Consider the following 72089-nt stretch of genomic DNA (forward strand, 5'->3'; position numbering starts at 1 on the left):
GTGGGGAAAAGCCAGCTCAGTTCAGCTGGGATTTATTAGAAGGATGAAGTCGGAAGGGAATTTAGAGACAAACTAGTCCCCTCTATTCCTTTTGCAAGTCAGGAAATGAATGGGCTGAGGTGAAAGTGGAGGAAACTGATGAACACCCAGATGAGCCGATTCACAGGGCAGGGGTCTTTGAAGCCCCACTGGCATTGAGCCAGATGGTAGGCAATGGGGGGGGGTGCATGAAACGAAGGCCCCTGACTTTGTGGAGCCTCAGGAACTTATAAAGAGACTGCACTGGCATGTAAGTGTTAAAACAAGAAATGAGCAATGTGGGTGATGCATGCAGCATTCCGAGAAAAGGGCATGAGGAGAGGGCAGGAATGGTCGGGAAGGAGCTCTTGGAGGAGGTGATGTGTGCCCTGGCCTTTGACAAAAAGGGAGGAGTTGAGAGGAAGGAATGAAGTGGAACAGCAGAGAGAGCAAGGGTGAAAGTGGGGAGTCTGAAACAGGCAGGGTGAAAGCAAACAGTGGGGCTAGAGCACACCCCACCTGCAGAACAGCACCAAAAGTCCCGCCTTTGAGCAGTCCTGGGCCTCTTGGTGTGCTGGTAACTGCATAGCAGCCGGCTCTTGGAGGCAGAGAGAGCCCTGGTTTGTAGCCTCCGCCCATTTTCATGGTGTAAATACCCTCCACAGTTGATTTCAAGAATGGCTGAGTTTAACAACAGCCTCACAGATTTCCTGAAAATTTAACTGTCATCTCTTAGAAGTGGCTCCAAACACCACTGCCTGGGATCCTCTTTGTTTAAGAGAATTCTCTCCTGGTATTTTTATAATAGCTGCCTCTTATTGAGCATGTATGGGTCAGGATCTGTACTAATGCTTGACATGCATCATCATTAACGCCTTATGCGAACCCTATGGGAAAGTTATTCTTACAAGTTAATGTTGCCATTTTGCAGATGAGAAAACATATGTAGAGAGGCATTCAAAAGTCAAATCCTTTTTTCTCTAAAATTCATACCCCTAACTTTTACACTCTTCCTCCTCCTCTGATAGCTGCTAATGTTATTCTCATTATTATTCTTGTGCTGTTCCTTTTAATCCTCAAGACCTTTCTGGCCCTATGCTGGAAAAACCAGAGAGATGACTTGTCAGGGGATCCCTTGTCCACCATGAAATACAGTAAAGGTGGTTCCTTCACTTTATAAGGACACTTGTTGCTTAGATTTTCAATTTCTTATATTTTAACAAAAGGTTAAGAAAGTAAATGTGTGTATATAGGTATATTTCTTATAGAGAAAACTCCAATGTGTGACTAGACAAAAAGGAAATTTTTACTTCTGACCTTTCTTTTTTTATATTCTATATTTTTTATTTATTCATTCATCCATTCATTTAGAGACTAGGTCTAGCTGTGTTGCCCGGGCAAGAGTGCAGTGGCCTGATCATAGCCCACTGCAGCCTTGAACTCCTGGGCTCAAGTGATCCTCCTTCAGCCTCCTGAGCAGCTAGGACTACAGGCATGTGCCACCATGCCCAGCTAATTTTGTATTTTGCAAAGGTTAGGGGGAAGATCTCACCATGTTGCCCAGGCTGGTCTCAAACTCCTGGCCCCAAGTGATCCTCCTGCCTCAGCCTCCCAAAATGCTGAGATTACAGGCGTGAACCACCGTACCTGGCTCCTTTTTTAAATTTTATATCTCAAGCTTTCTGGGAGAAGTCAGTAGAAATACCTGACTGCTGAATTCTTTCCTCTCAACTCTCCAGGTTATTCTAAGATCACGTCTTTGGTCAGGTTCCCTGGAAGCAGACCCCAAAATGAGGATTCTTATGCGAGTGATTTTTCCAGGGAGTTGTATGAGTCAGCTTGGGCTGCCATAACAAAACACGGTAGATGGGCTGGTTTAAACCACAGAAATTTATTTTCTCACAGTTCTGAAGGCTGAAAGTCCAAGATAAGGTGTGAACGATTTGGTTTCTTCCGAAGCCTCTCTCCTTGGCTTGCAGACAGCCGCCTGCACGCGCTGTCCTCACATGGCCTTTCTCTGTGTGTGTGCACCCCTGGTGGCTCCTTGTGTGCCAAATTTCCTCTTTTTATAAGGACACCAGTCGGCTTGGATTAGGGCCCACCCTAATGGCCTCATTTTCACTTAGTCTCTTCTTTGAAGGTCCTATCTCTAAACACAGTCACAATCTGAGGAGTGCCTCCTCGGAATCAGGCATTCAGCCTATGAATGTGGGGAGGGGACACACGTCAGCTCACAACAGGAGAGCTCTCAAAAGACGCCTGTAGGAAAGGGAGGGAAACAGGAGAAGGCAGGATAAGAGGCAGAGCAAAGATGAGGTCTCTGCTGCAATCTGTCCTCAGCTTGATCCCACAGGAAGCTCTGCATTATGACAGCATCACAGAGTGGCCCACCTGAGCCCAAGAGAACCTGGCTGCTCCTCATCTTTTATCTTTAGCTGTGGGGCCATAATGTCCCAGGCATCTCCTGTTGGGGTCACTCCTGTGGCCCAAGGGCTATGCTTTAGAGAAGGATCCAGCAAGCTGTGAACAGCCAACACTCCCACCGGTGCACCAGCTGGGTAACTGTGATCCAGGCATGGCTCCAACAGCTATTCCAGACAGGTAACCAAACCAAATTCCTCATCAAAAGAACTTCACTTTTGCCTAATCATCCAATCACAGCGATTTGTCAGCACGTGTGGGGAACCCTACAACCCAAATTCCTGGGTTAAGATTTCACATCAGCCACAAACTCAAATGTTTTGAGTAAAGCTCTTGTGAACACACAGAGCCACAGAATTTCTCATGCGAGATTGAAATCCACATTTCACTTTGTGACTCTAAAGATCTTCTATGGCAAGGACTGTGTCTTACTCATTTGTGGGTCCCTAGAGACCAGACAATGCTTGGCACGTGGCAGGTGCTTGGTAAATGTACTGATTAGTCAGATGCTTAAGAAATCCCAAACAAGGTGACAAACTCATCCCATTTTGCCTAGGACTTTCTGGTGTTAAAACTAAGAGTCCCACATCCCGGTCATCCCTTCAGCCCCAGGAAAACCAGGACAATGGGTCACTGGACACTTGAGTCTTTCTGCTCCTGTGTCATGGCTGGATTCAAGTCAATCCAATAAAGGATCCCTTCATCTTTCCTAAAAGTCTCCCAAGAGTTACACTCCCAGGAACTTCTTCAAAACGAAGCATGTAAATGTCCCTTCTACAATCTGGATCATTTTTAACTTCTCTTTTTTTTTTTTTTTTTTTTTTAAGACAGAGTCTCACTCTGTTGCCCGGGCTAGAGTGAGTGCAGTGGCGTCAGCCTAGCTCACAGCAACCTCAAATTCCTGGGCTTGAGCAATCCTCCTGCCTCAGCCTCCCGAGTAGCTGGGACTACAGGCATGCGCCACCATGCCCGGCTAATTTTTTCCATATATATAATATACATATATATGTTTTTAGCTGTCCGTATAATTTCTTTTCTATTTTTAGTAGAGACAGGGTCTCGCTCTTGCTCAGGCTGGTCTCGAACTCCTGAGCTCAAACAATCCTCCCGCCTCGGCCTCCCAGAGTGCTAGGATTACAGGCGTGAGCCACCACACCTGGCCATTTTTAACTTCTCTTGTCTCCAACTGAAACACCACCCTGCAACCCCCAGAACTTTGAAATAAGAAATACTCGCCTGTAATTCTTCCATTCCCTCTTTCTTCTCACGCCCTAGAGTAGTCAGTGCTCGTGGGTGGGTCTCTGGGTGCCCCCTAGAACCTTGCTTCAGGCTCGGAAAAAAGGGCTGACCATACATGTCTCCAGAAATTCTTCTTCTTTATCCTCTATATCAAAATTTCTCTGTCCTGTGTCATGCTCCCCAGCTAGACAGTAATGCCTCGGTTCTCAAAATAACAGTATTTCACCTCATTGGAACAATAAAAACTTAAGCACTGAGACATATTTTTGTCCCCTCTTAGACCCTCAAAATGCTCTATTAGCCGAAGCATGAAGCGGCCAAGCTTAGGGAACACAAAATGAAATGAACGGTGAGGTAGGATTATTGGTTCACATAACCAAAAAGTCAGCTCGAGGCGTCCACACAACACCGCCAACTCTGCCTTTCTCTCCCTCCCAACTCTGCTCTCCTCGTTATTACCATCTTTCCATTTCAAACAAACTCGCTTCATGCAATGGGAAGCCTGTCATCAGCAAGGTCAGAATGGCATTGCCCTTTTCTCACACGCTGCCACAGAACTAGACTCATCCCTTCCAGAATCCATTCCCAACTCTCCTCACAGGGACTCAGGTTGTGCCCAGCAGGGCATGGGGTATGTGTCTGCCCTGAACCAGTCGTTCTGGTTGAAGAGAGTGGGACCCTCTGATTAGTCAGGCAAGGTCACTTTCCACTTGCTGATGAAGGGAAGGAGAAAAGAGGGGAAGGATTAGCTATGGGGCTGACAAAAATGGAAGCTGTGAAAACCCACCCATCTGGCCCCATCCTTCACCTACCCATAGGGCTTTGCTTCATAGCTATCCTTAACCCATCCCAAAATGGCTTCTCTGGCAAAAGCCCTGTAGCCTTATTTAGAATCTGCTTGGGGAAAGGGATAAAAGCATGCTATGAAAGAATAATAGTAATAATAACTTCCTGTGAAGAATAAAAAAGTCCAATAAGTACACTAGTTTTAGTTTCATGCCATAAAGCATGAGGGATGCTCCCCTGAAAGGGGGAGGCTTTTGCTGCAGCCACCTAGGGAAGTTGACAGGTGTTTTGGCAAAGCTTCCCCTGAGTGGTGCCAGAAAGACCTGCCTCCACCCAGCTGCATTCTCCATTTATTCAGAGTGCTCGTAGCAACTTCACTCTCTAATTGCCTGTAGTTAGTCATTAGGTCTCAGCTGCAAGACTTGGGAATGCCAAGAAGCCAGCACACCCAGGGGTCTTTTGTGTTTTAAATACTTGGACCAAAAAAAGAAATTTCCTGAGGAAAAGTTACCATTTAGACATATATAAGCCAAAGGGCTCTGATTTGGAGACATTTCAGGCAATCCAACTCTGAAATCCCTGAGGTTCACAGAAGAAAATCAGAGTAGCAGCATACACAGAAATGAGATTTTACGATGCTTTGTGCTTATTCTTGTGCATGGCACAGACTACAAAGTGAGTTAGCCAAATCAGTTAGGGGAATTCAATTCAATGCTATGAACATTAATTGAGCTCTGTTTCAGTGAGAATGCTTTCAGCTGCAAATAACAGCTGAAAGAGCCAATTAAAATTGGCTTTAAATAATAGGAATTAATTACCTCACATAACAAGAAGTTGGAGAGAGGCAGGTCCAGAAATTGGTTAATCTAGCAGTTAGACAGTGCCAAGAATATTGGTTGGCTTTTTTGAGATTCCCATGGAGATACCGTCATGATTTCAAGATGGCTGCCACAGCTTCAAACATAACATCTTCACACAACAACATCCAAAGGTAGGAGAGACGGTAGGATTTCTCCATGCACATCTCTTTCTCTTTTTCTGGAATGGGAAGTCTTTTTTACAATCCCTCTCAATATACTTTCTCTTAGCATCTCTTTGGGGGAAATTAGACCATATAGCCATTCCTAAATTAATAAGCCAGATAAGAGGAATATGAAAATAACAAATGCTTTAGACCAATTATGATTTATTGCCAAAGTCTGGGCCTACCTTTCTTTAGTACCTTGCCTCCTAAACAAATTTAGCGATCTGTTGGTAAGGAAGAAAAGATGAAGCAGTGGCTATTAGGTAGGCAACAGTGTCTTCCCCCAGGAAGCCACCTCTGTGTTCTGCATTGGACATACAAAGATAGATAAATCACAGACCATGTTCTGTATTATCTGTTGCCCTGATTAATTCCAAAATGGATTGGAAGTGGTAAAGCGCTTTGCCAGATTTTATGTTCTAAAAATGACTACAACAGAACCTTCCAACCCCCATGCTCTTCTTACAGTGTGACTTTAACATTCTGTCCAATGAGAGATGGGGTCTGTATTCCCTCCTTTTGAATCAGGAAGGACTTGTGCTTATGGCTGATGTGACACCATGTTGACTTCTAAGGCTAGATCTTAAAAATCATTACAACTGCCACCTAGTTCTCTTTGGACACTCTTTGGAACCCAGTCACCATGCTGTCAGGAAGCCCAAACTTCCCTGTGGAGGGCCCAGCACTTCCCAAAAGGCCCCACCCCTTAATGCCACCACAATGGGGATCAAGTTTCCACACATGGATTTGGGGGACATTCAGACCACAGCATGGCCTCCTTGCTTTTATACAAATATGCCAGGCCTGCTCCTGTCTCAGGGCTTTGCACTCACCATCCCTCTACCTGCAGCATTCTGCCCCCATACCAGACCTTATCTGGACACAGGAGGGCTGGAAAATATAGCCCCTGATTGAATAACTGAATAACTTTCTCTAATATGACTTCATCTGGACACAGGAGGGCTGGAAAATATAGCCCCTGATTGAATAACTGAATAACTTTCTCTAATATGTGGCTCACGTCTTCCTCTCCTTCCGATTTTTGTTCAAATGTCACCTTCTTGGTGAAGCCTTCTGTGTAACACCCAACTGAAAATTCCAATCTGCAACTCCCAGAATTCCTGCCATCCTTCTTCCTCACTTTATTGTTAACCATGGCGCCCTCTGAAATGCCATATGTTTTATTTATCTGGCTTCACCAGAATCAAAATTCCATGAGAGCAGAGATTTTTACCTGTTGCATTTACTACTGTATTCCCAGGGTTGAGACTAGTGTTCGGCACCAATTAGCTGTCATAAATATATGTGGAATGAATGAATGAATTCCATCTCCTTCTTATAGTTATTAATTATAACTTTTAATTATAACTAATACTACTATAGTTATTAATTTAACAATAAGCATATGACCCACACCAGACCAAGACTTAATTGTAGAGACTTTGGTTGGAATTCCTGGAAATCTGTGACAGAGACAGCCTGTTAGTGATCAGAAATTCATGCACTCCTACTCGTGATGTGCAGTTGTTGCTAGGAAGCATTTATTCAGTCGGGCACTATATTTTCCTGCCCTCCTTGGATCCAGACTTGGTTATGTGGCCAATTGTCACTGATGGGAGGTGAGAGAGGGTGCAGAATAAACATTCTTTAAGAAATGGGTGAGTTTTCTCCATGTTTCTTTCCTGCATTTGCTGGCTAAACAAAGAGTACTCTGCGCCCCTAGGGTTGGTGGGGCCCTGTATCACTCCACACAGAAAAACCACTGGCTGACAAGGAACACCGGCATCAGGCTGTCATGTGAGAGAAAAATAAGGTCTTATTAGTGTGCTAAAACAATTAATATAAAAGGGTTGCAGATGTCTTTTTTATAGAATGTCTTTTTTTCCTTTGGGTAGATGCCCAGTAGTGGGATTGCTGGATCAAATGGTAGTTCTATTTGTAGCTCTTTGAGGTATCTCCATATTACTTTCCACACAGGTTGTAGACATCTGCACTAGAGTGTTTATAGCAGCACAATTCACAGTTTCAAAGATGTGGAAACAACGCAAGTGCCCATCAATACATGAGTTGATTAATAAAATGTGGTATATATACACCATGGAGTTCTACTCAGCCACAAAAAACAATAGTGATCTAGCACCTCTTGTATTATGCTGGATGGAGCTGGAGCCCATTCTACTAAGGGAAGTATCCCAAGAATGAAAAAACAAGCACGACATGTACTCACCATTAAATTGGTATTAACTGTTCAACACTTATGTGCACATATAGTAAGTAATAACATTCATCAGGTGTTGGGCAGGTGGGAGGAGGCAGGAGGGGATGGGTATATTCACACCTAACAGGTGCAGTGCCCACCATTTGGAGGATGGACATGCTTGAAGCTCTGACTTGGGTGGGGCAAAGGCAATATATGTAACCCAAACATTTGTACCCCCATAATATGCAGAAATAAAAATTAATTAATTTAAGAAAAAAAGAGAAAAAAAGAGGGTTGCTTGTTACAGCAGCTAGCATTAGGCTGACTAATCCACGCTGGCTGCTCACCTGGAGGTATCAAGGGCTACTACACAGGAAGAACCTGGCTGAACTCACTGATCACAGAGGAAAGCAGATCTCGGGAAACCCCAGAGTCACAAGGACACAATTTGAGCCCTTGGATGAAGTTAGTTCTACCAATAAACTCTTTCTGCTATTTGAGCCAATAAGTAATTCTCTTCTTCTCCCAAGCAATTTGTGATGAGTTTTCTGTTACTCATAGTAACCGACTGATGGCAGGCAGGTGGAGAAAGGTGGGGAAAAGAGGGTCCCCAAGGAGTTTAAGACCACTGGTGGACCCCAACCACCGAAAGGCTTTGGAACTTGTACACCATCGGCTCTAATGAAATGGGCACCAGGTCAGGGAGGATCTGAGACTCTGAAACATCTGAAATTAGAACGAGCCACAGCCAATGCCCTTTTCCAAAGGGATAATCCACGTCACAATTCAAATTTCTTTCTCACCTACTGGAAGCAATCTGTTCTTTCTCCCTGTGCCTTTCTGGATCTATGCTGTAATTCTACGACTTTCCTCTATGACTGGGACTTTTTTAAACTTTGAAGGATAGAAAGAAAATTGAGGTCCAATTTTCTTCAAGCGGTGGAGAGCTTGAGTATTTCTGACAGTGTCACTGAAGAGCAAGCACTCTTTCATCAGTCACCGATGCGTCAGGCCAATTACCTTCCTGACGGCTGCTACGGAACAGAGCGTTCCAACCAGGTAGAGAACATTGTAAAGCTATTTAAATTCCTAGAATGTTAGAACTGAAGGAAGGATACCTCCTGTGTGATGTTGTTTACATTTCTTAACCTCTCTGTGCTTCACTGTCCTCACCAATAAAATGAATACATTAAAAGGGTTGTTGTAAAGAGTATGTGATAAGTTATATGTAAAGCACTTAGAAATGGTGTGCTTCTTACATAATAATCAATATGATTTTTCATCATTAATTTTCATTATTATTTATCTTTTCTTTATTATTATTGATTGACTGAGTGAATACTATATACCAGGCTCTGGTTCTGTGCTAGATACCAGGGATGTAGCAGTGAACAGATAGATGTGTTTCTTGCCTTCATGGAAGTTACAGTCTAATGAAAGAAAGGGGAAAGAAAATAATTACACAGATAACTACTAAATTACAGCAGGAATAAATGCTAATTTGAGCATACAGCAGAGTGTAGCAGATGCTGTCAGTGGACTGTTTGTGTTCCCTTAGTCAACAAAGACTCGGATTTATTGAACTTTTCATTTTTAAAATGTAATGTTGGCCAGGTGTGATAGCTCATACCTGTAATCCCAGAATTTTGGGAGGTCAAGGCAGGAGGATCATTTGAGGGCAGGAGTTCAAGAAGCCTGGACAACATAGTGAGACCCTGTCTCTATGAAAAATTAAAAAATAAGCCAGGCACGGTGGTGTGCACCTGTAGTCCCAGCTACTCAAGAGGCTGAGGCAGGAGGATCCCTTGAGCCTAGAAACTCAAGGTTGCAGTGAGCTATGATGATGCCACTGCACTCCAGCCTAAGTAATAGAGTAAGACCATGTCTCTAAAAATGAATGAATTAATGAATAAATAAAATGGTAAAATGTATTGTTTTTACTTGAATCACACAGAGTAAAGTAGAGATTGACAAAATCTTTTTCAGAGTTTAAGACCTCCTAAGGCTCCTAACAAAGCAGAGAGAAGGAGAGGGAGAGAGTCCTCCTTTTTAAATAGCTAGTCCAAATTATTTTACTGTAATAAAAATTGCTTAAAATAACTAGTTTTTAAATGGACATTCAGAAATCTTAATAAATGCACAGTCCTATTCTAGCAGCACATTAAAGTGGACGCTTGCTACACTTGTCATCAGCCAGGAGCCACAAGGAAAAATGCAAGATGACAGTAGGGGTCTCTGCAGAGGGCCTGCTCGTGTGAGCACTTATTCCTGGGAAGTCAAGGTGCCCAGCAGTGAATGGGAAAGATTACAAAAACAGGATAGGTGGGGGAACTGGGTAAAGGCAAAAACTTTTCCCCAAAAGTTGCTTTAAATTTTATAACCTTAAATTCAAGGAGAGCAACACTCATTCTATCTTCATTTCCTATGGAGCAATCCAGTTCAGCTAATTACTATTAAGGATTAACTGGAAATTCAATACATTATGCAAAGGTCCCATTTATATACTGTCATGTCGGGCCGGCACTGCAATGTAGCTGTAGTTTAAAAGGAGGAGATGATACCCTGGTTCTCTTCCAGAGACATTTCCAAAGGAATGACTGACACTCCCTAGCCCAACCACAATAGAATAAATCTCACGGATAGCTATGGCTTTGTTACCAGGATGGCAAGACAGGGATTCTCAGGCCCCCCTTTTTTAAAGAAATTCAGATGTAATTACTGGTTAATTCCAAAGAGCAGCATAACTTTTTGTGTCACTTACCAGGAACAAATATGTAAGGCCGACTATCTGGTCTCAATGCAAGAGAGAGAACTAGGGGCCCGGGCCAGGGTGCAGGTGGGGATTCTAGGAAAGGAGCCATATTTGAGAAACAGAAAGAATGAGAGATGATGTAGACATTCCTCATGGCCCTGGTGCAACCCCACATACCCTAGTCTGCAGTGACCACTGTGGATCAGGTAGGTTATTCCCACTGGCTAGAACACATTTCTGTTGTCTCTCCTTGCAAACACCAAACCGCTGGCTGTGGGAACCTGGACAAGTCACTTAACTTCTATTGCAAGTGACTATAGTAACTACTCTACTGGCTTAATGTGAGAATTAAATACAATATTGTATTTAAATATCTATCATATTCCCTAGAGCACTATAAAATTCTCAATAAATGTATATATTTATAATAATAAAAATAATAAAAATATATCAAGAGCTTACCATGTACCAGGCACTGTTCAAAAGGTTTTACATTATTACTTTATTGAATCTTTACAACACTTCTATAAGGTGGGCACTGTTATGCAAATGAGGAAACTAAGGTACAGAGAGGTGAATTAACCTGCCCAAGGTCACACAGCTAGTAAGTGATGGAACTGGGATCTCTGACCTAAAGAATCAGGAGCTATGTAAGAATGGTGATCAACAGCAAATTGGCAGATGGCACATTGATGAGAGTGGCTTATGACTGAAAGAAGAGAAAGAGATTTGGAAAAACATAGCACCCAATAGCATAGAGTCCTACAACAATAAGATGACATCGAAGTGGGGTTTAGATAGAGACCTGCACTTACACTCAGAAAATCTACTGTGAAAATGTAATGTTCCTACTCTCCCTTGGATCTTTATTTTAACTGTGTAGCTGTATACTTCAGTTCTGTTTCCAGGCTGACAGTCATTTTTAGAAATAGACAAGCTATAAATTAAAAATAAATGCCTACATACATATTGGATGAGAACCACCTGGTTTAATAGCAGCTTACAAGAAATGGATTTAAAGGTTTTCATCGACTGCAGGCTTATTTGGAATCAGCAATGTGAGGAGGCATTCACAAGAAGACTTTGATCTTGAAGATGCATCAGTGGAAGCTAAGCATTCCAAACGGGGACGGTGAAAGTCCTTCTCTGCCTTGACCACCCGCAGGTATTTGGTTCTGAGCACTGTGTTTGAGGAGGGCCACTGAAAAGTTTAAGTGTGTCCTAAACAAGGCCACACTGATGGAAAGGGATCTTAAAACCTCGTCATGTGAGGATGGGTTACACTTAGCAGAAGAGTTGGAATAAACACTATCTGGAAAAAGAATGGAATAAGAAGTAAGTTTTCTCTGGACTCCAGGGCACAGAGCCTAGAGCTGAAAACTGAAGAAAAAGTGATTACAGCCCAATATGAAGAAAAATTTTCTAACAAAAATGAAATGGACTAAGTGTAAAATGTCCAGACACTGGAAACCAGGTCACAGATGGTCATGAACGGTTAAGGCAGATAAGACTCCTCCCCATGGCTTGCGAGGCCGTCTGCATCTGGTCCCTACCTGACCCTCCAGAATCGGAGTTTTGTCATGCTCCTCCTTGTCTCTGCGTTCCAGCCCCTCCACACCCTTTTCCAGTCCTTCGTAGACAGACTGATCTGTCTCATTGCAGGCCATCTGCATGTGATTACCCTCTGCCTAGAATGTTCTTCTATTCTCTCATCATTTCGTTAATTCTTCCTCAATTTCCAGATCTCATATTAAGAGTCCCTTCCTCTAAGGATTTTTCTGACACCCAGATTAAGTCAATCCCCATTTAGGGCTTCTCAGAGTACTGCTCTTCTCAGTATTAGAGTTTTGTATTTTTCTGTTATTTTTTATTATTTGTCATGAGCGCACATACACACGTGCGCATACACATGTGCATATACACAATGTGCACATACACACATGCACATACACACACAGAGACACAAAATTGTAAATTCCATGAAACCAGCCATCTGGTCTTATTCACTGTTGCATTCCCAGAACCTTGTACCTAGTATGTTTTCCACATATATTTGTTAAATGGATGGACAGATGGATGAGGGGATAAGGGGATAGAAGAATGGAAAAATGGACAAGATGTATACACAAAGACCCTGCACTTACAGGAAAATGGATTACATAAAATTTTATAAGAAGTTTTTCATCAAGTATATCAAATACACAGAGAAGTACAGGAATAGATTAATTGCCACGATCTTTCAAATGCTAAGAGTATCCGTGTCACCTCAGTTTGGTTGGCTCTTGCCCCAGTCAAGATATCTGTCTGGAAAATTCAAGATAACCTGGAAACTTATAAATTGTCCCCAAAGGCAATCATGATTTTTTTCCTTGACTTCTCACTCTAATCCCACCTCAAATGGGCTCCACTGCTCCTCGGAGCCACCATTACAGCTGCTGCTGCTATTTGGAATTCCTGAGGCAGGAGGACAGTGTTTGAACCTCTAGACTGCACTGCCTAGGAGCCCCGCTGCTTTCCACGCGGAAGGAAGCGGCCTCTCTTCCCCCTTTGTGGTACACTGTGTTCAAGGATCCCAAGCAGCTTGCTCACAGCCAAGAGTATTACAGAGCACAGTGGGTTACAGATTCTCCTATAAATGAATATGTGCTTGTATCTATACACAAATGTTTATAGATGCAAACAAACTCCTTCCCCCACTCCCTTTCACTTGCCCTTGGCAACTGGCTCTTGAACTTTTACCTGGCTGAAGGGTGTACCGAGGTGCTATGTTCTGTTTAAAGACGTTTCCCTTGAGGCCCCAGTAGTTCTTGTTATAATTTGACATTAAAAATAAATAACAAAGAACCACTCAGCAGGTTCAGGGATCCTGCCCACCTCAGCTGAGCTCCAAACTCATGCCAAGAATCTAAAAGGTCTGACAGGGCTCCCAGCACATTTTCTGGGGAGGCGGGGAACTGAAAGGGGTGTACCGTGTACCCGCCAGCGGCCAGGCGACCACGGAGACAGCGCTGTCACAGTTCATCTGCCGAGGGCAGCGAGAAAGGGCTGGATGTGGACTTCAAGATTAAGCGCTGCTCGTGGAACTGAACTCTGTGGACATGCCTCCGGGCAGCTAGGAGAATGTGTCTAAGGTAATCATATTTTCCCAGACTGAAAATTAGGACACACAAGCATATAAGAAAATGTTTCTTTCTTTTTTTTTTTTTTTTGGTGTTTTTCTTTGTTTTAGTATGTGTATATATGTGTGAGAGTATATGTGTTGATTCTACGTCTGTGAAGAAGTCAATAAAATTTAGAATTAACCACAAATTGCTGTATTTTCCCAAATCCTTGGATGGTTTTTTTTCAGGGAGGTAACTGGAAAAAGCATCTTAAAACAGGATTATCTCAAAAAATAATGCTGTATGTACACTCTTTTGTGTTCCTTTAACTTAGTTCCCCAAAGAGACAAAAAGATTCCCATGTCTGTCAGCTAACAGCCAAATGCACTAACCAGTTGTGCCACAGGGACATAAGATTCCCGTTTCTTGCAAAGAAACTTTCAATGGTTCAACTTGCCTATAAACTACATTGGAAAATCCTTAGAACAAAATTCAGGACTCTCTACCCTACATATCTAATTTCGTCCCCTTTTATAAACTGCATCAGTCAGCATAGGCTGGGCTCATGCTTCAGTAACAGCCTCCAAAACACAGCCTCTTAACTCGGCAAGCGTGTGTTTCTTGCTTAAGCCACATGCCCAGCACAGATGTCCAGAGAGCCGTGCCACAGGTTTACTCAGGGACTCAGGCCGGCGTAGGCTGCACGATCGTGTAATGGCACATCTAGAACACAAACCTACCCGCTTGCTCTCCACTGCAGGGAAGGAGAGGCTGGAGAATCGTGGGCAGGTTTTCTAATGCCTGAGTCCAGAAGTGATACGTGTTCCTTCTGCTCACGTTTCTTTGCCCTGAAGTAGCCAGGTGGCCTCACGCGACTGCACGGAGGGCTGGGAAATGTAGAGGAGAGACACGATATTGGGCGAGCATTCCTGGCAGCGCCCCACAAACCCTCCATCCCTCAAAAAGAAGGGACCACGTATTTAAAAGCCGCTGAGAATCAGGCAGAACTGCGGTCAGGCCCCAGCTCCTTCACTTAATTCTGTGCACGACTTTTGGCAATTTATTTAACTTCCAGAAGACACAATTTCTTCATGCATACAAAGAGGGGAATAATAATAATATATATGCCACCAGGTTTGTGTTAGAATTAAGGGGGCAGATTCGTGTAAGGTGCTCAGAATGGCATCTGGTACACAGCAAGTTCTCAATACCTGGCATTTATGAAGATGAAAATGACGAGCACGACGATGATGACGGTATTCTGGTCCACAATTGCTGTACTTTCAAAAATTCAGCACCCTGGGCCTTTCTCACGTCCACGTCCCCAGTGCTCACACAGTACCTGGCCTGCAATGGACTCTCTCCGAATGTTAAACAAATGCTGATGACACAGTTGCAGTCTCACTACCTCCTAATTACTGTCCCCTCTGAGCCATAGCTCTTACTCCTGCTGTTTCCCTCAACCAGAGCACCCTGCTGACATCGCTCTGCCTTTTCAATACTGTTCATCCTTTAAGTCCTTCCCCACCATGAAGCTTTGACACGTCATACCAGCCCTACAGGCCAGCACTTCTCTCCTTTCTCAGAATCTCTGCTTCCCTTACTGTCAGTAATCACACTGATTTCTGACTATCTCACATTCAACACCTTGATCCTCCAAGACTGTCAGTCTCTTCTAAGCAGAGATCGTGTCTTTTGTATTCCCAGCAACAATTCATAACAACCGCAATAATAATGAATACTGTTATTTTTTAGCATCTATAAGCCAGTGACTATCCAACAGCATGTCTCAAACGTTAGCATGCCGCTGAGTCACCTGGAGGGCTTGTTAAAACACAGACTGTTGGGCCCACTCCCAGTAGATCTGGGATGGGACCAGAGAATTGGCATTTCTAATGCGCGACCAGGTGTTACTGCCCGTCTGAGGACTACACTTTGAGAACCACTGTTATCCAAGATGTTTTACATTTGTCATTATATTTAATCCTCACAGCCAGACTTTAAGGGAGATATTCCTCAACTATGAGGAAGCAACTATCTATGAGGCTCAGAAAGCTGAAGTAGCTTGGCCAAGTTCACCCTGCTGGGAAGCAGCAGAGGCAAGATTGTGACTCAACCCTGCCTAAATCTTTGCCCTTAAGCACTAGGACGATTGTGTGTATTGATTATATCATGACATACTATAGTTCATTATTTCTTGAACTAAAAGGTCAACTTTCCCTTTTCATTAAAATTCTAATCAAATTCTAATACCCAGAGGCCAGGAACATTTGTGTATGTGTCACTCTTAGGGAAGTTTGCTCCAGCTCAAGACAAATATGAGTACCTGTCCTCAGGACTGAAGCCTGACAGCAGCCTACAGACACGCCACGCGTAGCCACGAGCACCACCCCAGGCGACTGACTGAAGGCCCTTTCCTCTCTGAGACAATGGCTGTGTCTTTCCTCTGGGACTCCCACCTTCCCTTAGTGTTTGCCTTTCATGCCCCAGTTGACATTCTGACTATTTCCGAGGACATTTGGCAAAAAATAAAAATAAACTGAAAGAGTACAGCCCTTCCTCAGAGTAGCGTCTGGATAGGTTTAGCACCCAGAAAATCCTGGGCAACCAGTGTCCTTTCCTGTGACCACACTGCCCCCTAGGGGCCGTTCGTCTCCGGGCAGAGGGATGGCACCATTACTTCTCTGCCTGGTAAATGCTTTTGAGGTTCAAAGATGGGCGCCCCAATACTCACGGTAGCCTGGCCCGTGAGATTCACAAGAGATTTGTCTGTTGAAAACGGGAAAAGAGAGAACAGTGATGGCCCTGCTCCCAAACTCCTCTTCCCACAGGAAGCCCAGAGTCCTAGAGTGCACCTGCCCGTGTCTAGTCTAATTGTCAAGCTACACCTGGAATTGTGTGCTCAAGTACAGGTCAAAGACAAACATAGATACAACAGATATGGAAAAAGAATTATCGAGATGGTAAGAGAGACCCAACACCATGCAGCATAGTTGAAGAATGGGTGATATTTAGCCAGGAGAAGGCTCAGGGTACTGCAAAGCCTCTTTAAATATGTCAAAGGTTTTGCAAAATGCTGTCCTGAAAGATGTAAAGGGGTATTTGGTGAAGAGGGTTCTTAGGGCAAATACATTTAAGGGACGTGGATAAACAAAGTCCAACAGATTTCTTCAATACAGGGACTTTTAATATAATTTATGCCTTGTCAATCTCTAAGGGGGTATGGAGTACAGTGCATTTGCCAAGCTTATCTGGCCAGAAACCCCTTTCCCCCAGGCATGCCTTGCAATTTGTCACAGAACGCTGGTTTTCATAGAACACACTTAGGGATCATTTACATTCACAGGATATCCACTTTCCTGGGTCCAAAACTGAACAAACGAGAATAACTGTGCTAGAGGGCTAAGGTTTGCTCTGCACAGCTCCAAAGGGCAATAATAATACTCTAAATCAGCATAGCACTTTGCAGTTTACAACACACTCCCTATACATCCTTTCATTTAATCCTCACCGCGATCCTGTGAGGCATGCTAACCAGCAACCTTGATTTTTTTAAATGAACAAACTGAGGCTCAGATAAGTGATTTTCAAAGGAGACAAGACTAGTAAATAACAGATCTGAGCCTAGAATTAAAGTCCTCTCACTCCGTTTACTGGCTTTTTTCTGAGCCAAAGGAAAAGTGAAGCTAGCAAAGCCCCCACCCCTGCGAGTATCTGAGCACTGACCGGAGTCTACTTACTAGCCGTAAAGCTACTAGCTTCCATTAAGTTCTTAACTTCCTCTCCTAAGCTCATCTCACTTATTTCTCCCAAAAACCCTATGGGATATAGACTATCATTATACCTATTTTCCAGATGAGGAAACTGAGGCTTAGAAAGGTTAAGTGACCTACCCTAAGTCACAGAGTCAGATATCCTTGACTCCAGAGCTGCATGTCGAATCACTTGACCTGTTTGGGGAAAGTTCTAAGTATGAAAATGAGATTGGTGACATCAGAAGCTTAAATGCTCTCAGAGAATCTATATCTTGTGACAGGTTTTCACTGCTGGTGCCCCTGCCCCCCTGCCCCTCCTCCAGCCTTAAAAGCAGGCTCATCAGTTCTAGCAAAATGCCGGGCTGAAACAAGCAACCACAATGTCTCTAATTACCTCCCCCAAGATAGTTTGCAAATAGTGTGGTCTCCCATATAACTCTGTTTTTGTAGCTTATGGTGAACGCATTAAGGTTACTTTTTACTCTAATTATCTCCCCCAAGATAGTTTGCAAATAGTGTGGTCTCCCATATAACTCTGTTTTTGTAGTTTATGGTGAACCCATTAAGGTTACTTTTTACTTTGGGGGGTTGGCTACAGAAGGGAGCACCTGCTTCTTCTAGGAAATTAGTGACAGCAGCAAAACCCTTAATATTCACAAGTTGGGTTAAAAAGAGACATTCTGTCAACCCCTTCCAGTTATAATCTGAGGTGTTAATTAGTTTTATAGTTTTGTTATTACCTGTGCTTCTCACTTCTTCATCTGCTTTGTAAAAATTAAAATAAAAAGACGAAAAAAAAAATCCAAACATTTTGACAACAAAAGTTTGGGGCTAGGCAGAAAGAAGTGATTATAGATTACAGCCAGTGTGGAATGTGTGCTGCAAAACACAACACATTTTCATGACTTGTTAAAGGGAACCTTGAATCAGTAACCATTCGAAGTCATTAGAATGCACAGGTCTCCCCCCTCATCTTTCCTTCCATAGGAATAGCAAATGTGTTATTTCAAGCAGCAGTTAGAGCTGCAAACTCAAAAACACCACACCTGGCTATGGATTCTTTATTTAGTCTCTACATTAGTTTTTTAGGGCTGCCATGACAAAATACCACAGACTGGGTGGCTTAAACAGAAATGTGCTTTCTCACAGTTCTGGAGGCTAGAAGTCCAAGATCAAGGTGTCAGCAGAGTTAGTTTCTTCTGGGGTCTCTCTCCTTGGCTTGCACGTAGCCATCCTCTCCCTTTGGCTTCACGTGCTCTTCCTTCTGTGCCTGTGTGTGTCCTACTCTCCTCTTCTCTTCGAGTAAGGACGCCAGTCTTGGATTAGAGCTGACACACATGACTTCATTTTACCGTAATTACCTCTCTAAAGGCCCCGTCTCCAAATACAGTCACGTTCTGACACCCTGGGGGTTAAGACGTCAACATATGAATTTGGGGGAATATAATGCAGCCCATAACAAACCCCAAAATGTATCGAGCACCAACTATATGTATGGGCCTGGAGTACAACGCAGAGCAAAAGAGGCAAAGACGCTGCCCTCCTGGAGCCTGCATTTTGGTCAGTAACACAAAAATAATGTTGATAGCTAACACTGTCCTTGGTAGCTGCTGGTGGTAGTAGTCATAATCAGAGTCATAAGCAAAGTCACAGTCACGGTCAAAGCCACGGTTGGGGTCATGCTGTATTCTTTTATTACTCGTATCTTTGCTGGGACATGTCGCTCTGACGGTGGGAGAGTCCTTCAGCTTTTCTTTCACCATCAATCCCTAAAGCGCGAGCTGAAGGTTACCTGGTTGTGCACCCCAGCTGGCCCCTCTGAAAGCACACCTAGACCGCAAGGATATTTCCTCTTTTGTTTCTTCTCTGAAGCAAAATGTACATAACACTCTGGCCCACTATTCCTGCTCTAAGGCTGTGTTTGTGTGAGCCAGTGAGACCCCAGAGATGAGGAAGAATCTGAAATAGCAATGGATTGGGAGTCACTATTCCTGCGTTCAAATTGCCTCTCTGATACTAACTTATTGACATTGTGAAAGTCACTTCACCTCGGGCCTCAATTTCCTTATTTATAAACGAGAGGGTTCGATTACATCCATTTTTTCACGTGTTGTGCGGAGGCAAGCGTACACACTGTCTGCGTGCAAAACTGCACCGCTGTGCACAGCAGCCCTGCTCTGCAGCAGCCCCGGGGACTCCACAGAAACCAGGTCAGGCCAGGGGGTGGGGGAAGCCCACTAGCTGCCCCAGCCTCTATCACAGCAGTTCTGCTTTAGTGGCCTTATGTCTTGCCCTTCTGCATGAAATTTTGCAAGCTTTCTGTAGCTAAAAGGCTCAGAAAACCATTAATGACTCAAAGGCTGATTCCATTGTTAATACCGCGGTGACTCTACATCCCGAAAGAAGTCCTGAGGATGGGGCATGCCCAGCAGCCACTCTGGGTTTGGGGTCAGAGACTGTGCTTCCTGCTCACTCCACTCCACTCCCTCAGGGACGGGTGACCTGATTGTATTCAGGAAGTAAGAAAAAGTGTGTCACATCGCCCAGAGACTTAAGGTGTGGAGGGAGGGAATATCGCGCTCCTGTCTAGGAAAATTTCATTCCATTTGGTCGCTGAGGCTTTCAAGCAATTATAGAATCCCCCTCATTAAGCCTTCTAAATTTATTCCTCTTCTTCACCACCCAGAGCTGCATGACACTTGCTGCTGTCACAGCATGTCGGATTGAGGAATCCCATGTTGCTGTTTATTTTTAGCTTCCCTTGCTTACGTTTTCCTTTCAGACTCAGCTGGGAGTTTTCTCTCCTTCACGGTCTTAAATTGGTAGGAAGATCTGGGGCTTTAAGCACAAGGTTTTAAGCCTGTCTTTGAGTGAGATCCTGTGGTTGCTAGGTGACAACCTCTCCGTGTGACTCAGTTAGCATTTGTCAAGCACTTACTATTTACTATGTGCAAGTCCCTGTTCTAGAGCTCTTAGAGGTTTCAAGGATGAATCTGATATGGATCCTGCCTCTAAGAGCTTAACAGCAAAGATGGGGGCTTGGGGGCAGTGCCGGGGACCCCAATGGGCCTCATGGCAGTCAAGTTGGCAAACTCTCCCCCCACAGCCCATAAGAATGTGGGTAGCAACAGACAATCTTCCTGGAGGGTGACCAGGGATGTTAAACAGAACGCCATGGCCTAGTACTCCCGCACGACATGCGATCTGGGCCCACCATACCCGGAATACCTGGGCTTCTCATCCACCGGGAAGCCAGACACAGAAATAATCTCCATGCATTCTTGGCAAATGCCCAAAATAAGAATTCTCCAGCTCTGCAAGATTCTCCCTGTACAGGCAGGGCAGCCGTCCCGGTTTTTGACAGCAGTATGGCTTGGGTGACTGTGCAGAAGAGTTCCCCACAGCCACTGTGAGACTGCAGTCCTTAGGAAGGCCTGCTTGCAAAGTCGGCCCCCCGCTGGCATCCAGGATGGTGGATTTCAGGAGGGTTCTCACCATCCCCCACCTGATCAGAGTGGTTTGCTGTGCCTGAACATAAACAGTATGTACAAACAAGGTGGTACGGACAGAACACCTCCCTTCCTACTGGGAGCCTGGAATTTGTGTATGTTCCAAGCAATCCATAATCAGTCCCCAGTAGAAAACCTGGGCACTGAGTCTCTAATGCGCTTTCCTAGTGACAACACTTCACACGTGTTGTCACAATTCAGCGTGGGAGGAATCAAGCAGGTCCTGTGTGACTCCACTGGGAAAAGACTCTTGGAAGCTTATGCCTGGTCCCTCCAGACCTCACCCCATGTACCGTTGCCTTTTGCTGATTTTGCTCCGTATTCTTTCACTGAAATAAATCTTAGCTGTGAGTACAATTCTATGCTAAGTCCCACGAGTCCTCCTAGTAAATCAACAAACCTGGAGGGTGGTCTTAGGGACCCCTGACACAGTGACCTTACCTCAAAATCCCAAACTTCAGTGACTGCTCTGAACCCGAAACATTGCCTGGAAATGTTCTCAACCCCCGTATTCTCTCACTGGCACAGTTAGGGTCTGCCCGGTTCCCGCCCTGGCATCACAGACTCTCCCACGGCCGGGGCCACTTGCGCATCACCAGAAGGCTCAGGCTCCTCCCAACATCCAAAGCCCATTCTTTCCCAGACCAGGGGAATTTTTAAATCTCTGGTTCAACCCATCACAAGACTCAGCATGAAGTTCTTCTTGCTGTGAATCCTGCTCAGACCTTATAGGCCAGTCTGATTCCAAAGACCAAGGTCACTCCAATATTTATCACTGAACCTCTGCCTTGATGATATTCCCAGTCCCCCTACGGCCCAGCTTTGCTTTCTTTTCTTTTTCTTTTTCTGTTTGTTTTTTGTTTTTTTTGTTTTTTTTTTGAGACAGAGTCTCACTCCATTGCCCTGAGTAGAATGCTATGGTGTCAGCCTAGCTCACAGCAACCTCAAACTCTTGGGCTTAAGTGATCCTCCTGCCTCAGCTTCCTGAGTAGCAGGGACTGCAGGTGCACACCACGACACCCAGCTATTTTCTCTATTTTTAATAGAGATGGGGTCTCACGCTTGCTTAGGCTGGTCCCAAACTCCTGAGCTCAAGCAATGCCCCTGCCTCAGCCTCCCAGAGTGATAGGATTACAGGCGTGAGCCACCCCGCCCGGCCCCCTGCTTTGCTTCCTACTGATCAACACCACCAGTCCACTCTAATTGTGCCTTTGACATCTCCCCACTGGAAAAGCATTTCAATAGACTTAGAAGCAAAACAAACAAAAAAAAATCCACAACAAAACTAAGAAATAGGCCAGGCGCGGTGGCTCACGCCTGTAATCCTAGCCCTCTGGGAGGCCGAGGCGGGAGGATCACTTGAGATCAGGAGTTTGAGACCAGCCTGAGCAAGAGCAAGACCCCATCTCTACTAAAAAATAGAAAGAAATGATTTGGACAGCTAAAAATATATATAGAAAAAAATTAGCTGGGCATGGTGGCGCGTGCCCGTAGTCCCAGCTACCTGGGAGGCTGAGGCAGTAGGATTGCTTCAGCCCAGGAGTTTGAGGTTGCTGTGAGCTAGGCTGACGCCACGGCACTCACTCTAGCCTGGGCAACAAAGTGAGACTCTGTCTCAAAAAAAAAAAAAAAAAACTAAGAAATATAGAAAAACAAGCTAAGTACTCAGGAACACAAGCAGCTACACACATCTACACTGGCCTTAAATTATTGATTTGGCTAGGTTATTATTTGCACATTTTAATCTGAGTACTTATGCTGTTGTTGCTGGCTTTGGGGGAGCAGGGAACATATTTGGAATTAAAACATCCTATCCTATTATTACCAAGGATCTATGCAGAAAAATAAAAATTAAAAAAATCCTATTCTAGAACACTAAAATTTCTAAAGCAAAAACTGTAGGAGTCAGCATACACTGAGAATTGGTCAGAATTGAGACGCAGTGAAGATCAAAGACTCTCCTCTTCACTCCCTTGAGTCAGTATTACATCAGAATTGTCAATCGTCCATGAATGAAAAAAAAAAGCAGATTATTTATCAAGGACCTAACCAAAAAGTTGTGAAAATTCTATATACTTTGTGCACTGTGATAAATGTGGTAGAGAATAAAGGGAAAAGAGAAATAATATGGGAAGATACAAAGGTACATACAGAGGTTGCAATGCTGGCAAAACTGTGACCAGCCCTAAGCACGTGGGTGAACCGACAGAGCTTGAGAACTATCGGAATGACAACAGCAGATTCTAAATAGCAAGAGAACAGAGATCATTCCTTTTCCCTGATGGATCACCACTACCTAGACGTCTCCTTCCTCACTCTGAGTGTTCAGTCCTAGTACTTGAGTTGGATTTTCTTTGTCCTTGCAAGTGATCCCATGAGTTAGATATTCTATTAGCAGGCAGTGGTGACCTGCCACAGACGTGATGCCAAAGCTCGATTCCTATTTGGGACATGGGATTACAAGGATCGCTCTCTGTTAAGTCCATCTGCTTTAAAAATTAAATCAAATGTCAATATGTACGTATATATGTCCAAATGTGTATTTCATACATACATCAAATTTTGATGAAGCTTCTATTAAATCTCTATTTATAAAGCAACTCTGAAGTTAATAAACTCTAGAGTGTAAGCTGGTAACTTTCCTGTACGATCTTACTCTTTGACTAAAACATTCCTTTGAACTCACCTTGATCCACAGGCAGGAGTGGGAACCCCAGACTCCTACACATCGCTTGAGGCTTAAGGTAGTTTCGTTTCAAGACCTCCAGAGCTAGAAAAATATATATATATTTTAAAAAAAAAAAACTCCAGAGCTCCTTCTCTTTGCTCCTGGCTAGCACTACCAAGTCTCATTTACAGGTGAACTCTTCACCTTTCTAAGCAATTTGAGTTAATCAAAGGAAAATCCTTACTTTGTAGCTCCAGCACACGGCTGATCAGAAGCCAAAAGGTTCTTCCCACTCCCTCCAGCTCTCTTCTATAATATACTCACTCTACCTAGTTTTTCCCTCTGGAGCTGAAAGATAAACGAAACACCTCTTCTTTCACTCCAAACTTCCTTATCCAAATCAGAAGGTGGCATTGCTCCCTTCTTATTATTTTTATTGGCATTCACCCCAATTCCAATCCCATTATCTTCCACAATTCCCTTCCTCAAACAGTGGTTAAATCTGAACATAATACCGAGGGGATGTATCAGCTCAGGGTCTTTGGTTGAACTTAAACCCCACTTTAAATATAAAATACTTCAATTAATGGCAACAAACCCCTTTAAAAAGAATCAAATATATTTTATTGCAAAATATTAAGGGGGTACAAATGTTTTTGGTTACACGGATTGCTTTTGTAATGTTCGAGTCATGGCTATAGGTGTGCCCATCACCCAGATAGTGCTCATCATACTCATTAAGTAGGTTTTTTCTCCTTCCCCCTTCCCGCCTCAAATACTTTTAACACAAATATTTCTAATGAATAACCTTGTGGTCGAACTTGAGCTTTGGAATACACAGAGCTGGGCTTGAATATCAGATATTCCTTATGAGCTCTGTGACCTCGGCAAGTCACTTCACACCTCTCAGCCTTGGTTTCATTATCTATAAAACAGGGAGAGAATATTGACCTTGAAATATGGCAGCTAAATTAGGATGGCTTGCAAAAAAATGAGTAGCACATGACTCAACACATGGTGAGCACATACAAATTGGTAGCTGTAATTATTACCATAGTCCTACACTGTGTCTAATGTATCTGAATTTTAAATAAAAAGAAATGGCTTTGAATAAGAACATCTGGGTTCCTTTTCTGCCTGATCCAAGCATCAACCACAGGGCTTCAAATAAATCTAGGATGATCATACATCTGCATTTGCCAGGGACAGTCCAGCTGGGTACCTGTTGTCTGGGAGTAATTATTTATAGCACCTTCTTTCACTCTCAACAGGGCCTGTTTTGGAGAAGTTGCACCAGTTGAACATAGTTAATTTATTAATTAGGCAATTAGCTATGGCTTTGTGCTCCAATTTCCTATAAAACTGGGAAAATACCTGTCTAATCTATCTCACTGATTTATGAGAAAGAGCCTAAAAGTGTTACTTTTATCATAAGGTCTATCAAGGAAACGTCATATTTTATGATAATAAATGAGGATTTGTGCTGTCACATAAGACAACATAAGCTCCTTATTATCCAGTTCATTTCTTATACTTTTTCCTCTTAGTTACAAAGTCTTCACACATTTTGTGATCAACACAGCTGAAAGCCAAAATCAACAAAACTCTGTAATCTTTCTCTGATAAATCAACTATGAAGAATGACAGAAATTTCACACCCTAAAGCCTCTTAGGTCATAGCATACTCACCACCACTTCCTGATTTGTACCCAGGGTAGACATTGTTAATCTATCACAGAGATTTTACTGTAGATTCCTTCTCTGGGCACTTTGAGAAACCATCATAAAAGAGCTAGAGCTGGTACATAAAACATATATTTCCCCTCCTCATTTAGCTCAACACCTTCATTTTCTGGTCAAGGTCATTGAGAAGAAAGGACCCTTGACCCAATTAGGAATGATCTGAGAGTAGTACCCTGGCTGGTTATTTTCATTATACTATACTGACAGGTGGCTGGCCTTAAAGCAGAGATTCTTACAGATCAAATCAAAGCAGACAAATTTAAATTTTGAGGCCAATAGTCAGCCTACTGAGAGTTTGCTAAGTATAACCCCCAAAAAACATGGTAGTAAAATAATGAGTCCCCTTTACCTATTCATTCACTCAGAGTCAAAACCAAGGTATGTACCATGGCCTACAAGACACTGCATAATCTGACTTCTGTTCCTTCTCCCCCCTCTCTTCCTCTACTCTTTACTCTGGCCACACTGGACTCCATAGGAGCTTCCCCATACATGCCTGGCATTCTCCCGCCTCAGGGCCTTTGCACTGTCTATTCCCTCTGCCTGGAATGCTCTTCCCCAGCTATCTGCATGGCTCTCTCCCTTGCCTCTTTCAAGTAATGACTTCAAAGTGACTCAAATGTCACCTTGTCACTGCGGTCCATCCTGACCACCTTATATAAAACAGCAACCCACCCCCATCTCACTGATACAACCAATCCCCTTGGTCTGCCCTATGCTTCCCCATATCCCTTATAACCACCTAACCTTCCAAATCATTTACTCATTATGTTTATTATTTATTGTCTTTTTCCTCCAAATAGAATGTTAACTGCAGGAAGGTGCGTGCATGCATGTGTACATGCACACTCACACACACATGTGTGTATTTTCACTGTTGTATTCTCAGCATCTAGACTAGCACTGGGCATATTGCTATAATTCAATACATGTTGAATGTCATAGTTGCAAGGAAGCAGCTTCCACTCATAGAGATGTGGAAGATGTTTGTGATGGCTTAGTTATGCAAACCATCAAATAATTTTCTAATCTATTTGCCTGGGGAATGTCAGGAATTCCACAATACTGACTGTCAGCCAGGTCCCCAACAGCATAAAAGAAATCTCAATTCATTCACCTAAGAAGCAAAGCCTCCGGTGATCAGAAATGAGTCAAAAGACACAAACATGCCTTTGCAGTCTCATAAAGTCAAGGGTGACTCTACCCAGCAGGCAGAGGCCATCAAGAACCCATAATCTGTGAATTTAAGATAGACAAGAAACTGACTGGCCAGCTGTTTTGTTTGCGAGTACTTGTTTCTAGAATGTGGTTGTGTCTACATTGGGTTTTTAAAGGTGCATTACAGTCACTTTAGAAAATAAGATGTCATTCTTAAGTGTCTTTGATTCCTCTGAATGCCAAAAGGAATAAACTGCCAGTATCCACACAACCTCGCACTTGATGTTAATCTATTTTTATAGATTCAAGCTTGTGTTTTATGCATAGATATTTATTCCCTAAGTTGTAAGAAGCTTAGGATGGAAACCGTGTCTGCTCCTGCTCTGTGCCTTCCGACACAGCCTGCCAAGTCCCAGGTGCACAGTAGATGCTACCAGGTATCAACTCTGTTCATCGAAGGTTTGTTACTCCCTTGTCCGTGTGTCAAAGAGCCACAGGGCTCCTGAAGGACCTTCCTTCTCAGCAAACATAGATAAAAGTACTGTGCCAAGGAGGACACAAAACAAGAAGGGTAAGATCCATTTGGGGGAAACTCATGATAAGGCTGGGAATTTAGACGTGGAAGCAAATGAAGATTCTATAACACAAGGCAAGCCCTGGCTAACACATGCTCTGGAGACATCGAGAGTAGAGGGCAGCCTGAGGTTTCAGGAAAGGTTTCTGAGGGGAAGGACAGGGGTGGTGTGTAATAGAAATTAAACTAAACTGGTAACCTCCTTGCAATTCCTAGATTGTCGTTCACCTCTAACCCAACGTGTCTGTTTGGTCATTCCCAACTAAGTCATGGAAGAAAAATGAAGAGATCTAATTGATTCTCCCTCTCTGAAAAATGAGAATTTTTCTGTCCTACCTAAGCACTTCTAGGATTATTTAGCAACCACAACAGACAGGAATTGATGGACTAAAATGAAAAGGGAAATAAGGAAATACCCAAGCCCTCTTCCTTTTTCCATAAGTCTAGTGGGCCCTATGATTTATTCATTTATAAAATTAGCAAATAATAATTCAATGCCTATCATATACCAGATAGAAGAAACAGTGGTATATAAGACCAATGAGATCCCTAACATTATAGAGCTTTCATTCAATCTCCCAAATGACCCAGAATTTGCCAGAAACTTGCCCCACAGCCTGCAAAGAGACTTGTGCTTTTAAGTAGTAGGAAGGTAGGTACTTCCTGGAAATTCCATACAGCTGAACTTATATGAATCTCACCTCACAGTTCCCCAGGGTCCCTGGCTGCCACTATAAATAGTAGTAGAAAGGTCCATGCTCCCAGATTAGAATGATATTCCACCTCCTACCTAGTTCAAAGCTAGCTTTGTAAAGTCAAACAGAAGTCCCTACCTTTGCCTTCTCAATTTAAATACGTTTCAAATAACATAAGGACTGTTCCAGAAGACCGCTGAACAGAACACCAGCCTAAACATGGCCTTAGAAAGAAATAGCTAGAAATAAATTTAGAAATCATCTAGCCCCATGCCTTCATTTTACAGATGAGAAAACAGAGAGCCAGAGTGGGGATGTAGCTGGCTCAAGCTAAAACCTGGTAGATTGGACCCCAGGTCTCATGCTTCCTAAGGTAGCCCATTTTCACTGCTACCCCCTCCTCCCCCAGGCTGCAATCCAACCTAACTACCTTTTGAAAAGTTGTCTAACGACTCAGAGCTACATCTAGCTGTATGTTCCTATTAAAGTCCCAGACAGAACAATTATTAACGCTTCTGGCTTTGGTTGACACTCTGCTCTGGTTGGGGCACAGAAAATAATACCCCAAAATTAAATCTCAGACACAATCTCAGAAGCAAAAGTTTCTCTCTGATCCTCTCCTGCCCTCCTGCCTCTCAGTCACACTCTCCCCTGAGACTGGCTGTAGAAACTAGAATCCCTCTTCCCCAAGATGAGTCATAGAAACCAGAACCCCTTTTCTCAATAGCCAGCCATAAACTCTACAATCATTCTGTGTAGAAAGCAGGCCATAAATACATTATCTGAGCTACCTTCTTTGTAGTTCATAAGACACCCATTCCAGAAAGGGTCATGCCACACACCCAGAAGGAAGGAAGGAACGCTCAGAGAGGCCAAGAAGAATCTGGACAGGCAGGCCTTACCGGATTTCCCCACTCAGTCTATTAGCATGAGATCATACCCTTTTCGCCCAGTTGTATTTCTACATGGCTGGTCATACTTCGTTGAACCTAAGCATAAAAATGGACGATTTCCCCTGTATCTTTGGTTCTTCATTCTGAAGGCTCCTCTGTATACACGTTAAATAAATTTGCATGCCTTTTCACCTATTAATCAATCTGCCTCATGTCAGTGATTTTTCAGCGAAACTTTAAGGGACCAAGGGCCTTGGTCACAACCCTGTACTTTCTGCAACAGAAATAATTGTGCTTTATCAGGCAAACATTCTACAGAGTGCAGGACAGCGACCTGCAGCCAACCAACACACCCACAAGCAGCCCCTCAGCAAAGCCTAAGACACACACAATGCATTCGGACAATCCCAAATTCCGAATTCAAATGGCAACCTGAGCTCAGCCTCCATCATCAACGAAACGTCCGCAGATTTTATCACCGTGTAATTGCTTCTCGGGTGGTTTTTTCCTGAGCACCACTGGTTTCTGAATAAAAATTTTAATTTCAAGGTAGCACTGTAATTTATCGTGCTTGTTCCTTTTGTGTTATAAAAGCTAGTGCAATCTCTCTTCGGGTAAACGAGCTCATGTCTGGGTGATCCGTTGTGCCCCCTGTGTCATGTTTATGCGCTCTGCCTTAATCAGTCCACAATTAGAAGGTGAAGAAATGGTGATGTTTACAAATAGAATTTGAAATAGAGGATGAGGCAGCCACAAATAGATGTGTCTGGAACGTTCAGCTTTGACCACTTTCATCTATCAGAAAAATAATAAAGGCACCAAAATAATCCACGCCGGTGGCAGAGAAGGAACGCTTCTGTTTAGATCGCAGGGAGGCTGGTTGCCAGCTGCTGCTGTGTACATAGAATGCATAGGGATAGCTCATCCTAGGCTTGAAGGCAGAGGAGTGGTCTGCTAATAACATCACTGCATTCAGAGGAGAAAGATCACAGCCCAGTGATCAATAGAGGTGAATGCCTAAATTTTTAAGTTCTGTTCTAGTCCCTGCTCCCTACCACCTGAACTTACAAATAAGCCAGAACTTCTCTGCCATGCACAACACACACACAATATTTGTCACTGGCTACCTTCTGTGCATTTGGAACCTTGCTGGGCATTATGATATTAAAGTGAAGAAGGTAGACAAAGTCCCTGCCCTCACAAAGCTAACATTTTGGTGAGTGAAGCATTCAAACGAATACATAGATATGTAGATAAACAAAGAGAATTACAGATTGTAGTATTTGTTACAAGGAAAGGAATTAGGATGATGGAACACAGAAGAAGTGGGCAGGGACGTAAGGGAAGCCATTAACAAGCAGGGACAACCTTTTGGAGGAGGTGATATTTGAGCTAAGACCTGAAGGATGAGGTTAAGCATGTGCAATGGGCCCTGAGCACCCTTCCTGTTAAATGTCAAAAGGGGCCCACTGTGCTTATGAAGTTCCTGGGGCTATACTAAGTCTCCACTCCTAAAACTTTCCACCAGAGATCCTCTATGTGCACAGTTTCTCACACTGAGATGCACCGGAACAGAGAGCTAAATGGCACTTGCTATAAGCCAGGCAAGGTTCCTAAACACTTCAGGTGTATTCAGATTTTTAATCCCCACAATAACTCTATGAGGTAGATATAAGTCAGTAGCCCCTCTCTTTATAGAAGGAGAAACTGAGGCACATAGAGTCTAAGTGACTTGCCCATGATCAGACATCTAATAAATGGGGTCCCCTGCTGGAGTCTGTGCTCTTAACACTGCACCGTGTGACCTCCCAAGGATGTGTCACCACACAGTATAGAAAGCACAAGACCAGGAGGCAGACAGACAGCCCTTACAGGCTAGCAATGTGACCTCGAACAGGTCACCCCATCTCATACTCAGCTTGCTCATTCGTGAAGTAACCATGATGGAAACCAGTCCCAAATACCTCAAACGTGATCACCAGCCTGCAAGCTCCCTGCAAAGCAGAAATCCCTTTTCAATTGTAAGGTAGCACCAACACTGTTATTTTCAAGCTAGAGACCAGCAGGAGCCCTCAAACGCCTCAAGGAGGCTTAGTAGAGGATCATGGCAGTGCCGGGTAAGAATACCTGTTTCATTTGACATCTTTATTCTTTGACCCTCAGGAAGCACAGCGAAACCAGACAGAATATCTACTGACGGATGTGTTTCAATCAACCTTTCAAAGTTTTGGACACAGGGAAACTTCCCGAGGCCCATTCTAGGACCTTTTTCACCCTATTGGAACCAGAAGTCCCAGATCTGCTCATTTCTGATCCCACCCAGGCCCCTCTATCCACATGGCCTCTTGCAGATAGCTGAACTGTGGCCAGCTATATGCAAAATAGTGAAAAGAGATAACTGTTTAGCATCTTTCCAGCCTCTTGTCAAGTACCCTGGTGCTCTCTCTTCTGCCTGCTGTGTGCTTCCACACATAACTTCCTGTGCACTGCCTGCCCCAGTAGCAAAGACTCCGAGCATTTGCATTCTCCCTTATCAAAATTCATCTTTCCTGTGTTCCATGTCCTCAAGCGAGGTCTGCCAAAGTGACTGACAAGTTTGTCCAATGACCAAATACCATCATCTTACATCCACAGAGCCTTTAGGGTTTGCAAAGTTCTGTACATACATGATCTAATGTAATGGCCATGGGAGCCCTGTCTACTAAGTATTGTCATCCCCATTTCATAACTACAGAAATTGAAACTCACTGAAATGAAGCCATTTGCTTAAAATCACTTAACTAGTTTGTAACAAAGCTAGAGCTTGAACCAGGTCTTGGTATTCCATGTACAGAGCACTTTCCACTCTATCACAACCACCGACAACCAAATTCGTATTAATAAATGCTATTCCTTAGTGTAAGAGTTTTTAAGAAGACATCCACAAACATCTGAAAGCACAGTAAAATGTTAAATATGTGGTTTTTAATCAGACATTTTAGGAGGGAAAGGGTCCATGCCTTTAATACTCATCAAATTTTTAAAGACACATATACCAAATAGATTCTTAGCACTGCTAATATAAGTGATGAGTTGTTTACTTCTGTTTTTTCAGCCTAGGAAGGTAATAAGTCTTATTAACATTCCACAGCTTCTATTCATCCACAGCTGAATTCTGTTGTGTGATTCCATGCTTAGATTAAAATTGAAAAATGGAGGTAAAATTACTTTTAATCCTATCTGAAAAATACTTTCCATTTCTTAATCATCCTTTTTTACTGTATTTCAAGACTAGGAGAGGGCAGGGATCAAACAGTACAGATCTAAGAGGAGCACTAGAACTTCACACATATTCCCAGCGAATTTTCCTTCCCTCTTTTTGCCAATCTCAAGGCCCTAAACCAGTGGTTTGCAATCTCGGCTACAAGGAATGTAGGGATGGTGCCTTTCGCTGGGATAAAGTGGAGTAGAGACTGGACAGACAGTGTATTAGTGTTCTCCAGACAAACAGAACCAATAAGATGTCCATGTACAGAAAGAGAGAGATTGATTTTAAGGAATTGGCTCACATGATTATGGAGGCTGGTGAGTCCAAAATGTGTAGGGAGGGCCAGAAGGAAGGACACCCAGAAAAGAGCCAGTTTTGCAGTTCAAGTCAGAAGACCATCTGCTGCAAGATTTCTTCTTGCTCAGGGATGTCAGTCTTTGCTCTGTTCAGGCTTTCAGCTAATTGGACGAGGCCCACCCTCATTATGGAAGGCAATCTGCTTTACTCAAACTATACCTATTTAAATGTTAATCTCATCCAAAAACACCCTCACAGAAACATCCAGAATAACCAAGTATCGGAGCATCATGGCTCAGGCAAGTTGACGAACAAAATTAATCATTACAGATCAATTCTGTCCACCACCTCCCATCCCCACCTAAGCCAGAGCAGCTCAATATTTGTCATTTTTTATGAAGCTGTAGATTTTGTTTAAAAGATAGGTTCTGCTACAAAATAGTAATCATAGTAATTTTTAAAAGGTCCAATCTATTGTCTTAATCTAAAGTAGCAATGAAGGTAGAAATTCTGGTCCTGCACACATGGGGGATATTTGGGGTCCTGATGCTTTCAGGCACAAAGTGGCCTTTTTCACTAGTTGGGCCACACCCTCTCTTAACTCACTCTCATTGGGTATCCAGAGTACAGATGGGTAAATCTATTCTGAGTACAAATTTGATAACATCTATCTCCCCTGCCCATAGTTTTCTCTTTGATCAAATGATAGCAATACTGTTTAACATCCTTTCATGAATAGATGAAAGGCATGGATGGTTTAACTTCTACCTCTTTTCAAAACCTCATCTCATACTTCTTAACCATCCCCCTCATGCTCTTCATTTCAGCCACATTGGGCTTCTCTCCAGCCCTTGCCTACCCCTAGGTCGCTCCCTCCCACCACAGGGCCTTTGCATGCGCTGTTTCCTCTGTCATGAACATCTTCACTTTCCCTTGTAAATTGTGTGGCTCCTACTCAAATCTCAGCTCAAGCATCTACCTCCTCAGGAAAACCCTTCATGACCTCCGTGACTAGCTTATAAGCTTTTATTGCATCATGTAACTCTTATCCATGGCACTCAGAATACTAGCAAATTCATATTAAGTGGTGGAATACATTTACAATGTCAAACATGCTCTCTATCTCCAATGACTACTATAGTGTTTGTGTTTGGTAAATAGTTGTTGAGTAAATAAATAAAATATCTTACTCTATGATTAATACAGCAGTTGGTAATGCTGCACCAGAATAAATGTATCCTAAAGAATTCCCCCTCCTCGAAGTTGATCATTTTCAATCTAGATTGTCTAAAAGGAAGGACATTCTTGAGAAATACCTCTTCTAAGTTTAATCTGCTTCTATGTCTAATCTACCATTTAAATATCTCAGTAAGCACTGCCCCATTTCAAACAATCTTCAAATCTCATGCCCCATTTTCCCAGAGTTACTTTCCTTTACTAACAGTGGAGCAAACTCCACATTGTCACAGAAGCAAAATCTTTTTTTCTCACTTTGGAAAAATGATCTCATGAATGAAACCTGTAGTATTGAATTATGCACAGGTATATGATGTCAAGGCGCTCACCGTATTGGCTCTCAGATTTAAGACATTTTACTATTCTGACCCTCATTTATCTCATTTTTAAAATAGATATACTACCACCCATCTCACAAAGCTTAAAAAGGATAATAAATAGAAAGTGCTTTATAAACAGTGAAGTGCTATAAAGCATTAGTTCCCATCATTAAATACTCATCCAGCATTGATACCGCCAATGACTTGTGTGTTTTATAGGGTGTTAAATTTAATGGAATTGTTAAACCTACTGCCTTTCATTAAATAGGCAATCACAGGCAGGTATAATCAGCGAAAGCAAGGGAATCGGTATTTTGCCTGAATTACCTGGGTAATCACAGCTAAATCACTTTGATGAGTAAAGAAGAGTAAGAGTTAAGTGTATCTTAAGGCTTGGGAAGGACTTAATAACCTCACTACATGTTTTTCTTCTCGATTATTCCATAACATTGAGACTGAGAGAGAATTACATTACACTATCTACTGAAAAGAAAATGAAACCATAGATTCACACCAGATTAGCACATTAGCATGGGACAAAGGCACCCTTGGTGACTAAGACGTCAAATGAGTTTTCACAGAAGGTGCTAATCATTTATTATTTAAGGAGGAAGTTAATAAACCAACTCTCTGGTGCTTTCCTGACTCTAAAGCTGTATGAAGAGCCATTTTGTAACTCCCAGCCCTCTGACGTTTGTGGATGCAAGGAGTCTATAATCTGATTTTCCCATATGTAGGCTAGAGAAAATGGATTCAAATGACTTCTTCCTCCTGCAAAGAATGAGCCAGTGGTTTTCTGAGCAAACATCTGCACTCACTGTCCTTGTTGGCTCCTGAGAAAAACATCCATGGTCAGTAATGATAATTACAAACTAACTACCCGACCAATCATTGAGAAGTTCAAAGTCATGCTTCCTAGAGCTGGGCTCAGGAACCAAAATCACACCAACTTTCACAGAAAGACCAAAAGGAGGGCAACTCAATCACACACATATTAAGCCTAGATAAACTGCTGTCATGGTACACTCTAAGGGGAGACTGACTTAACACCACACTTTTATTTTTAACAAAAGTCTTCATTATAGCGTCCAATTTTCTCTGAAGAGCAAAGGACAATGTTAAGGAGGCCAGTGTCACTGATTCAATATGTATCCAAGCCATTTAGATTTTTCCTGGTCCTAAGGCATGAATCAGCTGCCTGTGTTCCTGTATCCCTGGCTACCAAGAGTGTATATCTATATAATAGCAATAATATTAATAATATGCTCACTGCCTACCTGGCGTGGGTTAAATGGTAGCTCCCAAAAAGATATGTCTACATCCTAACCCCTGGAATCTGTGAATGTTACCTTACTTAGGAAAAAAAAAATCTTTATATATGTAATTAAGTTAAGGGTCTCAAGATGAGATCATCCTAACTTAGCTGGGTGGGCCCTAAATCCAATGACAAATGTCCTTGTAATAGCCAAAAGACAGTGCCATGTAAAGATTGAAATTATGCAGCCACAAGCCAAGGAATACTTAGAGCCACCAGAAGCAGGGAGAGACAAGGAAGAATTCTCCCCTAGGTACTTTGGAAGGAGCTTAGTCCTGCCAACATCTTGATTTTTTGGACTTCTGGTCTCCAGAACTGTGAGAGAATAAATTTTTGTTGTTTTAAATCACCAAGTTTGTAGTAATTTGTTAGAGCAGCTATAGGAGCTAATACATTACCTCGACAGGATTGTTGCTAATTGCAAGAAAAGAGCTTATATCAGTGCTGAGCTGACCCAGGCCTGCTTGAGAAAATGAAAGTCAAGAGTCCTATTTTCTTGGAAACTATTATAGGGTTGAGATAAATGTTGAAGGTTATGTTGTCCTCCTTTGCTATGAAACCCTGGTCTGTGTAGCTGTGACTGGCATGCAGACCACGGGCCTCGGTGGATAGAACTGTATCAGAGACAGGCCTCAGCTGCTCTCTGCAAAAGGGACCCACATACAGGTGGTTCTTGTTTTGCATAAATCTACATGCTATTGTGAATGAGAGGGCAAAGAAACTTTGTCCTTGGGCCTCCTGACGAGATAAAGATTCTATGCAGCCTGATATCCCATTCCGTATCTTTCTATGAAGCTGAGTAAAAGTAGTGTTGGCTTAAGGCCTATTGCATCTCGTGAATCTGATAGTTCTGACCTGCACTCACCACCGTACCAGTAAAATGAAAATAACAGCTAACACGCACTGAAGTTCAACGTATTAATGTGCATTTTTCTCAATTAGTCCTCACATCACTATGAGAGTGGAATACGTATTCCCATTTTAGAGATGAAACTTAAATACCTAAACAACCATTCAGTAGTAATTCAGAACTGGCTTTGTGGTTTTGAGTTATAAACTTAGCATGATGCTTTTCCTATTGGCAGGGTCAATGTCAAAAGGTCACAACCTGATATTCCTCAGGTAACATCTATTTCCTAGTCATGTTTTGGTTGTATTTATAAATTGCATTCTTTGTCAATTATCTAAAATAAAGGAATTTCCCATTAAAATTTGAATTTCTAACTTATCTTGAAGGATCACATCTTGCTTGCCTTCCTGCGATGTGCTGGATCTGAGTAGGGAGATTCCCTTTAGATAGAACATGCACTTCCCAGTTCACCACAGTCCCCACCTTTCCCTCTCGCCTCCCCAAACACTGAGGCAAAGGGTCAATTACCATTTATCATTTTACATCCAGCATGTGTAATATACGTGGACTCACTTACATTTTTCCTTGCCTATGTAGGCTTATAAATTTGTAACTCTGATGTATTTGTTTTCTATTGCTGCCATAACAAATTACCACAATTTTAATAGCTTAAAACAACACCCATGAATTATCGCACAGTCTGTAAATCAGAAGACCAAATACAGTGTGGCTCAGCTTGTTCCCTGCTCCAGGTTTCACAAGGCCAAAATCAAGGAATTGGCAGGGCTGCACTCCTTTCTGGAGGCTCCGGAGGTAGATCCACGTCCAAGCTCACTCAGGTTGTTGGCAGAATCCAGTTCCATGTGGTTAGCAGTGGTCCCCAACCTTTTTGGCACCAGGGACTGGTTTCATGGAAGACACTTTTTCCACGGTCTGGGGCGGGGAGCGCGGCAGGGCAGACGGTTTTGGGATGCTTCAAGTGCATTACATTTATTGTGCAATCAAACCTCTCCACTAATGATAATCTGTATTTGCAGCTGCTCCCCAGCACTAGCATCACTGCCTCAGCCCCACCTCAGATCATCAGGCACTAGATTCTCATAAGGAGCACACAACCTAGATGTCTCGCACGTGCAGTTTACAGCAGGGTCCGCACTCCTTTGAGAATCCAATGCCACCACTGATGTGACAGGAGGCGGCACTTATGCAGTGATGCAAGCGTTGGAGAGAAGCTGTAAATACAGATGAAGTTTCACTCACTCAGCCACCACTCACCTCCTGCTGTGTAGCCTGGTTCCTAACAGGCCACAGACTGGTACTGGTCCATGGCCCAGGGATTGGGGACCATCAGATTATAGGACTGAGATCCCCATTTCCTTGCTGGCTGCCATCCAGGTGCTATTATCAGCTTCTAGGGGTGGTCGTGTTCCCTGGCTGGTGGCCCTCCTCTTCCATCTGCAAAACCAGCAATGGCAGGTTGAGTCCTTCTATTTCTAGAATCTTTCTGACCTCCTCTTCTGTTTCATCTCTCCCTTCCTAGTCCACTACATTTTCTGCTTTCTACTTCTGTTTTTAAGGGCTCATGTGATTACACTGGGCTCACCCAGATAGTGCAGGATAATCTCCTCATCTTAAAGTCACTGATTTGTAAACTTAATCTGCAAAGTCCCTTCACAGCAGTACACACAAGTGCTTATTTCTTCTAGCAGTACTGGGTGGGCATCTGATTTAATAACCATGGGACTGGAATCTTGAGGGGGACATCTTTAGAATTGTGCCCACCACACATGATCTAGTCCAACATTTTCATCTTAGATGAGGAAGCCAAGACTCAGAGAGGTGACGCCTCAGGCTCAAGGTAGCACGAGTGTGCATAGCAGACCCAATACTCTGATGCAGCTTTCTCTTTCCTAATTTGGATATGTTCATTCAGGTAGTTCTTTCAAATTACTAAAAAATAAAAATGATAATATTCTCTTTATTTGCATGAAGGAAAAATAAAAGATACAGTGTTGCCAAGTAGAACCACTATGAGACTAACTTTAATGAACAGAAAAGAACAATTTATAGGGGTCACATTAATTGCTTATACGCAAATGATTCTTAGTAGAACAGCTTAAAGAGGTCTTAAGCAAAGCTTATAAATGCTCAAAAAACGGTGCCTAGATTAATAAGATGGAAATATGACACACTTCACACGAATATTATAAGGATTAAATAAGATAAAGTTTCTGGTTCAATAACTGTTAGTAGATATTTATTGTGTTTGCCTCCCCAAAATATACTCCCCCTTCTCCAGGTAACAAAGATTCATTGCGCCCCGTGAATCTTGCACCCTCTACCCGCTTCTGGATGAAGTCTTGTGAAGATTGGGAGTCAAGATCCCTTTCCTGGAAAACGGACAAGCACATTACCTAGGCCAGTCAATCAGAAACTCTCGGGAGGACCAAGATGGCCAGCTGGAGACATGGCTTGTCAGACCGTCCTGACGGGAAGGTAACGGACCGGATTCAGGAGAGGCGACAAGAACTGCAGCTCAGCTGTGGATCACAGAGGAAGACGACAGAGACAGCTGGGGACACCACAGAGAAAAACTGCCAAGTTGAGAAGGAAGAAGATAAAGAGGAGAAAATAATCAGCTAAGATCAAACCCAGGGAGACGTGGAGCCGGGGTTCCCTTCCCCTCCTACACGCCTCGGGTGGGCAGCGGCCACCAAGCGTAGGGCGGGCGCGGGGACAAGTGTGGAGCAGCGCAGTGACCTAGCGAGCCCAGGAGCCCGGGCGCACGTGCGGGGCTCCCCTGGGAGAGAGCGTGGGAGGCCGGAGCGCCGGCTTCCTTCCATCCGGTCGCGTCCTGCCCGCACCTCCCCACACTGCGGCAACAGAGATGGCGGACTGCGGTCCCCCTGACCAGGAGCCGCAGCCCTGCCCGCGCATTGCACCCCCGAGAGTGGTTGGAGCTGAGAGGTTCATGAACGGCAGCTGCTCTCTGGCGGGGTCGCACGCAGACGACTAGCACAAGCACGCCGGTCTCGGTGGCCCCCGCACATGAGACGGGTGAAGCGGCACACAGGGGAGAAGCCTGGCAGCTGGATTCAGGTCGCAAGGAAGCCAGGGCAGACACACCCAACGGGACAGTGTGGTGGGATGCTGGGGAGCCGGGATGTGAGCGTGCACCCGGCCCCCTCGCTGGAGACCCCCCATACTGGATAAGGGTGTGGCGTCCAGAGGGGAATAGCCTGGCCGTGGCCCCTTCCCCTACTCATTACAACACGGGGAGCAGTTTGCACTAAGACGTTGTTGAGTGCTCGATTCTCTTTGGCGCGCACATGCCCCTGGCTGAGGTCCCCACAGGTAGAGGGGCCCACACCTCTTCCTTTGAGGATGGCAGTGGAACAGGGGTGCACAATCTGAGAACTCACTGCCTGCCTGCATTTCGTGGAGACGCAGGCCAGTGGATCAGACACACAGATGGGGGTGTGGGGAGATTTGAGAGCTGGACTCGGGTGTTGAGGGAGCACACATGGAGAGAACTGACAGAAGTGTGCTGTAGGGGTCCAAGGAGCCGTGATTTGGGAGAGCACCTACCTCTCCCTGCAGAAAAAGTGCCTGTTGGATAAGGCTGAAAGATCCCAGCCCGGGGCCTTAGCATGCAAGCGTTTAGGCCCCCTCCCCCATGAACATCCCTCCCAGTTTGGAGAGCTTGTCCTGACCCTCATACCAGCAACTCCCCCTACTTGCCGGAGAAGCAACTTCTGAGCCCTGCTGAGGCTTTGCAAAGCCTTTCAGTCTCCTCCTGCAACTTAGCCACAAACTGCCTTGCTCCTCCCCCCACCTCAGTGGTGGTGGAGATCAAGCAACCCCCTGGGAGCTACAGGGTCCGTCCTAAAGCTTGGGGCACTCAAGTACCCCACGTGAGGGACCAGAGCCTACCACAGACACAAAGAACATCTCAGCAGCTGGCTCTATCACCCAAACATCAACCAATGTCAGGGAGAACAACCCTATAGCTCATCCATCATAGCAAATTCCAACTCAAGCAAGCAGGGCATGGCTGATTTGTACTCACAAGTACCACCCCACATCCCAGAGATTAAAGGGAGGGACCACAATTCACACTGCTGGGAAGAAGTGAAGATAGCAGGACAGAGGCAACCTGAGAGGATCATCAAACCTGCTTGAACACCCCATGGGCAACTCAGGACCAACATTCTTCTCCCTGGCACAGTCAGGGATCTTTGGGGACCCAGAAACAGGCCCACAAGCCAGACCTACCAACCCCCTGCCCCCAGGACTCAATCAAGAGGCCAGATGAGAAGGAATCAGCAAAAGAACTCTGGAAGTATGAAAAATCAGAGTGAAAGGTCACCCCCAAAAGGAAACAACAGTTCTTTACCAATGGATACCAACCAAAAGTACTGAAATGACAGGTAAAGAATTCCAAATATGGATTATAAGGAAGCTCAACAAAATACAAAAGAAAATGGAAACCCAACACAAAGAAATCACAAAAACAATACAGGAAATGAATGAAAAATTCACTAAAGAAATTGAATTATTTTAAAAAATCAAATAATACTTCTGGAAATGAAAAATTCATTCAAGGAAATACAAAACATAATGGAAAATTTAAAGAATAGACTAGACCAGGCAGAAGAAAGAATCTCAGAGCTTGAAGATGACACCTTAAAATTAAACAAGTCAGTCAAAGATAAAGAACAGAGAAATAAGAGGAATGAACAAAACCTACAAGAAATATGGGATTATGTAAAGAGGCCATACATAAGAATCATAGGCATCTCTGAGGGTGAAGAAGAAAACACATAAGGTCTGGAAAAACTATTTAAGGGAATCATTGAGGAAAACTTCCCTGGTCTTGCTAGAAATTTAGATATCCAGGTACAAGAGACTGAACAAACACCTGAGAGATTCATCACAAAAAGACAATCACCACCACAGCACATAGTCATCAGACTGGCCAAAGTTAACATGAAGGAGGAACTCCTGCAAGCCATAAGGTGAAAACATCAAGTAATACATATATTTGACAAAATTCAGAATATTTAAAGAGCTCCTATAAATCAGGAATACAGAGGCCAGGCATAGCAGCTCGCACCTGTAATCCTAGCACTCTGGGAGGCCAAGGCAGGAGGACTGCTTGAGGCCAGGAGTTCAAGACTGGCCTGAGCAAGAACGAGACCCAGTCTTTACAAAAACAGAAAAATTAGCCGGGCATGGTGCTGTGCTTCTGTAGTCCCAGCTACTTGTGAGGCTGAGGCAGAAGGATCACTTAAGCCCAGGAGTTTGAGGTTGCAGTGAGCTATGATGATGCCACTGCACTCTACCCTTGATGACAGAGCAAGACTCCGTCTCAAAAAACAAAAAAATTAGGAATGCAGAAAAAAATAATTGAACAGTCTCTTTATAAAGAAAGATGTACAAATGGCCAATAAGCACAAAAAAGATGTTCAACATCATTAGTCATCAGAAAAATGTAAATTGAAAACATCATGATATACCACTACACACCCTCTTGAACAGCTAAAATTTAAGGCTGACAGTACCATTGTACAAACACCTTGGAAAGCTGTTGGACAATTTCCTATAATGTTAAATACATCCCCACCCTATAACCTAGCAATTTCACTTCCAGATGTATGCCTACAAAAAGATTTATAAGAAACCCTGTTCCTAGCAACTTTATTCATAAAAGCCAAAACCTGGGGAGGGGAAATCTAAATATTCATCAATAAGAGATCAGAAAAATATATTATAGCATAATCATTTAACAGAATACTACACAGCAACAACAACAAACTACTGCTACAAGGACAGGTCTGACACTCAAAAGCATGTTGAATGAAGGAAGTCAGACAAAAAAAACACTCTGTAAGATATCATTTATATGAAGTTCAAGAACAGGAAAAACTGATCTTTATTTGGTTGCTTCTGGGTAGGGGGATTGTTAGAAAGAGACATAAGTAATTATTCTGCAGTGTTGGAAATATTTTCCATCTTGACTGGGGCCTTGGTTACCTGGGCATATCATTTTTCAAAACTCATCAAACTGTGTACTTAAGATCTGTGAATTTACTGTATGTCAATTAAACCCCAACAAATATATACATTTATTTGTCTATTAATTTTTAAAAGGATGCAAAGGGAAAAATAAGTGCCATTTAAATCCTGAATTTCTGTTTCTATGCTATGTTATAGCAAACATTTTTAAACTTAAAGCTTTATTAGCTCTTTTCGTAAATATCATTTTTAGCTTTGCATTACTCCCACACTTCATTAATACCAATTTGATTAATTTTTTCCTTTTAGTGCTTAACAATCTTCTAGCTAAGCATGTTCTTCCATGATGTGCATTATGCAGGCACTGTACTGATTCGGAGAGAGGGAACATTCCTGACTCTGATTACATGGTGTAAAAATAAAGGTCCTGTTATTGACTCTAGGAACCAAGTGAACAAATTAAACATGGCTTAATAGTGCAGGAGGAAAGGTGGCAACAGTTAGAGCTTAATAAGTGATCCATGGGGTTCATTAGCATGGAGTGGAGTTTATCAGAAAAGGTTTTCAAAACCTAATTAATTACACCCCCATCAAATAGAAGCATTCGATTAATATGACTCCATTCTGAGTTTAAACATCAACATTAATTAACCCCATAATTAATACATTTCCCAGCCATGTGAGGAACGTTCATCACATTAATCAAAAAAGATCACAATATTAATGAAAATAAAATGAGTAGCAAACATAAATGAGATGGTGTGACCCTTTGGTCCATCCCACTTTAAATTTATCTTTTTAAATGGACATTAGAAAAAAATATTGGGTGACAGTTTTTTGCAGAGAAACTAATTTTTAATTGGGAAATATATATTCTTTTTCTCAGTTTTGCCACTAACATAATGGATGACTTAAGCAAGTTACTTTAGCTGTCTTGGCCTCCATTTCCACATCTCTAAAATAAGAGTAATACTTGAAAAATGATCTCCAATTTCTCTTACACCTCTAAACTTGTACTTAAGTGATATCCAGTTCATGTTTCATTTATATATATATGTGTGTGTGTGTGTGTGCATGTGTGTGTGTGTGTATATATGCCTATGTATATGTGGTACTTTTTAATATTGTTCAGGAGTCAGCACATTTTTTATGTAAAGAACCAGATAATAAGTATTTGAGGCTTTTTGAGTCATGCAATCTCTGTTGCAACTATTCAACAGTCATTGCAGCCATTGTAGTGTGAAAATGGCCACAGACAATATGTAAATAAAACTGTTCAAATAAAACTTGATTTTGAGAAACAAAAATTTTAATTTTATGTAATTTTTGTGTGTCACAACATAGTACTCTTCTGATTGTTTTACAACCATTTAAAACTGTAAAAAACACTCTTAGCTTGCAAGCTCTATGAAAGCAAATAGGGGGTTTGATTCACAGTTGACCCAAATTCAGATTTGATCCATAGTTTGCCAACCCCTGTATTAGTATATGCCCATATGGTGAGTGGTATCGGTACCCATCCTGCTTCCCAACCATAGCATGAACATATACCTGTTCATTCAAATAAATACCTCTGTTTCCAATAACTCATGTAATCAAAACAAGAGGTTCACTCGCAATGTGTGGATTGAGTCACAAGGCCACTTTCACCAAAATAATACTGTTTCTTCATGTTTTTCCACTATTGTAGATTGAATTATTGGACCCAATTCTTCACCTTCCATGTATACGCACAGTTTGCATACCTTCCACAAAAGTAGAGGGTGCATCTCTCCACCCCTTGACTTTGGTTGTAGCCGTGTGATTTGCTCTGGACAATGGGATATTAGTAAATGTGATGCAAGTAGAGATCTAAAATGCACAAGTGTAGTTCAGTTTGTCCTCTTGTGCCTCTGCCTCTGCACTGTGAGCAGCACATCCCTCAGCTAGCCCGTATCCTCCAAGAAAGGTGACAAATACACAAAGCAGATCAAATCCTGCAGCTTCAATGTGAATCAGAGCCTCCTGACCCACCCAGCCACAGATCAGTGAAAACAAATTATTTGTGGTTGACAGACTCTAAAATGGCACCCAGCCCGCTCCTCCAAGTGTTCACACTCCTGTGTAATCCCCTCCCCTTAGTGTGTGTAGGCGTGTGGTTTGCTCCTAACTAGTAGAATGCAGCAGAGATGATGTGAAGTCACCTCCACGGCTATGTTACATGAGATTGTAACTTCCATCTTGCTAGCAGACTCTCTGCTGCCTTCTTGACTTGCATGCTTTGGTGAAGCAGGCTGCCATGCAAGGGAATGAGGGAAGCCTCTGGTCAGCAACCAGCAAGGAAATGAGGTCTTCAGTCCAACTGGCCACAAAGGACTGAATCCTGCCAATAAGCATGTGAGCTTGGGAGTAGATCTTTCAGATGAGACCCCCGTCTTGGCCAACACCTTGATTACAGCTTCATGAGAAACCCTAAAACAGAGGACCCATCTAAGCTGTGCCCAAATTTCTACCCTATAAGAGGGTTTACAGTGAGCTGAAAGCAGGGTGCATCCCTCAGACCTTCTTGGAGGAAAACCACTATGCTAATTATTGCACTGCATAACTCTGGACTTGTATATAGGAGAAAAGTAAACTTCTATCTTGCTTAAGTCACTTTATTTTTGTGTTTTATTGTTTTGTTCTTGTTAGTTACTACTAAATCTAATCCTAATTCATACAAAGTATATCATATTTGTAGCTTTGTGTTTGTTTGCCATTTTTTTGTTTTCTTAGAATCAAAATGGTCATGAAAGCCTCAAGTCCTGAGAAAGAACACCAGATCTGTGTAAGGAACTCATGTTCCACCTGAGTTCCCTAGAAGACAAAGCCTGAGGCAAGGATTATGTGCTGAGGGTTATTTGTAGGTGCAATCCCAGGACAGTGAGAGTGAGGCATAAGGATGGGAGACAGGGAAGGATAAGAACAATTCAAAGCGATGTATCACATTTGTCACTGCTTTGCAATGATCCATAAAGAGATATAGTAAGTTACTTGTCACTCAGCCATGTAGGACATCTTCAGATAGGCTCTATGGATAAACCATGCTGCAAGAAGTCCGTGGGCAAAAGGAAGTAGAAAAAAATGTCTATGTTACCCTCTCCTCAGATCACCAACATTATCTCCTTGTGCAGTTAACTCCCCTACTCTTCTAGGTTGGATCATCTGACTCCCTCAATATAGTACAGGAAGCTGGAGCTCACACACTGTGGTGTCATGTTTCTTTCAATCTCAGAAATGGAGAGAGGAGCTGGAAAATCAAAGGTGTGTGGCTACAAGGCCTGACTTATGATGGCAGCCATGAAATTTCTGTGATAGGACCAGAAATTCTGGGCAAGTAACCCTCTGACCCCAGCAATAAGATGATGCCTCAAAAGTTGACCTGGACCAATAAACTACAATACTTTCCATTCTTTCAGTGCCTGCCAACTCAGACACGCCCAAACTCTGACTCACAAACATCTCAAAGCTGACATATGCAGTATCAACATGAGTGGGCCCCTGCATATGCGTACAATCCTGTGAATTTGGTGCCATCAGCTTTGGTTTCTTGGTGTCCAATGTTATTGGCCCATATCCAACTTTGCCCTTGCACCTTGGACAGTACCCTCATCCTACATACAAAATTAGAGAAAAAAATTAGCAAATCACTGATAACCTAAAACCAAGCAACATCCCAACATCTGTGCAAAGAGGGCATATTAAATCATTTTATTTGTTATTTTTATTTATTATGAGTTGGGACATCCATCTCTGATTCTCCTCTCAACAGAGATGTAAGTAAATTTCTCCAGTATAGATGCAATGTGCCTGCCTCTTGGAGCACTGCAATTTGCTATAAATTTAAATCCCAGGCTGGGTGAGGGCTAGGGTAGTACAATGAAGAGAAAACCTAGACCTGCATTGGGGAAAAAAAGCAATTCATGGTATGGGGAAGAATTTTTATTAAATATAGTGGAGCCAGACATTTAAAAGAAAGGAACTCGTAGAATATAGAAAATTAGTGACATACATTGCTTGGCTTACAACATGACAATTACAATTTGGTAATACAAATTGTAGTATATGGATGTATATGTGATATGTAATATGTGCATCAATTTTAACAGATACCAGGAAATTCTATCTTGGATAGCAAAATCAGGACCTCCCTATTTTTCATGGCTTGATTCTAGAAGCAGGGATTTTAAGGAGCTGGGTGTTTATGGATATCTCAATTATTCATGGCTGCCATTGGAAAGTTCCTGATCTTGAGATGAACACCTTTTGAAAGTGCAAACCTTTCTCTACTAGAAATACAAAACTCTTTCTTTTAGAAATTTTTCTTCTCCTAAGATGAGGAAAATTAATTGTTCTGGACAGTTAAGAGCTAGATGAAGGACAAAATGGCAGGATTTCTTTTTCTTCTTCATCACTAGGAATCTAAAAACATGTTCTAGTCCCAGTTAAGCCATGTGCTGGTTTAACTTTGGCCTCCCGAGTAGTTGGAACTACAGGCATGCGCCACCATGCCTGGCTAATTTTTTTTTTCTGTATATATTTTTAGCTGTCCAAATCATTTCTTTCTATTTTTAGTAGAGACGGGGTCTCGCTCTTGCTCAGGCTGGTCTCGAACTCCTGACCTTGAGTGATCCTTCCGCTTCAGCCTCCCAGAGTGCTAGGATTACAGGCGTGAGCCATCACGCCCAGCCTACAGTATAACTTTCAAACAGTTAAAAATATGACACTCATGCAAATATAAAATGAATGTGTGTTTAAAATTTTACACAACATACTATTAGTGAGAAAGTCAGTAAGATGTTATGACTGGTTCAAAGGAGAATATGAGGCACAGAAATATAGTCAGGTAAAGGAATACCAAAATACATTTGCTGATAGATGCAAAGCTAGTTAATATCCTACAGTGTAATAAAGTGTAATATTTGAGGTTATCTTTTTCTTCCACATAGAAATCCACTGCATCTCCACTGGACAAAATTTACTTACATCCCTATAGAGAGGAGTTATTTACATTCCTCTCAGACAAGAATCATTTGCAATGCTATTAGTTTTATAAGTTAATTTATATCCCTACAGAGTTGTAAAATGGCCTAGTCTAGAAGATGGCAAGACAAACTACTGCCCATGGGTCAAATCTAACCCATAGCCTGTTTTTCTAGTGTCCACAAAGTAAGAATGGCTTTTACATTTTTAAAGAGATGTAAAAAGGAAAAAAAAGGGGGAGAGAAAAAGAAGAGTCAACATATATTGGATATGTCCTGCAAAGCCTAAAATATTTACTATCTGAAGAAATTTTCTGCCCTATGGCCTAGTCAATAGACAGTCTATACCTCTGTAGACATACTTAATCTCTAAAGGATCTGCTGTACAATATGTGTACTGTAGTAAAAGAAAACCATCGTCCCTTTTCCCCCTTTCAAGTTTTAGATAATTTTTCTTGACATAATCTTCCACGCTGACCTACTAGAACAGTTATGAAGGTCAATTCTGCTGACAAAGCAGTTGGTAAACTCTAGAGTGCCACACATGTATAAAGGGGCACACTGCCGTAAGGAGAGTGTTGATAGTTTTCAAAGGGAAATCCTTCAGGGTCTGGCAAGTTCATAATGGCATCTGCCCAAGGTTGACACTCCAAAGATATTCAGAATCCTGGAGATGCAGTCACCTCCATGAATTCTGCTATATTGTGTCATCTTCAGTCCCATTATGTTTTATGAGAAAATTTTCACTTTGTCCTTCAGGACTGCCTCATAAATCATTAAGAATATTGAACCTTTTACTGAGTTTTGACTTTTTGCTTTTCTTTTTATTTTCTTTGAATACGCAACTGCTTTCATAATGATAGTACTGTCCTCCCTCAATCCACCCCAATGACAATACCATCGTGACCACTTTGGAATACTAAATTTTTTTCCATGCAGACCAAGACTTCCTAAAGCTATTAATATGTTTTGTAAAAAATGAGGGTCATTAATAAAATGAAGTAACTTTCTCTGCTTGCCTGTTCCAAAATAAAACTCCTACTGATAATATATGAAAATCCATTCCAGCTTTATGAAATACACCATTTATCTCCATTAGTTCGTTTACTAGTATCTATTGACCCCCCACTGGGCATGAAACATTCTGCCACATATTCTAGCAGACAGAAAAATAAGAATAAGAAGATCCCATCCATGTTCCAAAAAAACTTAAAATCCTTTTAGAGAAATACAAAACATAACTGCAAGGGGAAAATTCATGCAATGCAAAGTCCAAAGTATCGTGAAATCAGGAGGGGTGATATCCTAGTGTTTGGAATCAGAATAGTTCATGTTCACAATTTCACAAGGTAGTCACAGGGGTTTCCCACTATATAACTATTTTTGCAAACATTAGTTACTACCATTAAAAATCAAGATATTTCACATAAAACAGAGACTTACAGGTCTTCTTTAAAAATCTGGGGAGCTGGCAAAACTGGACCCACATGATGTTTCTGCATGGCAACATCAAGTAGATTCTTACCTCTTGAAGTATGAATCAGGGAATCCGCATTGCAGCATTACCCGGGAGCTGGCTGGAAATGCAGAATCTCAGGCCCTGCCAGAGACTAAAATCCCAGAGCTAAGATGCCCAGGTCACTCGCACGCACATTAAAGTCTAAGGGGCCCTGAGCTAGACTAAGACCAGGCCTTCTACAGGTGGACATTTGCTCTCTAGACTGGTATAGTCGCCGCCAGTCTGTCTTCCTTCACACCTGGTCTTCTTCACCAACCCTCTAGTACTAACACACACTTCCTACTGTCACTTCCCTAATCATTCCTCTTGCCTCAAGTGACCTTCCATTAGGGCAGCAAGCCTGACACACAGCAAGGGTTTGACAAGTGATTGTTTCATTCATCCATGCGTTCATTCACATCTGAAAACATGCATGCAGACATGATGTGCATTTCTAATTATGGGACTCTCTAATGTCACTTTTGGTCGCATTTGTACTCCTAGCACCCAGCACAGTGCCCGGCATAGAGCAGGCATTCTAGAATGAAAGTATGAATGTAGGAGTAGGAGCAAATCAGCCAATGAGTAGAGGAATGTCCAATAAAGCCAGAACTTCAAGTGGCAAATATTTATTACCCACCAGGTACTATGCTGGGACCTGGGGTAAAAGATAAATAAGATACCATCTCTACTATCAAGGAGTTCCCAATATATCTGGAGAACCTGATAGATAAGCCATAATTGCAACACAACAAAATTAGAGCTATAATAGAACTTTAACAATTATTGATTGCTTTAATAAGCCTGCATAACAAACAACCATAAAACCTCAGTGACATAAGACATTTATTTCTTATTGTTCATGCATCTGGGGTGGTCAGTCAAGTGGCTTTGCTGTTCTTGGTTGGACTGGACTACATATCTGGGGTCAACTGGAGGTCAGATGGTCAAGGATGCCCTTGGCTGGAAAGAGTGGCTTGCCTCTGTGTGTCTCTCATCCTCCAGCAGACTAGCCCGGGCACTTTCATGGTAATGGCAGAAGTATAATTTTTTTTTTTACTAAGGTTTACATTTTACTTTTCTTTTATAAGATAAAAAATCATTTTCCCAAGAAAATAATACCATTTGCACATGATTTTAAAGCCAGAGAAACTACATCTGTCTTGTGCTTTGGGTTTATTTTACAATATGTGAACAGCCATCCCTATCCCTTTACCTGGCAATATTTCTGGGTGACGCCTTTGCTTCTGAATCCCAGAGCAGGCTGCAGACACCTCGTGAGATGATGTGAAACTACTGACTCACTGCCGTGCTGGGCTTCGTGAGACCAGCACCAGCCAGAACTGTGCCCCAAAGGGATCCTCCCCGGAATGTGGAGAATGCTTGGGATGTCATCATGCCATGGCTAAGAACCAGCAAAGACATTCACTAAGTTTTTCAAGCCTTCCTTTGCATCATTTCTGCTGACATCTCTTTGACCAGAGAAAGTCACATGATGAATTCAGAAACAAGGAGCAAGCAAACAGAGCCCCCCTTAATGTCAGGAGCTTCAAAGTCACACGGCAAAGGGTGCAGAGAGGACGAACCAGGCCATTTTTGCAATGTACCGTAAGAGGCAAGAAAAAAAAAAAGTGCTATAGGCAGAAGCTTAAAATCAAAAATCTAAGCACAGGAAAGTTATTTTGGAAGTTTTTCTGTTCCACAATTCCAAGATCATTTTTTCTCAAAACTACCTAACCCAGAAAGACCACTGCCATTCAAAGCCATGATATAATATACAAAATAAAATTTATTGAGCTTTTTCAGTGTATCAGGACTTGTGCTAGGCACTCCATCTGCACAAACTCCTCTCCCCCTCCCCTAACAAACCTAAGACGTGTATCTGTAACCCTGGTTACAGATGAAGAAACTAAAGATAAGAGAAATTTGGAATTTGCTGAAGGCTGCACAGCCAGGATCAAGCATTCTCTTGCTCTCCTCAGCCACACCACATAAATTAAAGTTGTGCACATCACCTTGTCTTCTTCTTCCTTATTAAGAGACGCTATGTAATAGTTTTCACATATAGATCGTTTTTGGCCAATGGTAGAGTCCAAAGAATTAAAATTTCAGTAAGTGAACCACCAGGAGTAAATTACAGCACAGGTCAGCCATGAAATTGCAGTTGTGTATTTTGGGGGCCATCATATGCTAACAGACAAGGCCTATTTGTTTTCCTTTTCCTGCAGTATTGAATTTTGAAATTGATTCCTTGGTTCAAAAAGTTCTGATGCCATTTGTGTAATGTCAGTTGCAAAACAAATTCAAGTAGTCCTGAAGAATCTAATAATCATGTGTCAACCAAAGATGAGGGCTGCATTTTTCATTCTATGAATAATGCATTTTAATGAAACCATTTCACTCCTCAGGTTTAAAAACCATAGCCTAATCTTCCTTTCTATCACATTATTTTGTTCTGGGTGGTCATTTGCCGGCCTTTGCTAGCAACTTCCAGATGCAGGAATGAGAAAAGTCAGATAGATATGAGCATTCAGGGTCACATGGTGTTCATTTGCCATCAGAGAAAATTTTCCATCCTAAAAGATCAGATTCTCAACTTGGCATAACCCATTTTCTTGCCCTGCTAAAATACACAATTTTCCATTTGTTCCAGGTGTTGGCTCCTATCGATGTCTGGCATAGGGTAAAAAGCTCAAAAAATAAAATGAAGTCTTGCCTCAGCAATCTTGTCAGAATTCTCCAGTGGAACTTCTAAAATGGCCCACTTTTCAAAGTGACATAACAAGCAATGAGCCGTTTAGAGATTCAGCTGGAAATACAAAGCCCAGGCTGTTTATCCTTAAGAATTTCCAAAAGGTTAAAAAAATAAAAATAAAAACAGCAAGGAGAGAGAAGAAAGAATTTTGTCCTTATGATCCACATTAAGGATGGCAAATGATTTCAACTCCAGTCTAAAGTCTCCAAGTAGTGTCTTCCTGGAGTGCTATGGGGTGAAGAATTTTGAGGTCGCATCTGGACATGATGGGAAAAGTGCAGCAATTAATTAGCAATGTCTGTTTTGTTACACAAGGGGGAGTGACAGTCTGTGTGCTATCCTGGCTTTGTTCTTCCAAAAGTCACAGATGTTTAAAAGTTCATCTAGAGTTATTCAGTATGTTTTATTGTATGGGCAGACAATTTTAAAAGTATCTTTTAAAGCCCAGCCTAATGGATGGCATTAAAGAATTATAGCAGATATCAGCGTCTTCCCACAATGAGCCACTACTCAGAAAACCAATCTAGAGCTTTTTTCCAGACAACCTCATAAAAAGCTGAAAACACATTTACATATTTATTGTTCATACCCAAGTTCTATAAAACTGGCTTTACTCAATTGGACTTCTCTTTAAAAATAGTTGTTCTTTCCTATTCTCACCTTATAGTTTAGAGATTAAGTGCCATAAAATAACTACATAAGCATGTCTTTCTGCAGCTCCAGAATCAAATTAGTGGCTTTTTACTAAGCAAGAGGTCAGCCAACACGGAGAGCCATGTTCAATAAAAGCAACGCAGCCGGGTAGCACGACTCCAAAGACTGCATCAGATCATTAGGTAGAAATTGACTGCCTTTCGTGTCTGGTATCTCATTAAAGCTCAAAAATAATTGTTGTCCCTACTAGTTAGCACTTATTCTAGCATCTCCCCTCATCACCTTGTAGTGCCTTGGTAAAAGAAACAACCTTATTGATTAATGTCAGCAGAGACCTGGGAACAAATGGTGTTTTGTTCATTAAACAAAAGTAGGCGTGCTCGATGAGGTGCCAGCCATTGGAACCAAACAGTTCTTGTTTTAACCAAAGTCTGTAAACAGGAGGAAATTAGAAGCCTCCAATTTCTTTCTCTTTTCTCTCTTCTTTTCTATTCTTTCTTGTCCTTTTTTTGTCGTGTTTTCTTTCTTTTTTACTTGTCTTAACTCTCCTTGCCCTTTATTTCCTTCCAACTTTTCTTTCTTTCTTCCTTTCTTTCTGCCCTCTCTTCTTTAGTTCTTTCCTTTAATCCTTTCCTTCTTCCTCTTCTTTTCTTTCCCTCTTATCTTTCTTTTTCCTGCTATACCAAAATTACCCACTGCTCGACATGCACACTCTGAGTTCCATATATACCGAGAGTCCTTTCCCACACGGTCACACCTGGTACACAATACTGTGGCCAGATCCTTTCCAGAGAAGGAAAGTTGCTGCTGGTTGGGGAGAGCTAAGAAGCAGAGGACAGAGTGCACTACTCAGCCTTGCCCCTAAGCATGCGATAGCACCATTGCTAAAACAGAGCAAGAAAAAGGCTGGTTTCCACAGTCTTAAAACATCATCCAAAATTATATGATAAACTGTGGCACAAGGATGATTTAGAAGGAAAATAATTTTAATATTCTAGTTCATATTTTTATGGGATTTGGGGAAAATATTTCACCATACATTGGCCTATTTTGTCCTGAATCTTAACTTATGTAGCACCATGAGCTACTCTCCTCAGAAAACAAACCAGTGGAGCTGAGCATGGTGGTGCTCACCTGTAGTCCCAGCTACTCGGGAGGCTGAGGTGGGAGGATCTCTTGAGCCCAGGAGCTCAAGGCTGCAGTGAGCTATGATTGGGCCACTGCACTCCAGCCTGGGCAACAGAGCAAGACTGCTTCTATAAAAGTAAATAAATAAATAAACAAATAAATAAATAAATTCAATTTTTTAAAGGAAAGAAAGAAAACCCAGTGGACAGAGGCCTAAGTGGCTCATTCGGCCTTGGTTTCTAACCAGGGTCAGTCATGGCTCAGAGCCTCAAAGCAGAAAACTCACGGTAGCCAACACAATACGTCAGCCCTCTCTTTCTGATAGACTCCTCTTTCTTCTTTTCTTGCTGAGTTCTCGGTCCCTATAAGCCCCATCTCACTTCCCTGAGAGAAAGATTTAGGATAAAAACCTGAATCTGTGTTTAACTTACTATTAAAAGATCACCTATTTATTAATATCAAGGGCTTATCAGAGGACAAGATTTTACATAAATTATCCCTTTTAATTTTCACAGCCATCTTCTGAGGTTAGAACTTTTGCTTCCATTTAACAGATGTGGAAACTGAGGCCTAGATACATGAGTTGACCTAGTTGACCTACCCAAGGTCACATCACCAGTAAGCGGTGGAACAGCCATGACTTGAAACAAAGCAGCCAGTTCCAGAGCTCTTGCTCTTAATCACAACGTTCCACGGCCTTTCCTTAAAAACCCATAAGTGTGTTTGTACAATGACTAGCCTGAAGTCCACAAAACCCCATAGACTGGGCGTCCATCCTCCTGGGCCCAGCTGAAGTTTCACTTTCTCAACGAAGCTTTTTCTGACACCCCCGCTGGCATGGAGTACTCCCCACAGAGAACTGGTTGGCATATGTTTATATTTTGTACCCAAATTCCACTTCATTTTTACCATTTTCTCTGTCTCCCCAACTAGACTATGAACTTGAGCATCAAAACACTTCCTTTCACTTTATATTTTTGTCCAAAAAAGATAGAGGGTCTCAAACCAGGCACTGCATATCAGAGTCATCTGAGGAACTTGTTAAAAATACAAATGGTCTTCTCCCTGAGGACCAGTTTCAAAAATACTTTAAAAATTAAAAAAAAAAAAAATACAAATGGTCACTATCTGTCCCTGGCCTACTGAACTGGCTTCTCCAGGGAGGGGCTCCAGCATCTGTATTTTGACCCACGTCACCAAGTTCTTCTGAGGCACATCTAAGTGTTTGAACAACTTACCTACAATTCCTAGAGTAACTTTAAGCAATTGTCTTCTTAAAACAGTCATGGAGTCTAGTCACAGATGTTTTCCGTGACCAGACGGCCTACCTTCCCGCACTTCCCATGGTTCCTGTCAAAAGCACAGGTCTGGGTGACCCGTTTGCCCTCTTGTGACCCAGCCCCAGTGCTGTACTGGGTCCCTGGAGTTAAGAGGCATAGCCTGGTCCCAGGATGGTACAATATTCTTGTGGAGGTAGAAAGCTAGACCCCCGCACACATCCTAGGGAAAGTTAAACTGTGTGACTGCTGTAATGGAGTTGTGTGTACAATGCTCTCCAAACCCTGGAGAGGAATTTGGGAAGACTTCTCCAAGGAGGTTAAATTGATTGAAGGACGAACAGACATTGAAGGGAGCAGGATTGGAGATGGGTAGGAATTGACTGGGGAGGAAAGAAAGACCTGAGAGCATGTATGAAGGCAGAGAGTGGTATTCCTAAAATATCTGGGGCTTTTTTTTTGAAACAACCCCTAACCTGCCATTAATAGACAACTGGTTATAAATAACAATACAGCTAGACAGTGGAATACTATGCAGATGCAGTAAAAGGAATTCAGCACAACTATATGTGCTAATGTGGAATGATCTTCAAAGTACTCTTTAAGAAAAAAAAAAAAGCAAGGTACACAGCCATGTGAATTGTGTGGTCCTATTTGTGTTGAAAGAAAAAAGAAGAAAAGGCTGTGCCCACACACATTTGTATGAAGACAAGAATATGCATGAAATATATCAGGAAGAGTGCTTAAGGACAGGTGGCAAAAGAAACAACGTCTCATACATCCTTTTGCACTGACACATTAATGTTAAAAATGAGTTAAGTACCTTAAATACATGTTGTGGTGATCAATAGAAAGAAAACAAATCAACGTCATTCTATAGAATTGGTTCCCTTCTCAGGTAAAAAAGAAGTGCCCCACCACTCGGGCATTCAAATAGAGCCTGGCCAACTGCCAGGCCAGATGATGTAGACAGGCACAGAGACGGGTTAGTAGCATTAGGTGGCCTTCTGGGTATCAACCAACCAGGAAACTCTCCGACTCTGTGCAAACATCTGCAGGCAGAGCGTGTATCACCAAGTTCAATGAAACAAGCCCATTATTGGTACTCAATAAATAGCTACTGAATCCAAAATCTTATTAAAATCTCTACATTTTGAAAGTTTGCTAATATATAATAAAGTCACATCAACTCAAGATTTAAATGCAGTTGAATTTGTATTAAAAAATACATTAGGCCAGGCGCGCTGGCTCACACCTGTAATCCTAGCACTCTGGGAGGCCAAAGTGGGCGAATCGTTTGAGCTTAGGAGTTTGAGACCAGCCTGAGCAAGATCAAGACCTCGTCTCTACTAAAAATAGAAAGAAATTAGCTGAACAACTAAAAATATATAGAGAAAAAATTAGCCGGGCATGGTGGCGCATGCCTGTAGTCCCAGCTACTCGGGAGGCTGAGGCAGAAGGATTGCTCGAGCCCAGGAGTTTGAGGTTGCTGTGAGCTAGGCTGACGCCACGGCACTCTAGCCAGGGCAAAAGAGCGAGACTCTGTCAAAACGCGGCTAGCATTTACTGCAAACATCTTTCTCACATAGGACACGCCCTCATTCCTGTAGAAACTGGCTTGCCCATCCCACCATGTTTTCTCCCATAAGCCCAAGGAGCAATAATCTCCTCCTCACTCCTGCACCTCCAAGGTGGTGTTGCTTTTGTAATAATCCAGTAGCTCATTCCGGAAATTTCTTTTGAGCTCTGAGTTGTTAGAAAAGAAATTTCCTCTGCTGCCTGAAACTCACTGGTGGGTGTAATTTGTGGCATTATGCCTGGCCACTAGGAGGGCAGATGAAGTCAGGAACATTAATCAAATTTGGAAACAATGAAGACACAGTGGGCTCGGAGTGGATCAGTGCGTGATTAGCAGCCCACGGTTTCAGATTTTAGGACTTAAAAATTGAGAGCTTTGTGGCTGAGCTAGATACTTGTGAATGAAAGTGCTAATCTGCAGGCCATCCCTGAGGGCTCTGAGAGCAAAGACTACCTTCAAATGCATAATGTCAATGTCATTGACCTCTCTATCATGAACTGCAATTTTCAAAAGAATTATAAATTTATCAATTTGGTATAGTCCCTAGCATGGCCCAAGAGCATGGGAGTTTAAACAAGAGCTTCCAGTCAACAGAATGTTATATAATATGTAGTAGTTACCTGCCTATCTTCCTTATTCTTCCTCGTAGGGATAAGGATTCTGTGTGCTACATGAGTGTCTCTCCCCACAGAGTGCCCAGCACAGAGCCATGGAAACAGCATGACCTCAATATTTTGCAAATAAAGGAATAGAAATTAGTATATGAAATTATTAGAGTGTATTTAATAGGATCCCTCAAAAATATGGCCACCTGGAGCCCATAGATGTGCTTATTTGGGAAAATGTCTTTGCAGATGTTAAAGATCTCAAGGCAAAATCATCCTGGATTAACCATGTGGCCCCTAATCCAGTGACATGTATCCTTATAACAGACAGAAGAGGAGACAGAGAAAAAGAAAAGGAGAAAGTCATGTAAGTCACGTGAAGACCCATCTGAAGATGGAGGCAGGGACTGCAGTTATGCTACTATAAGCCAAAGAGCTACCAAAAGCTGGAAGAAGCAAGGAACAATAATCCCCTGGAGCCTTCTGAGACAGTGTGGCCCTGCCAACATCTCATTTCAGACTTCAGTCCTACAGAACTGTGAGATAATAAATTTCTGTTGTTTTAAGCCTCCAAGTTTATAGTAATCTGTTACAGCAGCCCTTTGAAAACAAATACAGATATGGTCTCTGGCTGTAAAGGAATTAGTTGAAAAGACAATACATGCAAGATTTTGTAGAAGGATATTCACACATAAAAAGACAACAGTAAAATCTCGTGTTATGAAGTGCTACATGAGTTGCACAGATTTTGGATTTGAGACAGCCACTCATTCCATAAACATGGATTCATTGATCACATTTTATGATCCAGGCTCTGGGAACACATTGATGGACAAGGCAGGTGTACATCTAGCCTCAATGAGCTTACAGACAGAGGCCAGGCAGCTGATAGAAAGGAATGAGGTAGGCGAGTAGGTCTATCACTTATTTTCCAACTTTTGATTTCAAAAAAGGGTATAGAGAAATATTTATTCACTTAAATATCAGCACAAGCATGATGATAAATAGCAACCAACACTCAGACTTCATTTGGAGGGAGCAACAGGGAGCAGTGGGGACCGTGGCAAACTGGAGATACATGTCCTAGCTAAGGGGCCACTTCATCAAGTTCCAGTTGGAAATAAGAATGCAATGTTGCCAAAGTTTCTATTTTTAAGAGCAATGGGAATTCCAGGTTTTTTTTTTTTCCTGCAATTTCCTTTAAAGAAAGGCTCAAATGTTTTTAAATGACCATATAAGCCAAGGAAAACAAACCGGTACACCTAACGTAGCCCTTGGGTCTAGAGGGCCCCTGCTTCAAATATTAGATTAGTCAAAGGAGAAAGATCTCTGGTATGAAAAGAACTGTGTCTTCCGAAATTCATATGTTGAAGTCCTAACCCTCAATGTGACTATATTTGGAGATAGGGCCTTTGAGGAGGTAATTAAGGTTAAATGAGGTCATATGGTGGATCCCTAATCCAATAGGACTGGTGTCCTTATAAAAAAAAATGAGGAGACATCAGGAGTGTGCAAACGTAGAGTAAAAACTACATGAGGACACAGAGAGAAGAGGGTCATCTGCAAGGCAGGAAAAGAGGCCTCACCACACACCAACCCTACTGGCACCCTGGATCTTGGACTTCCAACCTCCAGCACTGCGAGAGAATAAATGTCTGTCATTTAAACCACCGAGTCTACGGTGGGTGGGTCAGTCTGTGGCAGACTGGGCTATTATAGACTTTGGGACCAGAAGGGAAGTGATGTGGTAACAAACACCTAAAAACACTTGAAAATGTGGAAGTGGATGAGGGGGAACGACCAGCATTTCGAGGTGCTTGCTAGGAAAAGCATCGATTGCTCTGAAGGTAGAAATACGGACATTAAAGGTAATTCTGGTGAAGCCTCAGAAAGAAAAGAGGGAGCTATGGAGAAAGCTTCCACCATCTTAGGGAACACTATATCATCACAACAGAATGTCAGTAGAAAAATGAACATTGAAGGTGCTTCTGGTGAGATCTCAGATGGAAATGAAGAATAAGCTATTTGAAACTAGAGCAAAGTTGATCTTTATTTAAAACTGCCAAAGAACTCCGACTAAATTGTCTTCTAGTGTTTTGTGGAAGGTAGAACTGGTGAGCGACTCCCTGGGATATTTAGCAGAGGAGATCTCTAAGCAAAATGTCAGTGCTGCAGCCTGGTTTCTCCTTGTTGCTTGTAATACAATTCAAGAGGAGAAAGATAAACTGAAGGAATAGTTAAGCAACAACAGCAACAACAAAAAAAACTAGGACTTGAAAATTTGGAAAATTCTCACCCTATTCATATTGCAAAAAAATGAGAAAGCATATTCTGGAGAAAACACCCAAGACGAGGCTGGACAATCACTCCATAAAGAGATTACCCATGGATTTAATCAGCCGTCTCAGCAGAAGCCAGGAATAGAGATACCTGCAGAAACACTGCCAGCTGGGACCAAAGGAGACAGAAAAAATGGGACAAAATGAAGGATGACTGTTGGACTTCTGGGACTCTGCAGAAAGGGACAGTGGAGCTACCCAGCTGTGAACATGTGTCATCCTTCAAGAAAAGCGGAGAATGACCCTGAAGGCAATTCCACGATAGTCAGGGCGGCCTCCTTCACCATGCCCCGGGGCAAGGCCACAGCCCCGCAGGAGCACAGAGGGTGAAGCGACCACCTAGGGCTGTGAGGGAGATGCTGCCACTCCCTATTACTATCAGAGCCTCGAGCCAGGCAGGATGATTCACAAGCCATAATAGGTAATGGAATTTGCCTTGCTAGGTTTTGCACTTGCTTGGGGCCCATTCACCCTTCCTTCTTTCCAGTTCCTCCCTTTTGGAATGGGAGTGCATATCCCACACCTACCTGTTCCACCATGCCATTTTGGAAGCCTATACCTTGTCTGGTTTTACAGGTTCACAGCTGGAGAGGAATTTGCCTCAGGATGAACCATACCAGATTTAGATAATGTTTAGATGAGACTTGAACTCGGAATGGATGCTGGAATGGGTTAAGACTTTTGGGGCTCTTGGGATAGAGTGAATATATTTTTTATGCCAAAAGGACATGAATTTGGGAAGAGAGCAGAGAACAGAATGTTATGGACTGAATTTTGGTCCCCCTCCCCCACCAAAATTCATACCTGAAGCCCAAACCTACCATGTGACTATATTTGGAGATAGGGCCTTAAAGGCAGCAATTTAGGTTAAGTGAAGTCATAAGAGTGGGGCTCCAATCCAGCTGGAATGGTGTCTTTAAAAGAAGTGGCAGCATAAGCAGATTAATACAATGTCTGTCTCAGTCTGCTCAGGCTGCTAAAGTGAAATACTGGTGGCTTAAACAACAGACATTTATTTTCTCACAGTGCTGGAGGATGGAAGTCCAAGATCAACGTGCCAGCGGGGCCAGTGTCTGGTGAGGGCTCTCTCCTTGGGTTGCAGGTGGCTGCCCTCTTGCTGTGTGCTCACACAGCCTGTCCCCCGTGTGTGCGCACCCAAGAGATGGCTTTCTTACAAGGATCCTAAGCCTGCAAGATCAGAATCCACCCTTATGAACTCATTTAACTTTAATTACTTTCTAAAAGCCTTATCTCCAAATACAGTCACAGTGGGGTTAGAGCTTCAAGAAACAGTCCATAGCAATCTCCCTGAACTGTACCAATCAAAGGACACTACAGAACCTGGGGGACTCGAGCTGCCACTCAAAGAGTAAGGATTATTCTTGGAAAGAGAGGGAGGATTTTCAAGAGTCCTTCATCAAACAGGATGCTACAATCAAACCTCTTTAGGGCCTTCCCAACCTGAACTGAGCCACGCAATTGGGAGTTCATAAGGGACGTGCAAGGCAAAGAAGAGACAGGTGCATAAGATATAAAATAGACCAATTAACAGAGAAGAAACTTATGTCTTTAAACACCGTGCTTATTTAGATCAGGTGGAAAAGTAGAGATTTCTGGTTGTTTCTGTTGCTCATGCATGTATTCAGTGAGAGAAAAAAATATTTATAATAATCATTTTATGGAAATTCTAATCTTAGTGGGAAAGAGAAAAGGAAGAAGGGGAGAGAGGTTGAGAAAGCTAGAGATTCGTTTAGGCATTCATTTATTTATATGTGCAGAGCATCTGCTGTGTGCCAGGAGTTATTTTGGTGGTTGAGGAGACAGCCGTGCATAAAGCAGGCAAAGCCCCCACCGTCGGTGAAGAAAGAGCGAGAATAAATAAACATGCAAATATGTAACGTGTCAGTTGTGCCGGGTGTTGTGAGGAAGACAAGCAGAATAAGGAGGAGAGAAGTACAAGGGCTCTTCTTCATGAAGGGTGATCTTAGAAAGCAAAGATCTGAAGGAGGTCAGAGAGCAAACCATGGGGCCATGAGGCCTGGAGTTCCAGACAGAGGGAACAGCACCTGCAAAGGCCCCGAGGTGAGGCTGATGGCAGCACGTTGGAGGAACAGTGTGTGGGGCAGAATTCTAAGAGGGACCACATGATCTCCACTCCCTGGGGTTGCTCCCGTAATTTTGTAGGTTAAAGGAATTTTTAAGCTGTAATTAAGATTACTAATCAGGTGACCTTTAGTTAGGAATATGATCTAAGTGGGCCTAACCTAATCACCTGGGTCCTTTAAAAGCAGAGAATGTTCTCTGCCTGGCAGCAGAAGGGGAAGTCCAAGAGATTCAAAGCATGAAAAGGCTCCAGTGCACCCTTGCTGGCTTGAAGATGGAGGCACCACATGGTAAGGAATGTGGGTGGCCTCCAGGACCTGAGAGCAGCCCTCAGCTGACAGCCGGCAAGGAATGGGGGACCTCAGTCCTACAACCGTAGGGAACTGAATCCCGCCAATAACCTGAATGAATTTGGCAGTGGACTTTTCCCCCACCCCACCATCACGCCCCCAGGGAAGAGCCCAGCCCAGCTGGCACCTCAATTTCAGCTTTGTCAAACCCTAAGCGGAGAATCTGCCCATACTTTCAATCTACGACACTGTGAGATAATAATAAATGGGCATTGTTTGGAGATGTTACACTTGTAGTAATTTGTTATGCAGTAACAGAAAACTAACAGGACTAGCAGGAAGGTCAACACGGCAGGGGTGGGGTGAGCAAGAAGGGTTGTTGAGACGAAATCAGAGATGGCCAGAGGCCGGATGTGCCAGAGTAAGGTCATCGGGTCTTCGGCTGAATGAGTGGGAAGCCGCTGGAGGGTTTGAGCAGAGAAAACACCGCCTTTATTTGCTCCTGGGAGCTCAGCACTGATGGATGAACTGATAGCCGGAGAAAACAACCGCACTGATGGAGTTCCCGATGACCTCCAGAGGCACCAGTACATGCTTGACTATAAAATATTCAGAAGATGCCTGCAAAACAAATGGAGGTTGAGAGATGGAGCATATCAAATACAGCATTAAAGAAACGTTAGCGGCTTAGAAAGGAGAGCAAATCCCTCACGAGAGGTGACATTAAGGCAGTCTGAAACGCGACCATGCTTCCCACTTTCTGCAACTCCCACATTCAGTACAAAAAAATGCTTTCTGTAGACGCGTTTCTCCGACAAAGGTATCTGTGTTCTGCGGGCAGCCCGGGGGGTCTCGGAAGCTTGCCCACCCCTCCCGCCGAACGAGTCACGTGTGACTAAAGCTGGTGATTAGCAGCGGCCAGGAATCTGATTGCTAATAGTCGGAGACTGGGGTGGGGGGGCGACTTTTGTTGGCGTTTGCGTGCTTTGCCAGAAACTGCCTCCCAGAGGGAATCGGGAGACTGGAAAGCTGACCAAGGAGCCCCGTGGTGGGAAAAATTAAGCCACGACCCGTGAGATCATAACAGCAATTGAGCGAGAGGCAGAGCCTCCCGCCCGCGCACCGAGTCAGAAATACCGCAGGTATAATTAAACCCGACTCCAGAATTTAGCACCTTTTTGTAATAAGAATCTTCCCTTGCAGTCCTTAGCATTCTGTTGCCTTGGCAGAAACCCTATCTCTTGACATTTGAGAGGTTTCTGTACCAATTTCAGAACAGCCCTGGTGAAGATGCCTTTACAAACGTGTTCTGTGTCTGCAGACGCCTGTCTCGCTGAGGCCTCTGGCTGGGTAACCTGTTTCTGGCAGACGCTGTTCATGGCCTCCACCTGCCTTCTCTGTATGGGTGGCCCCCACCTCCATTTTCGCCAGCAAACTTGGGGTGGGACATGCCGTGCCAACCCAGTCGTAGGAGGGTGCCCTGGCAGGAGACAGCCAAGTCTCCACGTCAAATGGTGCTCAAGGAGGATGGCTTGCGAGTCCCCTGCTGGACTTCCGTCCTGGTCCCTGGGAATGGCTGGGCTCCCGACTCAAGTTAACCTTTCTGGACGTGAGATTGGCAACTTCTGTTTGGTTGGTTTTTTTTTTACTTGTTTCTAACTGGTTTTATCCCAACCCCCAGTTTACAGGGACTCCTAATTCCCATACTCAACTCTTATCTTCCACTTCCACTGTTGCCAATACTTTCTTGCTTTCTCCTGGCTTCTTGTTCACTGTCTCTCCAAGATCCGTGGTCATAACCTAATGGTGTTATCTGTAAAATGGGAATACTCATGAGTCCTCTCAAAGGGTGATTGCGATGTATCGGAAGATAACATGTAATCAAGCATCAGCACATGGTAAGTGCTGAACAGCCATTTCTCATAGGAAGGCTGGAGGGTGGGTGGGGGAAGGACTAGTATAAAACACAGAGAGAGTGTTTGCTGCTAAGAGGAGACTTGGGTATGGGAACAGGATTTCAGAATTCTATTTACACACAAGAGGCACTGTACTGGGCATTGAACCCCCATGTCATGGGCATCGATTCAGCCCTGTAGTCATGGAACCACACGACCTGGCACTTGGGAGTTTGCTTAAAGCCATCTACAGATGAGGATGCTATGTTTGAAAATTCTCGTGGTGGAAAACTCACTTTAGTCCTGCTTTAGCCTTCCTGTCACTGTGATGACAATCATGATTCATCTAGTAAATATATATTGCATACTCACCACATGCTAGGCACTAGGTATACTGCAGAAAACAAAACAAAGTCCCTGCCATCATGCATCTTAAGAGTCGGAAGAGGAAGACATAATAAATGTGTGCATGATACAAATAAGTAGTAATAATTACAGTCAGAACGGTCATATCAGTAACAGGAAGGAATCTTTTTCAGATAAGGATCAAAGAAGTCCTCCCTAAGAAGGGGACATTTGACCTGAGATCTGAGGAATGAGAATAAACAAAGCAAGCAAAGACGGAGTGGGGCAGTGGGAGGGCCCTGACAGTGCTCCTTGCTGGCTTGTTTCCCTGTTATCTCACCCCACCCCACAACGCCACGAGGGCGGCATGATTTTTCCTGGAGGTGCCTGAGGCTCAGAAAACTGAAGCAGACCACCTGGGGCGAGAGGCAAAGTTGCCTAATACCAAGCCACGTCAGCATCCGGCCTTGTTCTGATAACCCACGGATGAACTGGAACCACTAAGAACAAAAAAGAAAGCTTTCCAGGCCAGGGGCAAGGCCAACAACCACCGTGATTGATTACAAATGACTCTCTTAAAGAGAATTCTAACACCAGCCACTGTGTTCTGCAGGACTGTCTTGCACCAGGCACTGTGCCCCTGCACAAGCATCATTCACGTCTTCACCTCCTCCTCACGGTACCCCAGAGGGTCCATACTACGCCCCCTGGTTCGAAGATAAAGAAGGGGCTGTACAAACACCCCTCCTTCCCCACACCCTCTTCTCTCTAGGCAGAAGCCAAATTTTCAATCTGGAATATTGATTCCAATGAGAAGTGATGAGGGCGATTGCAAGACTTTAAACCATGACATGTGAGCATTGGAGAAGCCAAATTTAACCTAGAGCAGAGCAGAGTGCAGCGGGGAGGGGGAGAAGGCCCTGTCTCTGAGGATCTGGAAGCTGGGCTAGATTTGTTCTGAGTGACCTAAGAAAACAGAGCTCGAGTCAGTGGGTGTCAGAGTGAGTCAGTGGCTATCGTGCCCCGCCCAGACCTGTCCACACCTGGCAGGTCCTCTCCATCCCTGTTGTAGGGGCTGGCTGTGGCTTCTCCCAGCTGCACCCTCTTCTAGGGAACTGGCCCTGGGAATGGGCCACGAAGCGACGGAAGGTTTGCTATCTCCCAGCCACTTCATTAGGCCTGAGTTTTGGTCCATGTCGTGACTGTCTGAAAATACCAGCCTCTCCCTAGACAGCTTATAATAATAATAATAACCGAAGAGCAACAGACTGCATTTGGAGACAAAATGAACTCCACGGTATTCTCATTGTCCCCAGGCAGTCACAAAACAAACCGAAAAAGGACACACCTAACAGCACCCAGGAAACACAGTTATGGAGTTTTTCCCTGTTAATACTTTCTTCATTCCTCGGGGCTTTCCCTCACTTGGATAATTTCCAGGTCAGTTACTTCCATTCTCTTCGCACACCTCTTCTTTGCCTCCTTGATTTAATCCACGGAAGTTGGAGGCAGAAGGCAGAATGTAGCAAAAAGCAGCGGAGAGAGACACCAAGATCAAATATTTATGCCGCAGCAAGCGAGCTAACTGATTGTAATATCAAAGGATAATAAATCACTTGAGAAAAGGGAAAAAAAGCGATCAATTGAATAGTATAATTTGCCTTTCATCAGGTACTGTTGAGATCCTGATTTCCTTTTTGTTCATCTAACAATGATCGTTTATGATTTTCTTTTCTTTCATTTAAAAATACATTCTTTCCTCCCCTAAGCCACTCAGATGTGCAGCGCTATTAGACGAGTTTTGTGAAGCAGGCACCGAATTCCATATTTTGCACCCCGTGAAAGGGAACCTGTGTCATTTACTATAGCCCGTGTCTGGTTTTCAGTGGCTCCCGCTGTGGCTACATGATTAAGAAATTGATTGAACTCAGAGAGACTGGAACATTTCAAAGAACAGCCACGTTCAAATTACAGATTTTGGTAAATGGGACTTATGAAAAATTAACAGCAGCCAACTGGCCGATATTTCTCACCCTTCCCCCTCCCCCAAGCCCAAATGGCAGCAGGTAATAAGTTAAATGTAGATAACAAAAGAAAAAGGATAATGAACAATTTGACCCCTCTTTATCATGAATGTGTTCTAAACTGTACCTTTCAGTAAACATTAGTGGTAAAGAAGTGTCAGATTATTCATTGTCATTTTTAAATAATGCCATCCATCTTGTATTATTTTAATTTTATTATGTGCTTCTATTACAAAATCTTCCTGTCAAAAGTCTGCAAACGAGGTCACGCTTTGAAGATAAATCACCCTGAGATTTATCATCAGTCTATTAATTTCTAGTGAGGAAAACCTGATTCCTACAGAAAGCTTAGTATTTACGGAGTTTGGTCCTCCCGTTTTTTTAATTTATTGATGACAGTTATTGGGATTAATTTACATACCATGTGATACACCCATTTAAAGTGTACAGTTCAGTGGGGGTTTTTTGTATATTCACAGAGTGGATATTCTTTTGAGTAACCATGATTCTATTGTTTTGAATTGTTCTTTTTAGAGGGAAAGCCTTAGAGAAAAATTGAAAAGAACTTTTAACCTCATAAACATTGAACTCAAAGAATCAACTGCTACTTTTCTTCCACCCCACGGCTTCTTTCTTTGTAAATTCTCATCTTTACTTTCGGAAGAATTCATTCTACTGATTGAAGCGCTCTACGCCTAATGTCAGCACAGAAGTAATCTTATCAGGTTAAAGCTACACCGTCACTCTGGAAAGCATCGTTGGATCTTTGCTGTTAGAAAATAAAGGCTTTATTTCCCCTGTTTTTCCTCACAGTCGTTTTTGAGCACAGCTCATTGCAGACTGATCTTTACGACTTCCCATTTGCTCAAGGCAAGTGATTTATTAGGAGCAGCACCAACATAAATTCATAGAGGAAAAATCTTTATAAAATATCAGTGAAGCAAGGTTCACTTTTCACACCTCATGCTGCCGTGCATGCCAACACACACACACACACACACACACACACACACACACACACACAGTCTTTCATAGCATGGCCTCCAGGTCTGCTTCTGTCCCTTTCGGGTTTTTTGTTTCTTGTTTTTTTTTTCTCCCTTTTAGAAGAGAAGATAATGAAAACTGAACAATTTCACCCACTTAATTCCTGTCCACAATTCCCTCTCACCCCAGGGGTCCTGAACCTTTTGGAGGGGGGCCCAGGAACCTGCATTTTAAACAAACTCTCCAGGTGACTGATGCCCTGACATTGGGGAGCCAAGGCTACTGTCGCATCCCAAAGCCTGGGTGCTCAGGGACGCAGTGGCCGCCTTCCTGGCTGACGATGAGGGAGACAGATGCGCTGGAATCAAATCCCTGCCTGACGGAAGCGTGGGGGCACCCTCGTCCCCACAGGAGCTGGAAGTCACTGGGTGCCACGTGCAGGGACCACGATACAAAGACCGAGCTCTTGACTGTCTCTGTCTGGCGGGGATCTGGGCACGTAAACCAATACATTACAATAAAGTATTATAAGTACAAAAACAAAAATCTGTATGTTACGAGGCCAATTTGGGGAAAATGTTTTAAACACCTTCAGGTGTCCTATATCTCCTCTTTCCCTTTTTTTTTAATTTCTGTTACTTTATTTATTTTTTCTCCACAAATTGCAGCTGCAACTCTTTCCTTCTCCTAACCAACCCTCTCATCCCCCCACCCAAGCATATACTTTGCACAAGTATACACACCCCACATGCCACACACACGTCACTCACAAACCCCACATGCACACATTCAGGTACCCCGGGCCACACACCACACACCCCCACGTTGGCTGAATCCAACAACACAGATAGCAAATAAAGTACAGGGTACTCGGTTAAATTCAAATTTCAAATAAGCATATTTGGGCCACACACTAAAAAGAAATGTATTCTTTGACATTCTGATTTAACTGGGGGCCTCATATTCTGCTCGGCAAACTTACACACATCTCTCTCTCATGCACACACACACAGCCCTCAGCCTGACTTTCACACTGGCCTGCTATGTTGCTGAAAATCCCCACAAGTAAAGAGAGGTCTGAGTCACTATCTTTTTTACCTTTCTATGTTGTTTGTTTGAATTTTTATAACACATATGCATTACACCTAAAATGTGAAATCAAAAATGGCTCAGAAATATTTCAATGCATATTTCATCCCAGCAAGCCACCAAGCATTCCGGGCAGCATGCCCCTCCTCACCAGTGTGAACTGCCACGCAGAGCAGCTTGGGTCTGGAGAAATGTAGGAGATCAAAAGAAAAAAACAGCAAGGACAGAGGCCCGGTGAAAAGGACAATGGGGAATGGACACTGGAGAAGGCAACCAGGGCTGCCCCGAGCATGGGGACTGCTAAATGCCCTGCTTGTTTTTTCAAAATGGTGAAACTAGTTATAGCAATAATAGCTACCAGTACTGCCGTGCTTGGTTACACTATGCGTGCACTGCACAAGTGTCTGATGTAGGGGGTTGATGTACTCTGCCTGCCCCCTCCCCCATGTCCGGAGGGCATCTTTTTCTAATTTATATAAAGGCTCCATAGAGGCTAACAGCTGCCTCAGCGCTAGCCAGTGTGCTAATTGACTTAGGATTCACAATTCCCTGTGGAGATTTCCCTCTTATAGAAGCAACACCATCCCCACAGATTCAGAGCCCCAGCAGGCAACATAGGAACTTGTCTATCTCATACATTGGAAACTGTCACACCTTGTTTGGCCTGGACTCCCTGACACCGGACCCATGAGAGAGAGGTGGAGGATTGTGTTTTCCAGACATGACTGCAATCTGCTCTTCCACAATGTGACCCCCTGTCAATACATGAAGTCTAATTCCCCAACCTTGAAACCAGGCAAGGTCGGGTTGCAACTGCTTCCTCCAATGGGGTAGAAGAGAGTTGGTGCAGATGGTTTTGGGGGCTGGGCCACAACAGGTGAGACAGCCTCCGCCTTGTTTACAGGACCACTCATGGTTATAGCGCTGAGCCGCGACATGGGAAGGCCAGCTACCCTGAAGTCGCCATGCTGCGAGGAAGCCAAGCCACACGGAGAGGCCAGGTGTAGACTCCCTGTGTCATCCAGGTCCAGGCACTGGAGATGTGCAAGGATGAACCCCCAGGGGATCCCAGCCCTCTGCAGTTGTGTCACCACCGACTTTTGAGTCTTTCTAAATGAGAACCTCCACATCCTGGAGGCAAGCTATCCCCAGACAGGAATGCCCTGTCTGATTTCCTGCCCCCAGAATCCATGAGCCCAAGTCACTAAGTGTTGGAGTAATCTCTCACACAGCCTTTATACCTGGAACAAGATGACAGAAGGCCACATGACCTATGTACTTGGCGAGGGCCAATAAATTCTATCAAATTCTATCAAAGCCTGGAGAACTGAGTAGTATAAGCAAGGCCTGCTATCTTGTCCTAAAATCTACTAGGTTCAGGCTATGCCCCTCTCTGGCCCACACAATAGTTTGCACCCATTTTATCACATCAAGATAGAAATTGCCGTACATAAAGAATCAGCAACCAGCAATGATGGCCTTACTCTCTCATTGCTGCTCAACAGAAGCAATGCTAACCTATAGCCAGATTTTCCTACGCTACTACCCTCTGGGAAAGTTGGAATTCTTCGATGGCCTCAACATTCCTGGGCCTCAGGGCTTGCATAACACATTCAGCAACAGGGCCAGGAGAGAAAATCTTGCAGGTACAATTGGGCTACTATCCCCCAAGGCAGGGGTAGTCTGATGCCTTTTAATGCTTTTCCCTGGGCAGAAATTGTGACGTCATGGTGCTAGCCAATCACGACTCTCTTGGGCCTTATATGAAAAACAAATTACAAGCTTCTCCCTAATAGGTATAAGGACATGCATAACAAGCAAGTGTGATTTTTAAATCAAGGCTCGTTCAGCAGAGGGTTTGCAAACATTATGTCTACTCTGCCTTTGTGCAGATAGATAAGCAGCCCATCTCTGGGAAGGGACACAGAAACTTTGGAGATCCCACAAAAAACTATTAAAAAATGACTACAGTCCATTAATTCCATCAGTTGTCCATGAAATAAAAAAGTCATTACATGATGAGCCTGGCACGGTGGTGCAGACCTGCCATCCCAGCTACTCAGGAGGCTGAGGTGGAAGAATCTCTTGAGCCCAGGAGTTCAAATGCAGCCTGAGCATCACTGTGAGACCCCCATCTGTAAACATTTTTATAAAAATTTTCAAGTCATTGCATCGTGTTGTGAGGGGTCTCAAGGCCTAGGTAAGAAGTTTTTCTGAGGGTCTTACATGAAATTTTCATAGAGTTTAAACAAACACCTGACAGGATTTAATAAGGTCCAAACAGATGCCCTAAATCACCTTTACACCTTCACAGGACTCACAATTGAAGACACTCATTTTCCCTAAGAGGTAGAATAGTCAAGATCAATGAAAAAGCGATCAATTGAAGAGGTTGTGTACTGCTATTCAGAAACAAAAATAACAGCACCACTCATTTTTCATAGTGACATCAACAAGGACAACAAAGACGTCCCACTTGGAGCCCCTGCTGGCAACAAAGCATGAAGTGGATGGGCCTGGTGACATGTTCCTGAGACTTCTCTTCAGCCAGTCCTACTCACAGACTAACAACCCGCCTGGAAGGGATGGCATTAACCCAGGATCTCTTGCAAAAAGGGATGACGTCCGAGGTACTTCTAACTCTCTGATCAGTGATAAGTGACACAATCTGGTGGCCCAAGCACTGGCCTCAGACAGGTTTGAATCCCAGCCTGACCAGCATCCCACAAGACCTTGAGAAAGTCACACTGACCACTTTGAAACTCATTTTTCATAATCCGTAAAATGAGGAGTTTGGACCAGCATAAAATGTGTCTCTTAGAATACTAGTCTCATGAGACATTTCATAGATTAAAACAGAAAAAGGGACAGATTCTGTGATCAAATAAATTTGGAACATGCTGCATATTGAATCACCCTTTAGAAGAAATACAAGACACATTGACATATAAACGTTCTGAGAAGTCCTGCATTAAAGAAGCTTATTTCATTCCGTGTAACCCAGCACTTCCAAAACGTGTTTGACCACAAAACCTTTTTCACCCTTGTAACTCCTATTAGCACTCAAAGAGTGATTCTCTGGAACCCACTTTGGGAAACACTGGGCGATCTTCATTTACTCATTCCCTCACTCACTAACACTCTCTTCGTCTCCCCACATTCCAGAGTCCCTTCATCCACCCTCAGTTAGTTTGCTTGTCTGAGCGGAACGTCTGCCCAGCGGTTCGCGGGGCAACCAGCGGAGTCGGAAGCGGATGGGAGACGCAACGTGCTCTCTGCTGAACTTGGCCGAGGAGCAGCCCAGGCCTCATCCCGAGGCACTGGGACTCTGGTTGTAGAAACGGCAATGATGCGACCTCTGGGGGGAACACAGCCGGGTGGAAGCGCTGGGAAATATCTTCGTCGCCATGCTGACGGCTCCTCCTATTGCCTGTGATGTTCCTGCCGCGATCGGGCCGCTGCCTGGCTGACCAGGGCAAACCACTCTTCCTTCATAGCCCCTGAAACAGCAAGAATGCTCTCCTCGTTCCCAGAAGCAGACAACTCTGAACAGTTTTTATCGCTGTTCTGAGAACTGAGTATTTATCTTGCTGCATTTCAGGTAGAATGCCTAACCCATACGTAGCAACTGGGTTTCCGGCCAGGCTCTCACCTGCTCGTGTCTGGGGCCACAGCCAGAGTCAGCGGCGAGGAGCTCCGCGATTGATTAGCGATGTCTGCACGGAGGCAGGGTGTGGGTCAGCAACGAGCTAGACGACAATGGCCACAAAAATCAGTCCTGTATTAGCAGGGGAAATTTAAACAGATACCCTTTTTTTTTTTTTTCTTTCTAATATTGTTCTCTTTACACCACGGGCACTGAAGGCAAAAGTTTGTGAAAACTGAGTCCGTGTTATTGTACTCGCAGATCCTGCTGCTGAGTCTGGTGGGATTAGAGTTACTACACCTCTGAGGTGGAAGATTGAGTTGTAGTGGCTGCAATCCCCATTTTAGTTCGTTACAGATAATATGTACTCGCCAACAGTAACTTTATTATTCTTCTGACATGTCTCATCTAATTCACAAACGGGCGATCCGGGGGGGCCGGGCAGGCCCCGGTGCTGGGTGTGGAGAGGCAGCGTGCCCGGCCCCTGGGGGGGCGGACGCCCCTGCGGCCATGGGGTCAGGTTCACAGGAGCGGGTTAATGGCAGCTGCTCCTCACTATTCGTGGTGAAGCGGGCAGGAATAACTGAGCACTCATAATATGGCTGATGCCACTGAGAACAGGGAATTTTTAATTTTACATAATTTTAATTAACATAAATTTAAATAACCACTATGTAACTTTGGTCAACTTATTTAATTTCTCCAGCCCTGAGTTTTACTCCTACCAACCTCCCAAATCTATCTGCTTCTCTCCCTCTCTTTGCCAGCACCCTAATCCTCTCATCCCAGCTACTCAGGCTGTCTGTACTCTGGCATAGCCATAGTGGCCTCCTAATTAATTCTTCTTGCTGATTGTGAATGGTGAGCACCTGTAAAAATAAAAATTGGATTAAAAAATCTGTCCATGGCTTTCCAGTGCTCTCCAGATAAAGGCCACAATAACTTACGTGGCCAATTCATAAGGGCTTGGTGGGTAGTCTGAGCCCTCCTACATTTCCAGCCTGAACTCTCACTGTGATGCCCTTGTCTCTGGGCTCCAGCCACTCTGTCCTTTCCCTG

The 72089-nt window shown here is 43.2% G+C and overlaps 1 long non-coding RNA gene across 1 annotated transcript; it reads right to left on the reverse strand.

Annotated features, from left to right (window-relative positions):
- Positions 1-23521: 23521 nt before the first annotated feature.
- Positions 23522-28489, reverse strand: LOC123623583. Its single transcript, XR_006729927.1, has 3 exons — positions 28435-28489; positions 24282-24398; positions 23522-23575 (listed from the first exon to the last, which is right to left on the reverse strand). It is a non-coding gene; the product is annotated as an uncharacterized LOC123623583 (long non-coding RNA).
- Positions 28490-72089: the final 43600 nt, after the last annotated feature.

This window comes from Lemur catta, chromosome 18 (genome assembly GCF_020740605.2).
Source record: "Lemur catta isolate mLemCat1 chromosome 18, mLemCat1.pri, whole genome shotgun sequence".
NCBI classification, from domain to species: Eukaryota; Metazoa; Chordata; class Mammalia; order Primates; family Lemuridae; genus Lemur; species Lemur catta.